The sequence below is a fragment of the Ochotona curzoniae genome, unplaced genomic scaffold, assembly GCF_017591425.1.
Source record: "Ochotona curzoniae isolate NIBS_2020 unplaced genomic scaffold, NIBS_Ocur_1.0 contig_2754, whole genome shotgun sequence".
Classification (NCBI taxonomy): domain Eukaryota; kingdom Metazoa; phylum Chordata; class Mammalia; order Lagomorpha; family Ochotonidae; genus Ochotona; species Ochotona curzoniae.
In genome coordinates this window covers 4,031,047-4,098,340 of record NW_024465582.1, presented here as the reverse complement: position 1 = coordinate 4,098,340, position 67,294 = coordinate 4,031,047, and the positions used below count along the sequence as shown (strand labels likewise).

The 67,294-nt window shown below is 51.1% G+C and overlaps 5 protein-coding genes across 11 annotated transcripts in view; 3 read left to right on the top strand and 2 right to left on the bottom strand.

Annotated features, from left to right (window-relative positions):
* Nucleotides 1–12,914, top strand: part of LOC121154431 (carboxymethylenebutenolidase homolog) — a 14,896-nt gene extending 1,982 nt beyond the window's left edge. Inside the window, exons 2-6 of the mRNA XM_040977397.1 lie at nt 5,632–5,865; nt 7,426–7,539; nt 10,155–10,297; nt 11,503–11,594; nt 12,530–12,914. Coding sequence (XP_040833331.1) covers nt 5,651–5,865; nt 7,426–7,539; nt 10,155–10,297; nt 11,503–11,594; nt 12,530–12,709 — 744 coding nt within the window. The 5' untranslated portion in view covers nt 5,632–5,650 and the 3' untranslated portion in view covers nt 12,710–12,914. The remainder of the gene's footprint in view (nt 1–5,631; nt 5,866–7,425; nt 7,540–10,154; nt 10,298–11,502; nt 11,595–12,529) is intronic.
* Nucleotides 1–32,117, top strand: part of LOC121154432 (carboxymethylenebutenolidase homolog) — a 34,085-nt gene extending 1,968 nt beyond the window's left edge. The window contains exons 1-6 of one of the 3 annotated variants that reach the window (XM_040977399.1): nt 7,456–7,539; nt 24,508–24,741; nt 26,302–26,415; nt 29,017–29,159; nt 30,935–31,026; nt 31,745–32,117. In XM_040977399.1, the coding sequence (XP_040833333.1) occupies nt 24,527–24,741; nt 26,302–26,415; nt 29,017–29,159; nt 30,935–31,026; nt 31,745–31,924 (744 nt within the window). In that variant the 5' untranslated portion in view covers nt 7,456–7,539; nt 24,508–24,526 and the 3' untranslated portion in view covers nt 31,925–32,117. Of the gene's footprint in view, nt 1–7,455; nt 7,540–19,368; nt 19,465–24,507; nt 24,742–26,301; nt 26,416–29,016; nt 29,160–30,934; nt 31,027–31,744 lie in introns of those variants that run through there. The other 2 variants (XM_040977398.1, XM_040977400.1) reach the window with 2 other exon arrangements.
* Nucleotides 17,170–19,599, bottom strand: LOC121154433 (T-complex protein 1 subunit epsilon-like). 3 transcript variants are annotated; one of them, XM_040977402.1, is made up of 4 exons: nt 19,528–19,595; nt 18,945–19,083; nt 18,226–18,406; nt 17,170–17,331 (listed from the first exon to the last, which is right to left on the bottom strand). In XM_040977402.1, exons 2-4 carry the CDS (start codon nt 19,053–19,055, stop codon nt 17,204–17,206), a joined length of 420 nt encoding a protein of 139 aa, XP_040833336.1. In that variant the 5' UTR covers nt 19,056–19,083; nt 19,528–19,595; the 3' UTR covers nt 17,170–17,203. The 3 variants fall into 3 exon arrangements, with proteins under 3 accessions (XP_040833336.1, XP_040833337.1, XP_040833335.1); XM_040977403.1 differs by lacking the exon at nt 18,945–19,083 and having other exon boundaries at nt 19,528–19,599; XM_040977401.1 differs by lacking the exon at nt 19,528–19,595 and having other exon boundaries at nt 18,945–19,339.
* A 3,536-nt stretch (nt 32,118–35,653) lies between the features above and the next one.
* Nucleotides 35,654–46,133, bottom strand: CCT5 (chaperonin containing TCP1 subunit 5). Of its 3 annotated transcripts, XM_040977395.1 has the most exons (12): nt 45,986–46,133; nt 43,575–43,635; nt 43,134–43,168; nt 43,004–43,031; nt 41,896–42,094; nt 40,578–40,770; nt 40,211–40,360; nt 38,739–38,858; nt 38,201–38,386; nt 37,412–37,549; nt 36,869–37,049; nt 35,654–35,974 (listed from the first exon to the last, which is right to left on the bottom strand). In XM_040977395.1, exons 1-12 carry the CDS (start codon nt 46,088–46,090, stop codon nt 35,847–35,849), a joined length of 1,524 nt encoding a protein of 507 aa, XP_040833329.1. In that variant the 5' UTR covers nt 46,091–46,133; the 3' UTR covers nt 35,654–35,846. The 3 variants fall into 3 exon arrangements, with proteins under 3 accessions (XP_040833329.1, XP_040833328.1, XP_040833330.1); XM_040977394.1 differs by having other exon boundaries at nt 43,004–43,168; XM_040977396.1 differs by lacking the exons at nt 43,004–43,031; nt 43,134–43,168.
* A 466-nt stretch (nt 46,134–46,599) lies between these two features.
* Nucleotides 46,600–57,175, top strand: ATPSCKMT (ATP synthase c subunit lysine N-methyltransferase). Its single transcript, XM_040977321.1, has 5 exons — nt 46,600–46,666; nt 48,000–48,289; nt 49,314–49,451; nt 51,038–51,088; nt 56,633–57,175. The coding sequence occupies exons 1-5, from the start codon at nt 46,600–46,602 to the stop codon at nt 56,801–56,803; spliced, it is 717 nt and encodes a 238-aa protein (XP_040833255.1). The 3' UTR covers nt 56,804–57,175.
* Nucleotides 57,176–67,294: the final 10,119 nt, after the last annotated feature.

Here is a 67,294-nt window from a genome sequence, read left to right as displayed (position 1 = left end):
TGGGATGCTAGCGCCACAGGGCTGAGGATTAGCTCTCTGCGCCACTACATTGGCCTCTCGCCTTGCTTTATTCCAGTGGGGAATAGGAACTAGTGTTTGATTACCTTGCTAAAAGAGCCTTGTCAGTAGAAGGTAAACTTGTGACATGTGTTCAGATTTGTAATTGAGCACATGATGAAGATGATGTCATATTCATTAAAGAGGGAACAGGCTGATGTTACAGCTGATTCAAAACAGAAGTCAAGAAGGGCAAGTCCACAGCGAGGGAGGGAGTGCTTCTGGAAGGCCCCAACAGAGGGCAGGAGGAGACCAGGAGCTCCACGTGGAGGAGACACTCCCCCACTCCATAGTGCTCTTTGGCCGGAGGAGACCCAGCAGTCACTCTGGAGAGGAGTGGGCCTGTGGCCGTCCACATGTGTGCGACATCCTGTGGGAATGCCACTCTGCTGAAGTCAGGTGCTTCTGCACGGACTGATATGGGGTATGAGTGAGATCACGCCAGGCATGTCTAAGGTTTATTAAGGAGTCTTTATTAACCACGCTCAGTAATAACAGCTCACTAGAAATAACAAATCACAAGTCCATATGGCAGTGCAACCAATCATAACCTTAATAGGAACAAATGTCATTACCCAGAAGTGCATCCATTAACCAGAAGACCTATGTCCCAGCTTCCCCAACAATATAGCTTATCCTAAGAGACATGCAACAGGTAACCTGGACACACTAACAAAGCTGCAGACATTCACATTTCCTTGGCTTCTCTGCCCAGGTTCCACTACTGGAACTCTGGATAGCACACACGATAGAAATAAAAAGCATCTTAGCGTTGCTATCTCCATTGTCCAGCTGAAGCAGTGAACAGAGGATGAGGAATACAAACACAGGGGCCATGCTCAGGGGATACCTGTCCTGGGGAGGCCAAGAGTCGGAGTGCCAGAGCAACAGAAGCACAGGACCAAGAGAGAGCGAGCCCTTCTCTATGACGAGCCTTTATGGGGGGAGTGGTTACATAACCATGTGGTACCGCCCCCTCACATGATAAGGTGAAAGTCACAGGTGTGCAGGAGGGAACACCGAGGTGGTGGCAGGGAGTGGCTTCCAAGCTGGTGACCCTGAACTCGCTGACTACCTCATACACGGTGTGTCCTGGCCATCCGGGCATCTCTAGGAGCACCTGGACTTACAGAGCTGTTGCCATGGAGACCAGAAGCCAGAACTCAAGTGGCCGGGGATAGCCCCAAACACGCCTGCTGAGCCACAAAAATGCTTTTCTTGACACGTGTATAGTGAGAACCCACAGGAAATGTGTGCCAGACACAGTCCTGGAAGTGGACTCTACCACATGCAGAGGGACCACACATGAGTGAAAAATGTCCCCATGTGTGGGTCACCCGCCAAACAGACGGCCTGCCTCTGGCTTTGTTCATTCTATTTGAGTCACTTTGCGACTCAGAGGTCATTGACAGCTCAATAAATTTGAAAATTCTGCCCAGTCTGCCAGAAAACTAATTGACATTCCTGTCTCCTTTGAAAAACACTTCATCTGCATTTGCAACTCATCTTTTTTTTAAGATTTATTTTTATTAAAAAAAAAGATATATGAGAGGGGCGGGGGGAATCCCCAGTGCCTATAAAACTGTATCACATAATACAATGTTAATAACAATTAAAAAAAAAGATTTATTTTTATTGCAAAGTCAGATACACAGAGAGGAGGAGAGACAGAGAGGAAGATCTTCTGTCTGATGATTCACTCCCAAGTGACTGCAATGGCCGGTGCTGTGCCGATCTGAAGCCAGGAACCAGGAACTTCTTTCCGGGTATCCCACATGAATGCAGGGTCCCAAGGCTTTGGACTGTCCTCAACTGCTTTCCCAGGCCACAAGCAGGGAGCTGGATGGGAAGCGGGGCTGCCAGGATTAGAACTGGCGCCCATAGGAGATCCTGGCACATTCAAAGCTAGGACTTTAGCCACTAGGCCACGCCGCCAGGCCCATTTGCAACTCATCTTAGCATTTCTCCACCATGTGTACACCTGGGCTCTTTTACGTTTCCTATGAGCCAGTTAGAACCTCTTTCCAATCTCATGAGTGAAATAAAATCCTTATTACATCTTTTTTAAAAGGATTTATTTATTTTTATTTGAAAGGCAGAGTTTCAGAGAGAGAAGAGACAGAGAATCTTCTGTCCTCCAGTTCACTCTGCAGAAGGGCGCAGTGGCCAGAGCTCGGCTGATCCCAAGCCAGGAGCCAGGAGCTTTTTCTGGATGTGCCATGTGGGTGCAGCAGCCTGGCTCTGGCCCTCCTCCACTGTCTTCCCAGGCCACAAACACAGGCTGGTTCAGAAGTGGAGCTTCCAACAGGATGCTGGTACCACAGGCGGAGGCTTAGCATGCTGTAACACAGCTCCAGCTCCAGTACATGCTTTTCATATCTGCAGGAAGGTGCTTTTACTTTTTCTTTGTAAATGATCTTTCTTTTATTCTTTCTTTTGTTATCTTTCAGTTTCTCTTTCCCTTCCTTCCTCCCTTGGGTTCCATCTCATCTTTCTTCCTTCCTTTCTTCCTTTGTTTGTTTGTTTGTTTCTTTCTTTCTTTCTTTCTTTCTTTCTTTCTCTTCTCTCTTTCTCTTTCACTTTCTTACTTTCCCTCCCAACATTGTTTCCTTCCTACATTGCTCTCTCTCTATCTCTCTCTTTTTTTTGGAGAGGCAAAAAGCTGGAGAGAGAGCTTACATCCATGGCTCAATCAGCAAATGCTGCCATGGTTGCAAGAGTTTGTAGTTCTAATGACTGGAATTCGTGTCTCATTAAGCATGGACAAGGGAGTGTGTATGGTACAAATCAGTTACTGCTAACACAGCAGAGGAAGTAACAGCAAGCCGAGCTCCTGCCTGCATTGAGAGGCACCCTGGAGGAGGTCCTGGGCTTTCTAGGCTGTGAAAGAGCAGTTCTGATGGTTGGTCCAGGAGAGGCTTGAGGAGTGACAGTGTGGGTTGGTTCATTGGGTAGAAGTTAACTCTGCAGTCGAGACTCAATAAAGACAACAGAAAGCATTTTCTGTGAAACTTTGCCCAGAATGCACAGCATTCTCGTGAGCTAGGTCTGTTAGAGCAGCACAGAGAAACCTTGGTCAGAAAGAACAGCAGGTGCCTCCAGTGTCTTCCACAGATGACCGCTGCTTGGCTCTGCTCACTAGACAGACACCCCTGGTCCTGGACTCCCTAGCAGGAAGTCACTGCTACCTGGGCCTGGCTGCTGTTGGGTCAGCCCCAAAGTCAGGAGCCAGGATCTCAATACAGTTCTCCTTGGTGGGTGACAAGGATCCCGTGCTCTGGGCCATCACCGCCTCACCCCAAAGTCTGCTTTAGGCTGAAGTTGAAGTCAAAAGTCAGAGCTGGAAATTGAACCCAGGTATGTTGCTCTTGGCTGCAGGTGCCTTAGGTGTCAGGCTATTGCCCACTGCCTGAAAATTACCTTTTATTGAAAGTGTTGTTTGTCAGGGGCAGCAGACATCCAAGACAGTGTGTGCAGAAGATGTGGTCTCAGTGCAGCAGGAGGGGTTCCAGGGAGTGTTCCCGCAGGAGTTCTGCTGGCCATGCTTCTGGGGAACTTGGCCTTGAACACTCAGGCAGGGCCTAGCTGCTGTGCCCGGCGCAGCTCTGGGAAGGTGGGCATTCTTTGGGAGGCGGCAATTACTGCACCTGCTTGGCCACATTTTCAAGGGAAGATAGATAACCTTACAGGGTGTGTCCAAAGACACTCCTGTTGAGAAGCCGTTATCATCAGAAGACAGAACAGGAGGCTGAGGCAATGACCAGGAATTTCTGAAGTCCCTGAGTCCTCAAAGGGTGGCTCCAGAATCATGTCCACGTGAAACTGCAGCAGGAGTGCCTGGCAGTCAGTCTGATCTTCCTTTTGGGTGTACATGTCCTCTAGTCCATGCTGCCCTCTCTCCTGGGGCACCATCTCTGGGTCCTAACCAGCCCTGTCCTCCTGGGTCCTAACCAGCCCTGTCCTCCTGGCCAGCCATGGACCGGGAGGCCTGTGCTAATCCAGTGTGGCCTCCCTGACCTTCTGTGAGGACTTTGTTTCCAAGTAAAGTCACAGTCAGGAACCAGGGGAAGGGTGTGAACTTATGAGAGACACAGTCTAACCACCAACGATGAATATGACAGCATTTGGCCTGTTCTGTTTATGTGGTTGTGTTTCTGGTCCATCAGTGCACAAAGTATATCCTTCGGCTTCACAGTGTGCAAGAACACACACACACACACACACACACACACACACACACCCCTGTCAGTTTCTTCACAGAATGCATCCATTTCTGGATTGTAGAATGTCTTCACCTAATTTATTCTTCTTCTTCTTTTTTTTTTTTAAAGAGGAAAGGAGGGAGTGAGGGGAAGGAAGGAGAGAGAGATGTGTTGTATTGGCCAGTTCATTCCCAGTGCTTGCAACAGTGTGCAGAGCTGGTCCAAAGCCAGGAATCAGGAACCCCATTGCATCTTGCACATGGCTGGGGGATACCCAAGCCCTTAAAATATGGCCTGTTCTCCAGAGTCCCTGTGGACAAGGAACTGGATTGAGGACTGAGCCTGGGCAAACCCAGGCACTGTGAGAGGCCATGTCCTACCTTTCAACCTTGTTGAATCTCGGCTGATCAATTTCCAGGACTCCTGTCATGTTTGGAACTGGATTATATGGTATGCAGGTGTTCCAAGCATGTCTACCAGAATTCCAGACAACCAACAAAGGATTGGTTTCTGTGGATCTCACCATGGAATTCAGTGAGATGTGTTCCTGCACTATATTCCAGGCCATGGGCAGTGCGGTGTTGATTGTTTGGCTTTGCGGCCCTTGCATGCAGGAGCCTTTGGGAGCGCAGTTCTGCAATGGCCTCCCATCTCAGCATTCCCAAGTCCTCACTGCACAGCAAAGCCTACCCACCTGGCTGTAGAGTTTCTGGGCTGGCTGTGCCTCCAGCAATGGCTCTTCAGCACCACCCATCTGATGTCAGTTTCTGCTCCAACACTGGCCCCCGCAGCAGGGGCTTCTTTTCACCCATAAATCGACTGTTTTTATTTTATGCCACTGTCTTAATTGCTGCTTGTTAGCTGCATTTTAGGTGGTGTTTCTAGTGTTTGTCATGGGAGTGGGTCTTCATTAGGCTTGATCTCATGGCGTCTGATTTCTTACACAGTGAATGCCCCAGGTGTGGTTAAAATGAAATACTTGCTATAGTTTGCTTACATGGTCCAGTGTTGTGGCATAGCCATCTGCCACACCCATCTGTTTGGGTGCTGGCTTGAATCTCGGCTGCCCCACTTCCCCTCCAGCTCCCTGCTGATGTGCCTAGGAGAGCAGAAGCAATAGAGGCCAAGTGCTTAGGCTCCAGCTACCACATGAGAGCCCCACGTGGAGTTCTATGCTCTGGCTTTGGCCTGGTCCAGCCCTGGCCACTGTGGCCATTTGAGAAGGGAAGCCGTGATGGAAGATTTGTCTCTCCGTGTCTCTCCCTCTCCCTCTAGAGCTCTGCCTTTCAAATGAATCAGTAACAACAGCTTAAAAGTGTATAATAAGATTCACATGACTCAGAATCTGACGTGTGTGTCTCTCTCGTTGCAGTCCAACTTGAGCAGCAGCAATGGCGAACGAAGCTCAGCCTTGTCCGTGTGACATTGGTGACAGGATAGAGTATGGCGGATTGGGGCAGGAGGTCCAAGTGGAGCACATCAAGGCTTACCTCAGCAAGCCTCCCGTGGACACAGGCAAAGCCGTGATAGTCATTCATGACATCTTCGGCTGGGAGTTACCCAATACCAGATACATAACCGATATGATCACAGGGAATGGATACACGTAAGTATAAAATCCTCTTCCTTTGCCTCAAGTCAGATACATGCCCAAAGTCTGATTTTCCCCCTTTGATAAGCCTGCACAATCAGACACAACACAGTTCTGTTCTCATTTATGCTACCTGTATCCTTAGTTTGACATGGGCAGGGGAAGTGGGAAATGGGATCTGAAATGAAGTTCAGGGACTCAGGCCTTCCTCAGAGCACCTGGGCCTGTAGGCTTATCAGACCCTGTGACTCCACTGTCCCAACCACCCCCTGCCCCTGTGCTGCGTGGGGCTGTGTCCAGGCACAGACTCAGGATACTAGGACAGACCACCAAGGCACAGAATGGACCCAGGAATGTCTGCCTGGGGCCAGGTTTCCCCAGCCTTGTGGAGATGGTGTGTCTGTGTGTGCATGCGTGCTTACTCCTACAGGTCTTGCAGGTTCAAATGGGCCCTGTTATGGTCCCATGTGTTGGATCAGGATGCAGAGACAGCACAGGGAGGTCTTGCTGTCACTCATTTGATGCCTTGAGCAGCCGAGCGGCCACAGCCCTGTGAAGAGAGGCTCTCAGTCTTGGCTCTCAGTGCCATGTCGCAGTCAGAGCCTTACTAAGGCACAGAGGAAAGAGGTGACCAGCCTTCCTCGGTGCTTGAGAAGCTGAGAGCCCAGTCAGCTCCTACTTCTCCCAGCAGGGCCTTGAGAGAGGAGCTATCCCAGCTATCCTAGGTGAGGCTGGGTGAGCAGGAATTAAAGACTGAAATTTCCATGTCACAGGCAGTGAGGAGTGGGTGGGTTGTCCCCTGCAGGCACGTGGTGGGGCCTGGAGCTGGAGTGAGGAGCACAGCCAAGAGCAGAGGCACCTATGGTCCCAAGGGACACAGATCACCTGTTGCTGCCCTCCTGGGACAGCCTAGGGGTTGTGAGCCCAGGCTGCCATGTGAGATCTGGGAAGCCTGGTGGGTAGTGTGGGTCCTGGGAAGGTCGTGTGACCACATTTCAGTGTTCTTCTGCCCGCTAGTGCCAAAGGGCTGGGTTTGTCCTGGCGTGGCAGGGAGCAGGTCCCGGCTGGAGCAGAGCCAGCTCTGGCTCTCCTGGGCAGATTGTTAGGAAGAACAACACACACTGGTTAACTGGCGTGCATTCTCTGTCTAACCTCACTCTGGTAAGACCTGCTGTAGACCTTACCTTCTGGCAGCAGGCTGTGCCACGTTGCAGTGTGGGAGGAGTCTGGGAAAGTTGCTTGGTCATGATCAGGTGCAACCGCTGGCCTGAGACTAATAGGAAAGGCCAGGGGCCCTGGGCCATCAGGAAGTAGACCAAGACGGGTCCCGGTGCCCAGGGCCCATAATGTTCTGTGCTGGGCTGTATCATGGGAAGTACTCTCCCAGTGGCCTTGTCATCTCTCAGGCCTGTACACCTGCAGTTGTGAAAGCCGAGGTGTTGTGGCCCAGGGCCTTTGGCCTCTGCTGCACTCGGTTGTGTGCTTGGGGACATGCAGTCTTCGGTGTAGCAGTTCTGGATAATGCATGGAGGTACAGCTCTGAAGCCAAGCCTCCTTCATACCTGTGTCCCACAGAGCCATCCTCCCGGATTTCTTTGTGGGCCAAGGAGCATGGAACCCCGCTGATGACTTTTCTACACCTTTCTTCGCCGAGTGGGTGAAAAGCAGAAATGCCAGAAAGATCGATAAGTAAGTTATCAGCCACTGTGGTGCCACCCGGGGAGGGGTGGGCCCGGGTCGCCACATGGAAGCTGCCATCCTATCTCCATGTGGGATGTTGCATGGCTGTGGCCAACTGTGCCCCAGAGCCACAGACGCATGCCTGCCTTCTCATGGGGGAGCCTGGCTGCCTTCCTCTTGAGACATTGCCCGTGGAATACTGCAGAGGAGCCCAGCTCAGGTCCTGAGTGCCATCATGCACCCTGAATGTTTGCAGTGTACACAGTCACGAATGTGTTGGTTAGAGAGCAAAACAGATGTTGGTGTCAGGTGGATATGGCCTTAGCTTGGAAGGCATCCTGGTGACAACTGGCTGCCATCTCCTGTGTGTTGGCTCCACTCCCAGGCAGCTCTTGCCCTGGGTGGGCCGGGTAGCTGTGGCAGCTCTCGCCTTCCCAGCTCCTCAAGCAGCAGTTCTGGTTGGTCTGTTGGGTTATGAGTAGGTCAGAAGTCTGTTGGAAGCAATCATCATGGCAGCAGGATGCTCTGCCCTGCTCAGGCCTGTCCCGCATCCAGGACTGGTGGGCCTCAGGGTGCAGTGCCCAAAGATTCAGCGAAGAGGGGCAGTTCACCCAGAGCTGGAGCCTGGTGTTTCTAGAAGAGCAGAGTGCAGACTCAAGCAGCCAGAGTGTGCCAGTGTTGGTCCAAGTCAATTGAAGAAGTTTGACAGGAAGGCGTGCTCATTTTTCCTTCTCTCCAGTGAGGAGTTATTTTGTGGATCAAAACATTCCTGAAAATCTAACAGTGAAACAGTAGTATGTTTTGCTGGCTGCATTTGGTTTTGCAGAATTTCCTAATTCTTGCTCATGACACAGCATGAAAAAACTACATGGACACTGAGTAGCGCTATCTCTTTTTTCTGAAACATCATCAAGCACATGGTTTTTTTTTTGTTAAAACTGTGTTTTTTTAAAAAAAATATATATATATATATTTGTTTTTTTACTGTAAAGTCAGATTTACAGAGGAAGGACAGAGTGAAAGCCCTTCTGTCTGCAGGCTTAACTGCCCAAGTGGCTGCAATGGTAGGTTCTGAGCCAGTCCAAATCTCTGAGCCAGGAGAACCCTCCGGGTTTCCCTCGTGAGTGCATGGTCCGAGGCTTTGGACCGTACAAGAATGCGCTCCGAGCACACAAGAAGAGAACTGGAAGGCAAATTTCAGAGCTGGATCAAAAACCTGTGTAAATGTGGCTTCCACCGCATGCAGTGGGAGGATTCAGCCATTAGGCTATTGTGCAGGGCCAAAATTTAACTAATTGAAATGTAGTTACAGAAAGCAATAATGAGAGAGAAAGAGAGGGAGAGACAGAGAGAGAGAGAGAGAGAAAGAGAGAGAGAGAAGAGATAGAGAGGCAGAAGAAAGAGAGTTTCTACCTGTTGATTCACTTGCAAATGTCTGCAACGGCACAGAAGGCTCTGTTAAAGTATGGAGCTTCATCCGGGTCTCTCTTATCGATGCTGGAGCCCAGGCACTTCCTGGGGCCATCTTCTGCAGCTTTCCCAGCCCGTTAACAGGGAGCTGGATCAGAAATGGAGTAGCCAGGATTTGAACTGGCGCCCATATGGGCTATCAGCACCACAGATGGTGGCTCTAGGTACTACAGCATAGTGCTGGCTCCACAATCATTTGGAATCATGTCTGATTGCACTTCAAGAGAAAAAGAGCCCTAAAACTGCTTTGTACTTTTGAAAAAATTGTAGCCATGAAGCATTTGCCTGCATCAGTTCAAGCAAAGCTCTCTGGCTGACCTGCATGTCTGCATGCAGCCTCTAATGGGAAATGTGTCCCAGTCCCACGCTGCAAGAGCCCCCTGCCAAGGGCACTTCTTGGTCCCACTGTGGCTTACACAGCCTGGGCACTGTCCAAACAGGGGCACGGGAGTGGACAGGCAGTACTGCCTAGGGCTTGCAGGAGGAGATCGAGCCCCGGGGAGTATCTGGGAGCCTGATGGTGGTGGTTGTGGCCATTGTCTAAGAGCAGAGTGGGGGTGGGGCTCCCAGGTCAGGCCAGAACTGGCTCAGCAAAGAGCTCAGCATGCTGTGGCTGGCCTGGCAGCTGTGTGACTCAGTACTTTGTATCTTTTGGGTGGGAAGTGGGGAAAACAGAGCTCTAAACCTAGAATCCCTATGGACAGTTGCAGACAACAGCTGCTGGGCGAGCCCTGTGGTCAAGGGCATGGGTCAGAGGACCACAGGGTAACTGCTGACTCTCTGATGCTTCTTTCCCCTTTCCTTCCCTTTTCTTCTTTTGTCTTGTTTTCTTCCTTTAAGATGTAGTTAGTTAATTGAGAGGCAGAGTTACAGAGCGAGAAACTGTCTATTTGCTGACTCCTCTGCAAATGGCCACAATGGCCAGGACTGGACCATGCTGAAGCCAGGGGCCAGGAGGTTCTTGTGGGTCCCCCATGTGGGTGCAGGGTCCCAAGGGCTTGGCCATATCCTCTGCTGCTTTCCCAGGTGCCTTAGCAACAAGCTGCACGGGAAGTGGAGCAGCTGTGAGTAGACCCGAGGATGCTGGTGCTGCCAGCTGGGACCTGACTGCCGTGCACAGTGCCAGGCACGCCTTCTCATTTTCCCTGTTGTAGAGAGTTTGATGCGGTGCTGAGGTACCTGAGGCAGCAGTGCGGTGCCCAGAGGATTGGCGTCGTGGGGTTCTGCTGGGGTGGCATTGGCGTGCACCACGTGATGTCAACATACTCAGACGTCAGGGCTGGAGTGTGTGTCTATGGTAAGTTGTCCTGTGCGTCATCAACACCAGAAGTGGGAGGTGTCTGTGGTGGGGGTGGGTGGCGATGGCGGGATTGAGCGACAAAAAGCACGCCCCTCTGCCTCCTGGAGCAACAGGGATCCCCGACGTGCAGACAGCCTGTCTTTAGGAGTCAGGGCAGGCCGACCACGCAGGTACCAGGGCCTGGGCCCTGCCAAGGCCTGTGTCTCCTTTGCCTTCTTAGTTATGACTGTTATTAGTTGTCAAGATTCACTTCTGTAACTGAAGGAGTTACACATCGAGAGAAAGGCCTTCCATCTACTGATTCTCTCCCCAAGTGGCTGCAGTGGCCAGGGCTGAGCCAGGAGGTAGCAAGGAGCCAGGGGCTGTATCCAGGTCTCCCTCGTGGGTGTAGGGGCCCAGGCACATGAGCCTCCTTCCACTGCATGCCCCGGGTGCACTAGAGGGAGCTGGGTAGGACGTGGAGCAGCCCACATTGCAGCAGTGGCTTCACTCACTGTGCACCAGCACCGAGGCTCCCTTTGTTTACCTGGGAGGTGGGCGGTGTGGGGAGGGTCACAATGTTTTGTCCTGTCCTGATGATCAATTACTTGATTAATTGTTTATATTTTTAGTAAGCAATGCTGATGAAATTCTTTCCCCAATAAGAGTTATTCTCGAACAGAGACATGCTCACACACACAGAGAACGGCGAGAAGTGAAACAGTCAACCTGCTTCCAAATGCAAATGCCAGTTTATTGCTCTGGAAGCAAGCAGACCAAAGCTATGAGAGCAGGGACGTGAGCACGGCTCGTATGCAGAGCCTGCGTGCTAAATCCATGACAAAGAGATGAGACGCCCAGAAAGTGTTCACGGCAAGATACCCAGGAGATCCTCTAGTTACACTAACGATGCTCACCTGCCTCAATTGTTCCTCACTGTGCTATTTTCACTCTTAGCATCTAAGCGGGGGAAAAAGGCCTTTAACATTTGCTGGCACTAAGGGAATGAACTCAGGTGCTGTTGGGCCCAAGTGGCTTGAACCTGCCTTTGTATGAATCAGCAGCAGGTGCTCCTGCGTGGACGCCTCGCTCTCGCCACCTGCTGGCCCGGGTTGTGCAGGACGTAGCTATAGCCGTGCAGTGTGATTGAACTGCAGCCTGGGTTCGCAGCCCAGTTTGTGAAGGATCGAAGCACACTCTCATGCCCCTGAACCCACTTTCAGGCATTGTCAGGAACTTTGGAGATATTTACAATCTCAAGAACCCCACGCTGTTCATCTTTGCGGAAAACGACGTTGCCATCCCACTCGAGCATGTAAGTGGCGCTTCTCTGCTTCTGTTTGTGGTGGATCAAGAAGTTTGTGGATAGTGGAATACAAGTGAGGTTTAGTTTGGGCAAGGAATTTTGACATCAGTGTGGTTTTTGATAATCTACATCCCATCATTTGAAAGTTATCTCAAAGGCAGGGAGACAGATCTTGTGTCATTTAAGGAATGACCAAGTGTGGGCCCGGCTCAAGGCAGGAGCCAGGAATTTCTTCTGGGTCTTCTACATGGTCCAATGGCCCCAAGCACTGTGTGATTTGCTGCTGCTTTACCAGGTCATTAGCAGGAACTGAATCAAAAGTGGAGCAGTTGGAACTAAAACCAGTGCCCATCTGAAATACGGATGTCAAAGACAGTCGCTTAATGCACTGAGCCACAATGCAGATCTCCCTCCACCACCAACTTTTTTTTAAAGATGTATTTCATTTATTATTGGAAAGTCAGATACATAGAGAGAATGAAATCCAAGGAGAAAAATCATTCGTCCGTTGATTCACTCCCCAAGTGGTTGCCATGGCTGGAGCTGTACCTATCTAAGCCAGGTCTCCCACATGGATGTATGGTCCGTCCTCAGCTGCTTTCTCAGGCCACAAGCAGGGTGCTGGATGGGAAGCGGGACCACTAGGTTTTGAACTGGTGCTCATATGAGATCCCGATCCATGCAAAAGAGAACTTAATTGCTAGGCTTTTGCTCCAAACCCCCACCAGTTCTTTAAAGATCTTTTGCATGGCTGGATTCAATTGTTTGCACCCAAATAAGCTGTTCTTTCTTTTTTCAGAACTCCGTTAGTTACACAGCTGAAGGCGGAGCAGTCGCTGCTCTCTAGGCCCTGCTTGTAACCTAGAGCACTGCTACTGGAGAGTCTCGCATGGGGAACGGGAACAGTCCTGGGGGTCACATGTCCTGCCATCTTCCCATCCCAGGTCGCACAGCTGACCCAGAAGCTGAAGGAACACTGCAAAGTCGAGTATCAGATTAAAACATTTTCTGGACAAACTCACGGGTTTGTGCACCGGAAGAGAGAAGACTGCGCCCCTGAAGACAAGCCGTATATCGAAGAGGCCAGGAGGAACCTCATCGAGTGGCTGAACAAGTACGTGTAGTGTGTAGTGACCGAGTCCAGTCGTCTTCAGCCAGAAATTTGCTTTGCAAGAAATCATTGAATTCTCACTTTCTGTAACATACAGGTAGGGATCCTGAAATCCATTCTTATGTCAGACGCACAAAGTTGGGAATGCTCACGCATGAAAGCAATTTAACTGTAACATGTACATGAAATAAAGCTGTAAGATCATAGTTCAGTGCCTAAACAAGCTGGACGATAAATGCCTTGACGTCACATAGACCTGGGGCTGTTCAGGGACCGGGCGGCATCTCAGGGGGGCCTGGCCTGCAACTGGCCGCATCCTTTCCATGCCTGAAGTGCAAAACCAGGGCGACTATGGACCATACCCGGGCAGAGGAGGAGCCCAACTTCAGAGATATTTGTCTTAAGAGAGCTGGATTTGTCACAACCACACATCATATATGGTTTCTAGTGACTCAAGCCTGTGAAGCAAAGTAAGCACAATTCTTTGGACTTTTAGCTTTTAAATTAAAAACTTTGTTTTAAAATTTTTTACTTGAGAGAATTATAGAAATTTTCCATCTGCTGGTTTACTACCCAAATAGCCAGTAACTTCTTCCAGGTGCCCATGTGGGTTCATGGTCCCAATGTTTTGGGGAATCCTCCACTGCTTTCCTGGGCCATTAGCAGGAAGCTGGTACAGAAGTGGAACAGCCAGGAATTCAACTGACACCTCTATGGAATATTGGCACCATTGGCACATTAACGTGCTACAGCATGCTTGCTACAATTTAAGAAAACAAGCCGGGCCTGGTGATGTGGTCTAGTGGCTAAAGTCCTCACCTTGAATGCCCCGGGATCCCATATGGACGCCGGTGCTTATCCCAGCAGCTCCATTTCCCATCCAGCTCCCTGCCTGTGGCCTGGGAAAGCAGTCAAGGACGGCCCAAAGCTTTGGGACCCTGCACCCGTGTGGGATAACTGGAAGAGGTTCCTGGATCCTGGCTTCGGATCGGCATAACATCGGCCGTTGCGCACCAAACTAATTTTTTTATACCCTCTTTTTTTTTGTTTTGTACATTTATTTTTTTTTTTATTGGAAAGGCAAACACGTTTATAGAGAGAAAGATCTTCCATATGCTTTTTATTACCTAAATGGCTGAAGTGGCTGAAGTGAGCCAATCAAAAGCCAAGGGCTTCTGCTGGGTCTCCCACATGACTGCAGGGCCCAGAGTTTTAGGACATTCTCTGATGCTTTCATACACCACAGATAGGGTGCTGGATAGAAAGTGGGACAGCCAGGACATGAACTGGCAGACATATGGGATCCTGGCGTGTACATGGCAAGGATTTTAATCATTGAGCCAGGTCCCACAAAAAAAAACTTTTTTAAGATTTATTTATTTTTATTTGAATGTAAGATATGCAGAGATTAGTAGATACAAGGAGAAAGATCTTCCGTCCACTGGTTGACCTCCCAATGGCTGCAGTATCCAGAGCTGAGCTGATCTGACGCCAGTAGCCCAGAGCTTCTTCTGGGTCTCCCACGTGGGTGCATGGTTCAAAGGCTTTGTGCCGTCCTCAACTACTTTCCCAGGCCACACGCAGGGAGCTGGATGGGAAGTAGGGCAGCCAGGACACAAACAGCAGGCCAAATGAAATCACAGTGCACGCAAACTGAGGACAGTATCACTAGGCTGCTCCATTGGGCCCCTACGTTCCAAAGAAAAAACTGTTTTAAAAATTTATTTATTTTTATTGGAAAGTAAAATAATATAGGGAAAAGGGATACCAAGAAAAGATTTTCTGTCCACTGGTTCACTCCACAACTAACTGCAATGTCCACAGCTGAGCCAATCCGAACCCAGGAGCCAGGTGCTTCTTTTGGGTCTCACACGCAGGTGCAGGGTCCCAAGGCTTTGGACTGTCCTCAATTGCTATCCTAGGCAGATGCAAAGTAAAAATTTAGTCACTAGGTCATGACGCTGTCCATTCTCCCCTACCCCCCAAATGTTTTGGTGAACATGAAACACTTGGGTTTTGGGGGATACCGTAAAACATTACAGCACACAAAGCAAATTATAAATAGTTTTTTTTTAAAGATTGACTTATTTTTATTGGAAAGGCAGATATACAGAGAGGAGGAGAGACAGAGAGGAAGATCTTCCATCCGATGATTCACTCCCCAGGCATCCAAACAGCTGGAGTTGATTAATCAAAGCCAGGAGCATCTTCCGGATCTCCCACGCGGGTGCAGGGTCCCAAGGCTTTGGGCCATCCTCAGCTGCCTTCTCGGGCCACAGACAGGGAGCTGGATGGGAAGTGGAGCTGCCGGGATTAGAATCAGCGCCCATATGGGATCCTGGTGCCTGCAAGGCAAGGACTTTAGTGGATTGTAGGAGGACCCTCACACCTGGAAACTGTCAGAGGTGACAAAGCCCTGGGTGTCCAGGCAACCTGAGGCTGACAGCCACTGCAGCCAGGGCAAGGATGGCTTTGTGTGTCATCCAGGGAAAGGAGCAGCCTCACCCCGTGAACGCTTAGCCTGAAGCCAGGGCCACACCTGCGACGCACACTGCGGCTGCCTCCCAGTGCCAGTGCTGTATGGCTGGCCTTGCTGGTCCGGTCCAGTGGGCACAGACAGGAGTGGAACTAAGGACAAAGGGTTGGGGTGTCTTTCAGGATCCTGTGGTGAGCCAGGTGGCTCTCTCTCTCAGCTCTGACCTCCCTTCTGGGGTCTTATACCAGCACTGCCAGTGGCACGGTGTGTGCGTTTCCCAAGATTCCCTATTTGACACCCAGTACACAGCACGTAAGTGGTCTTCCTTTTTTCCAAGTAGTTTATATGTTCACAAATACAGTTAAAAACAAGTCAGCTTCATTTTCATAAAATTGACCATGGCAATGCCACCTCCAACCCAGGCCGTGGGAAAGGTGCAAAGATCCAGTTGAGGAAGACACCGTTGACCTCCTGGCTCCCTGAAAAGACCCAGGACCCGAAGGGGTTTTATGGACATGTATCTAGACTTCCCCCACCTTTGCTCATTAGCCGTTTGTCTTCAGTGTCCTCCTTTCTGAGTCTTCAAGGGTCCACCTTCTGTAGGCTGTGTGCATGTAGCGCCTTCTTGGCCAGAGCCTGAGTGACCAACCCGTCTCACCCGACACTTACTCTCCTGTCTGCAAGCTCCCACCCTGTAGGGAAGCTGCTCCTTCAAGGGCAGAGGGCAGCTGGCATTGTGGCTTGGTGTATTAGGCTGCTGACCCCCAAGATGCCTGCTCTCACATGTGCACTGGCTCATTCCAGCATGTTCCACTCCCACCAGCCCATGCTAACGCACATGGGAAAGCAGTGAATGTGTGCTTGAGTGCCTGCCACCCAAGATGAAGTGCAGGTTTCTGCCCAAGCTATCAAGACCATTTAATATGAACCAAGGACAGAGATCTGTCTGGCTTGCTGAATGGGTAAGTACCAGAGAAGGGAGCATTTGAGAGACCCAGTCACTGAAACCAGTCTCCTGACGTTTGTCCAGCTACCTGCACGCTGCACTTGGACGTCCAGCAATGCTGGTCCCTCACACACACACGGTAATGTGACCTGAAGTCATGTACGGTGCTTTCTCGTGCTGCATGGGGGAGTGGGGGAGATGAGCAAGGTCGTCTGTGGTGACCTTTACTGCAGTCTGTTTTGTAATGGGATGGGTCGGAGGTGGCAGCTCAGCACGTGCTGGGTTTTCAACACTCAAACTGCATAGTTCTTGTACCCTCAAGTGCATGGCAGTTACAGCGCACTCCACACACCCGTGTGGCCAGAAAACACAGCACAATGTGGGCTGCTAAGTGCTCAGGCTCATTTCCATGAACCTTCACTTAGGCCCAGCCGTGTCCCCACGGCCCCCACTGCCTAATTCTCGGGGATGCGACCATGGCCCGCTGGAAGGGGCTCTCCTCCTGAGGCAGTCAAGTGAACTTTAGAACCACACCCAGCACAGGGACCAGGATGCCAGGGCTGATGGGACATCCCAGCGGTACACTGGGAGATAAGGCTGAGGCAGGCCAGTAACTGTCTTGAGCACCAGCCCACGACAGGGTCTGCCACCATCTGCAGGGCCACAGACCCCAAGCCTGTGTGCACTCTAGTCTCTGTGGCTTACTCCAATATGTCCCGCTGGAACAAGCCCAACTCCTACTGGCCTCCTAACCATGAGCTGGAGGCCGGCTCCAGCTGGTTCTGACCTTGCACACCAAGTACACACAGGAGTCGAAGATGGGGCCGGGGCCAGCCAGAGCAGAGATGCAAAAAGCCGCATTGTGCCAGTATTAACATAGCACGCTGTGTTTCAGTATAACCCATGGACACAACAGAGACACCCCCTCATTTTGTGATGGAAATATGCATCAGTGGGGTGCTGCCGTGGTTCAACTGGCTAACCCTCTGCCTGTAAGTGCCTGAATCCCACATGGGTGTTGGTTCAATAAATAAGCAGATGTGTCAATCACTCGGGGGTCTTCCTGACACATCAGACTCTCAGCTTTATTCTTCAGATTCTCCAGGCTTACGGATGTCATCAATCTTCAAAATCATTCTCACCATCTGGGTTGCCAGGGAGATCTGTTGCTTTTTGCCAATCAAAGTTTCTATGACATGTTGTTGCTTCATATCTGAAAAATACAAGTGAAGTGATTATCCCAACCTAGCCAGTAGCAGGTCATCTGTCGACTATCAGTCAGCAGCTCTGGCTTATGGAAGCACAAACAGAACACTCTCAGGCTACCGAGGACACACACCTGTCACCCTCTGCGGCCAGGACTCAGCGTGGTCCAAGCAGTGTGAATGAATGAGAGCCCTGTTCCCACAGGCTCAGGCTGCCATGCCTTTGCTCTGCTTCGTGCTGGAACCCCAGTGGGCACAGCACTTACCAAGCCCCCTGTTGCCCATGGAACACGAGGGGTCTTAGGAAAACTGCACTGAACTTTACAATCCCATTTTCTGTCGGCTTTCTGAAGACTCTTTGCACACCACGTAACACATTATAACCAAAAGTTCACTGTAGAGAGGTTTTATGTGGTTGTCAGAACGCACGGAAACCTTTCTACAGAAAGTGAGACGGCCATCATTTCCAAAACATGTCCATCTTTGGGAAGCAGAGCAGCATCATGCATCGGCTACCACCGCGGGAATGGGTTTTATGCTGTCCCGCAGGGTTAGCAGACTTAGTAAGACCACTTAAGGCAATCAAATGAAACCTAGAGTTCAGGACCTGAAGATGGAAACGATGCAAATCTGAAAAAGCCGACAGTGCCCCAGCGTGCATTGCACACTGCTCAGAACACAGTGTGACAGGTTCAGTGTGAGCCAAGCAGCCCCTGCTGCGGTGTGAACCTGGCTGTCCCTCAGCAACGCAGGCTGACATATGCTGGCCACTGCCGTGGTGTTGGGAGGTGACCAGGTTCTTTGGAGGGACTTTAGGGAGTGGGTCCTTCCCTTGAGTGTCCCTCTGCACGGCCCCTCCCCAAGGGGGCCCCCGACCCTGGACCTGGCGGCTCTCTCCTCACCATTGGTGCCCCTGTGCAGGCAGTCGATCCCAAGAGCGGGGTTCATCTCCTTCACTTGTCGGGCTCGCACCTCGGACATGGTCTGGATGGGGTTCATGCCGCTGTTCTCGGCAAGCGCCATGGGGATGACCTCCAGGGCGTCGGCGAAGGCCCGCATGGCATACTGCTCCAGGGTCGGACACTGCAGGGGCACATGGTCATTAGGCACACTTGGCAGACAGAGCAGGCTGGCAGTGGTCTGCCACCAGGACACACACTCTGAAAAGCCATCGAAGAGTTTTGGGGCAGGCTATCTTGTCTACTTTCAGTTGATCATAGATTGACCATGTCGCTGCAGAATTAAGGAGGCTCGTCCCGGCAAAGTGAATCTTCACACTCTGAGCTATGGCAGTAAAACAGTGAATTTGAAACATTAAAGACTGTGGAGCCTAATCATTCCTGTCAAGGGCACAGTCACTGGAAACGCCTGAGCTGAGAAGTGGGTGTGGGTGAGGAATGGGAATGCTGGGACAGGGTGCCTACCCCATGGCCTCCCACCCTACGCCCTCAGAGCATCCAGCCAACATTGCCTCTTCCGGCTTACCGCCAGAGCGCATGAGATCTCGGCAGCTCCTCCCCCGTACACCACATCGCTGTCCCAGATGAGAACTGAGAACATACAAAGAAGAAGTCATTTATGTTGACACAGCAGAGGAAGTAACAGCAAGCCGAGCTCCTGCCTGCATTGAGAGGCGCCCTGGAGGAGGTCCTGGGCTTTCTAGGCTGTGAAAGAGCAGTTCTGATGGTTGGTCCAGGAGAGGCTTGAGGAGTGACAGTGTGGGTTGGTTCATTGGGTAGAAGTTAACTCTGCAGTCGAGACTCAATAAAGACAACAGAAAGCATTTTCTGTGAAACTTTGCCCAGAATGCACAGCATTCTCGTGAGCTAGGTCTGTTAGAGCAGCACAGAGAAACCTTGGTCAGAAAGAACGGCAGGTGCCTCCAGTGTCTTCCACAGATGACCGCTGCTTGGCTCTGCTCACTAGACAGACACCCCTGGTCCTGGACTCCCTAGCAGGAAGTCACTGCTACCTGGGCCTGGCTGCTGTTGGGTCAGCCCCAAAGTCAGGAGCCAGGATCTCAATACAGTTCTCCTTGGTGGGTGACAAGGATCCCATGCTCTGGGCCATCACCGCCTCACCCCAAAGTCTGCTTTAGGCTGAAGCTGAAGTCAAAAGTCAGAGCTGGAAATTGAACCCAGGTATGTTGCTCTTGGCTGCAGGCGCCTTAGGTGTCAGGCTATTGCCCACTGCCTGAAAATTACCTTTTATTGAAAGTGTTGTTTGTCAGGGGCAGCAGACATCCAAGACAGTGTGTGCAGAAGATGTGGTCTCAGTGCAGCAGGAGGGGTTCCGGGGAGTGTTCCCGCAGGAGTTCTGCTGGCCATGCTTCTGGGGAACTTGGCCTTGAACACTCAGGCAGGGCCTAGCTGCTGTGCCTAGAGCAGGTCTGGGAACGCGGCCAGCTTCCCTGGCCACGGCCCATCCTTGTGGGAGGGTAGATAACCTTACAGGGTGTGTCCAAAGGGCTGTCCTCCGGGCCACAAAAACAGAAACAGCTTTCAACAAGAAATGGTGAGAAATGGAGGGTATAGGCTGCTTGGAAATGACCAGGAATTTCTGAAGTCCCTGAGTCCTCACTGGGTGACCCCCAGAATCATTCCCACCGAAAGTCCACAGGGCCTAACCTTTACCACTGTCGGTGCAGAAATGTGTTGGAATCTCTTCCTGCTGCTGGTCTATGATGTGGCTTAAACCTAAAGAACCATGAAAACTGGAATCAGATCTTTTTGCTAAATTGCTAGTCATGACCTTCTTTCTCCTTAAAATCGAATTACTTTATTTCTGATTGCAAAGCAATAAGAACCTTCAATAATGCACAGGAAATAAGCGACAGCCATCCATTTTCATATCACCCACACTCAGAAAGATCTTACTGGCTTTTGTTCTGAACTTGCAAGCAAAGCTTAACAAGGCCATAAAATGTAATCGTTACAGTTAAAGCCAGCAGGCTCCATCCATTGCTGTCTCCCTCCCAGTAAATACTGCTTCCCGTCCCTGTGCTTGATACTTTTCCTGTGCAGTACTCTGATGCGAAATCCTGGCAGACATTCCAGGAGAGACAGAAAGCCGAGGAACTCCTGTGTATGTGCAAGAGCTCTGCATGGGCCTGGAGCCATGGAAGACCTGATCCCAGTGTCTGATGTTTTGTTATTCCTGGGATTGTTGCCCGATCCTTTCTTCCCACGGGAGAGCTACTTCTCTATCCTGTTCTTGGAACGGCTGCAGGCTTCTCTGACCTTGTGGAGACTCGGCTAATCTGCACTCCGCACACCTGCTTTCCCACCACTTACACTATGCTTTTGTAAAAGTATAGAAACCCTCTATTTCTTTATGTCAGTGTGTTATCCTGTGAAATGATGGCCGCCCTGCTGCCATAATGAAGAATTCAGTTCAGTCCTTGCCTTGTTGACCTCTGACAGTATTTATCAACGGAGTACATACTGCTTTGGTTCTTACTGCTCAGCATCAGAAAGTGGTTGTGTGGGTAGGCGTTAGTGCAGCAGGAAGACTCTGGCAGGGATGGCCACGTGCCTCTCTGGTGCTTGAGCACCAACTCTGCTTCCCATTCCAGTTTCCTGTTCATGCGTGCCCCAGGAGGCCAGAAGATGCCGCAAACAGGTGGGCCCTGACACTGAGGTGAGTGGTAGAGGCTGGGTGCAGGCTCCTGACAGCGGCTGTTGAAGACATGTGGGAGAGAATCACTGGATGGAAGATCTCTCTGTGTCTCTCTATCTTTCTCTGATTCCCTGCCTTTCAAATAAGATGAAAATACTTTTAAAGAAATTGAAAATAGCAGTTTTCTTGGTGCACAGCATAGTTTTGAGACTTACCAAGGTGAAAAGCATAAGTACAGGTTATCCATGAACTGCTGTGTGATATTATTTTTAAAAATACGTATCTGAAAAATAAAGACAGACATCTCATCTATTGGGTCAGTCCCAAGTGACCTCAGCAACTGGGGCGAAGCCAGGCTGCAGCTGGGAGTCAGGGACTCAGAGCAGGATCTGGACAGTGGCTGTTAGGGATGCAACAGTTGAGCCTCACTTGCTGCCTTGGGGTGGAACAAGGACTCCAACCAAGGTGCTAATAGTGAATGTGCGTCACAAGCCAGGTCTTCCTGATGACTAGGCACCCACCCGTGACATGTCTTGGACAAATGTGGCCGTTTCCTATTGTTGATGGCTCGGACTATAATCACTGGATGACTTAAAACAGCAGATATTTCTGCTCTCATGGTTTTGGAAACCAGAAATCTAAAATCACCCAGTAAACAGGACAGTGTTCTTTTGGAAGTCTGGATGTGTAATTCCTCCTTTCCCTAAAGGATGCTGGAAGATCCTGGCAGTCAGTCTCATCTTCCTTTTGGGTGTACATGTCCTCTAGTCCATGCCGCCCTCTCTCCTGGGGCACCATCTCTGGGTCTTAACCAGCCCTGTCCTCCTGGGTCCTAACCAGCCCTGTCCTTCTGGGTCCAGCCACGGACCGGGAGGCCTGTGCTAATCCAGTGTGGCCTCCCTGACCTTCTGTGAGGACTTTGTTTCCAAGTAAAATCACAGTCAGGAACCAGGGGAAGGGTGTGAACTTGTGAGAGACACAGTCTAACCACCAACGATGAATATGACAGCATTTGGCCTGTTCTGTTTATGTGGTTGTGTTTCTGGTCCATCAGTGCACAAAGTATATCCTTCGGCTTCACAGTGTGCAAGAACACACACACACACACACACACACACACACACACACACACACACCCCTGTCAGTTTCTTCACAGAATGCATCCATTTCTGGATTGTAGAATGTCTTCACCTTATTTATTCTTCTTCTTTTTTTTTTTTTTTAAAGAGGAAAGGAGGGAGTGAGGGGAAGGAAGGAGAGAGAGATGTGTTGTATTGGCCAGTTCATTCCCAGTGCTTGCAACAGTGTGCAGAGCTGGTCCAAAGCCAGGAATCAGGAACCCCATTGCATCTTGCACATGGCTGGGGGATACCCAAGCCCTTGAAATATGGCCTGTTCTCCAGAGTCCCTGTGGACAAGGAACTGGATTGAGGACTGAGCCTGGGCAAACCCAGGCACTGTGAGAGGCCATGTCCTACCTTTCAACCTTGTTGAATCTCGGCTGATCACTTTCTATGAATCCTATCATGTTGCAGTCCATTCCTTTTCACTTCCAGGCACCATTCTTGCAGTGTGCAAGAGAGAAAGTGGTATTTCCTGTTGTTCCCGGTGTCCCTGAGTAACAGCAAGGTCATTTGCCTGCCCTGGGCCTGGGCCATTCAGCGCACTGCTCAGCAGACTGCCCTTGCCCAGGCCACGTCTGATGGCGCTCATGCCACACCACAGGCCATAGCATTCCTATCCTCACGCTGGCCCTGCCTCGTGAGACGCCCCATGCTCCAGTGCCTGTCACCTCTGACTGCTCTTGTGTGGTGCTCTGCACACCCAGTCTGTGAGTGTCTGTCCAGCTGCTGGCCTTGTGTGGATGTATCCAGATTCTTCCCCATTCTAGGCCCTTTCACCCGGGCATGCGCTGCACATGCTGTTGCTCACACTGTGGCAGGAGCCCCTCTTCTTCCCTTGCTTTTGGATCTTTCTCTTTTATGAGAAGTCTCAGATCCAGCATGGTAGCCAGGTGGTTCAAGTCCTCATCTTACATGTGTCAGGACCCCATATGGGCACCATTCATGTCCCAACTACCCTACTTCAATCCAGCTCCCGCTTTGTGGCCTGGAAAAGCAGTAGAGGACGACCCAAACCCTTGGGACCCTGCACCCACATGGCAGACCCCGAAGAAGCTCCTGGCTTCAGTTTGGCTCTGCTCTGGCCATTGAGGCTACTTAAGGAGTGAACCAGTGATCATAAGATCTTTCTCTGTGCCTCTCCTCCTCTCTGTGAATCTGGATGCCCAATAAAAACAAATAAAATTTAAAAATAAATAGAGATCTCTTCTCTTAAAGTGACAGCATCAATGACACTTTAATATCACCTCAGAGACAGCCATTCTTGCCAGGCTCAGCTCCAGCAGCTTCTATCTATCGAGGACACAGGTTTATTGTGTGTGTTTATCGCTTCGATCGATCCTTTTTACAGTGGGTTGTGCCTATTGCACAACCCTAAAAGGAATCAGATTTTAATCCTCTTGTAGTTTCTCAACTGTGTAGGTTAAAGTCCTTCCTAGCCCTGCAGGTGGCAATAAAAGGAGGTGGTGTCTTAAAACTGACGAGTTAGTGAGAGGTGAAAGCCTTTATAAGGTTCCTACTGGTGAGGGGAGACGAGGAAGGCACCATCTCTGACCCGCAGGTTCTGACAGCCTTCATTTGGACAACTGCAGGTAATGTTGTGTTGCTAATGAGGCCACAGCATGTGGCATTTTATCAGAGCAGCAGCCTAGGTGGACTGGACAGGACATGTTATATTCTTACCACCTCACCTACACATGCTTAACTTGTTTCCATCTGTCCTCTTGCCTATTATTAATATCCTCACTGCACAGCAAAGCCTACCCACCTGGCTGTAGAGTTTCTGGGCTGGCTGTGCCTCCAGCAAAGGCTCTTCAGCACCACCCATCTGATGTCAGTTTCTGCTCCAACACTGGCCCCGCAGCAGGGGCTTCTTTTCGCCTATAAATCGACTGTTTTTATTTTATGCCACTGTCTTAATTGCTGCTTGTTAGCTGCATTTTAGGTGGTGTTTCTAGTGTTTGTCATGGGAGTGGGTCTTCATTAGGCTTGATCTCATGGCGTCTGATTTCTTACACAGTGAATGCCCCAGGTGTGGTTAAAATGAAATACTTGCTATAGTTTGCTTACATGGTCCAGTGTTGTGGCATAGCCACCTGCCACACCCATCTGTTTGGGTGCTGGCTTGAATCTCGGCTGCCCCACTTCCCCTCCAGCTCCCTGCTGATGTGCCTAGGAGAGCAGAAGCAATAGAGGCCAAGTGCTTAGGCTCCAGCTACCACATGAGAGCCCCATGTGGTGTTCTATGCTCTGGCTTTGGCCTGGTCCAGCCCTGGCCACTGTGGCCATTTGAGAAGGGAAGCCGTGATGGAAGATTTGTCTCTCCGTGTCTCTCCCTCTCCCTCTAGAGCTCTGCCTTTCAAATGAATCAGTAACAACAGCTTAAAAGTGTATAATAAGATTCACATGACTCAGAATCTGACATGTGTGTCTCTCTCGTTGCAGTCCCACTTGAGCAGCAGCAATGGCGAACGAAGCTCAGCCTTGTCCGTGCGACATCGGCGACAGGATAGAGTATGGCGGATTGGGGCAGGAGGTCCAAGTGGAGCACATCAAGGCTTACCTCAGCAAGCCTCCCGTGGACACAGGCAAAGCCGTGATAGTCATTCATGACATCTTCGGCTGGGAGTTACCCAATACCAGATACATAACCGATATGATCACAGGGAATGGATACACGTAAGTATAAAATCCTCTTCCTTTGCCTCAAGTCAGATACATGCCCAAAGTCTGATTTTCCCCCTTTGATAAGCCTGCACAATCAGACACAACACAGTTCTGTTCTCATTTATGTTACCTGTATCCTTAGTTTGACATGGGCAGGGGAAGTGGGAAATGGGATCTGAAATGAAGTCCAGGGACTCAGGCCTTCCTCAGAGCACCTGGGCCTGTAGGCTTGTCAGTCCCTGTGACTCCACTGTCCCAACCACCCCCTGCCCCTGTGCTGCGTGGGGCTGTGTCCAGGCACAGACTCAGGATACTAGGACAGACCACCAAGGCACAGAATGGACCCAGGAATGTCTGCCTGGGGCCAGGTTTCCCCAGCCTTGTGGAGATGGTGTGTCTGTGTGTGCATGCGTGCTTACTCCTACAGGTCTTGCAGGTTCAAATGGGCCCTGTTATGGTCCCATGTGTTGGATCAGGATGCAGAGACAGCACAGGGAGGTCTTGCTGTCACTCATTTGATGCCTTGAGCAGCCGAGCGGCCACAGCCCTGTGAAGAGAGGCTCTCAGTCTTGGCCCTCAGTGCCATGTCGCCGTCAGAGCCTTACTAAGGCACAGAGGAGAGAGGTGACCAGCCTTCCTCGGTGCTTGAGAAGCTGAGAGCCCAGTCAGCTCCTACTTCTCCCAGCAGGGCCTTGAGAGAGGAGCTATCCCAGCTATCCTAGGTGAGGCTGGGTGAGCAGGAATTAAAGACTGAAATTTCCATGTCACAGGCAGTGAGGAGTGGGTGGGTTGTCCCCTGCAGGCACGTGGTGGGGCCTGGAGCTGGAGTGAGGAGCACAGCCAAGAGCAGAGGCACCTATGGTCCCAAGGGACACGGATCACCTGTTGCTGCCCTCCTGGGACAGCCTGGGGGTTGTGAGCCCAGGCTGCCATGTGAGATCTGGGAAGCCTGGTGGGTAGTGTGGGTCCTGGGAAGGTCGTGTGACCACATTTCAGTGTTCTTCTGCCCGCTAGTGCCAAAGGGCTGGGTTTGTCCTGGCGTGGCAGGGAGCAGGTCCCGGCTGGAGCAGAGCCAGCTCTGGCTCTCCTGGGCAGATTGTTAGGAAGAACAACACAGACTGGCTAACTGGCGTGCATTCTCTGTCTAACCTCGCTCTGGTAAGATCTGCTGTAGACCTTACCTTCTGGCAGCAGGCTGTGCCACGTTGCAGTGTGGGAGGAGTCTGGGAAAGTTGCTTGGTCATGATCAGGTGCAACCTCTGGCCTGAGACTAATGGGAAAGGCCAGGGGCCCTGGGCCATCAGGAAGTAGACCAAGACGGGTCCCGGTGCCCAGGGCCCATAATGTCCTGTGCTGGGCTGTATCATGGGAAGTACTCTCCCAGTGGCCTTGTCATCTCTCAGACCTGTACATCTGCAGTTGTGAAAGCCGAGGTGTTGTGGCCCAGGGCCTTTGGCCTCTGCTGCACTCGGTTGTGTGCTTGGGGACATGCAGTCTTCGGTGTAGCAGTTCTGGATAATGCATGGAGGTACAGCTCTGAAGCCAAGCCTCCTTCATACCTGTGTCCCACAGAGCCATCCTCCCGGATTTCTTTGCGGGCCAAGGAGCATGGAACCCCGCTGATGACTTTTTTACACCTTTCTTCGCCGAGTGGGTGAAAAGCAGAAATGCCAGAAAGATCGATAAGTAAGTTATCAGCCACTGTGGTGCCACCCGGGGAGGGGTGGGCCCGGGTCGCCACGTGGAAGCTGCCATCCTATCTCCATGTGGGATGTTGCATGGCTGTGGCCAACTGTGCCCCAGAGCCACAGACGCGTGCCTGCCTTCTCATGGGAGAGCCTGGCTGCCTTCCTCTTGAGACATTGCCCGTGGAATACTGCAGAGGAGCCCAGCTCAGGTCCTGAGTGCCATCATGCACCCTGAATGTTTGCAGTGTACACAGTCACGAATGTGTTGGTTAGAGAGCAAAACAGATGTTGGTGTCAGGTGGATATGGCCTTAGCTTGGAAGGCATCCTGGTGACAACTGGCTGCCATCTCCTGTGTGTTGGCTCCACTCCCAGGCAGCTCTTGCCCTGGGTGGGCCGGGTGGCTGTGGCAGCTCTCGCCTTCCCAGCTCCTCAAGCAGCAGTTCTGGTTGGTCTGTTGGGTTATGAGTAGGTCAGAAGTCTGTTGGAAGCAATCATCATGGCAGCAGGATGCTCTGCCCTGCTCAGGCCTGTCCCGCATCCAGGACTGGTGGGCCTCAGGGTGCAGTGCCCAAAGATTCAGCGAAGAGGGGCAGTTCACCCAGAGCTGGAGCCTGGTGTTTCTAGAAGAGCAGAGTGCAGACTCAAGCAGCCAGAGTGTGCCAGTGTTGGTCCAAGTCAATTGAAGAAGTTTGACAGGAAGGCGTGCTCATTTTTCCTTCTCTCCAGTGAGGAGTTATTTTGTGGATCAAAACATTCCTGAAAATCTAACAGTGAAACAGTAGTATGTTTTGCTGGCTGCATTTGGTTTTGCAGAATTTCCTAATTCTTGCTCATGACACAGCATGAAAAAACTACATGGACACTGAGTAGCGCTATCTCTTTTTTCTGAAACATCATCAAGCACATGGTTTTTTTGTTAAAACTGTGTTTTTTAAAAAATATATGTTGTTTTTTTTTTTACTGTAAAGTCAGATTTACAGAGGAAGGACAGAGTGAAAGCCCTTCTGTCTGCAGGCTTACTGCCCAAGTGGCTGCAATGGTAGGTTCTGAGCCAGTCCAAATCTCTGAGCCAGGAGAACCCTCCGGGTTTCCCTCGTGAGTGCAGGGTCCGAGGCTTTGGACCGTACAAGAATGTGCTCCGAGCACACAAGAAGAGAACTGGAAGGCAAATTTCAGAGCTGGATCAAAAACCTGTGTAAATGTGGCTTCCACCGCATGCAGTGGGAGGATTCAGCCATTAGGCTATTGTGCAGCGCCAAAATTTAACTAATTGAAATGTAGTTACAGAAAGCAATAATGAGAGAGAAAGAGAGAGAGACAGAGAGAGAGAGAGAGAGAAAGAGAGAGAGAGAAGAGATAGAGAGGCAGAAGAAAGAGAGTTTCTACCTGTTGATTCACTTGCAAATGTCTGCAACGGCACAGAAGGCTCTGTTAAAGTATGGAGCTTCATCCGGGTCTCTCTTATCGATGCTGGAGCCCAGGCACTTCCTGGGGCCATCTTCTGCAGCTTTCCAGTCCATTAACAGGGAGCTGGATCAGAAATGGAGTAGCCAGGATTTGAACTGGCGCCCATATGGGCTATCAGCACCACAGATGGTGGCTCTAGGTACTACAGCATAGTGCTGGCTCCACAATCATTTGGAATCATGTCTGATTGCACTTCAAGAGAAAAAGAGCCCTAAAACTGCTTTGTACTTTTGAAAAAATTGTAGCCATGAAGCATTTGCCTGCATCAGTTCAAGCAGAGCTCTCTGGCTGACCTGCATGTCTGCATGCAGCCTCTAATGGGAAATGCGTCCCAGTCCCAGGCTGCAAGAGCCCCCTGCCAAGGGCACTTCTTGGTCCCACTGTGGCTTACACAGCCTGGGCACTGTCCAAACAGGGGCACGGGAGTGGACAGGCAGTACTGCCTAGGGCTTGCAGGAGGAGATCGAGCCCCGGGGAGTATCTGGGAGCCTGATGGTGGTGGTTGTGGCCATTGTCTAAGAGCAGAGTGGGGGTGGGGCTCCCAGGTCAGGCCAGAACTGGCTCAGCAAAGAGCTCAGCATGCTGTGGCTGGCCTGGCAGCTGTGTGACTCAGTACTTTGTATCTTTTGGGTGGGAAGTGGGGGAAAACAGAGCTCTAAACCTAGAATCCCTATGGACAGTTGCAGACAACAGCTGCTGGGCGAGCCCTGTGGTCAAGGGCATGGGTCAGAGGGCCACAGGGTAACTGCTGACTCTCTGATGCTTCTTTCCCCTTTCCTTCCCTTTTCTTCTTTTGTCTTGTTTTCTTCCTTTAAGATGTAGTTAGTTAATTGAGAGGCAGAGTTACAGAGCGAGAAACTGTCTATTTGCTGACTCCTCTGCAAATGGCCACAATGGCCAGGACTGGACCATGCTGAAGCCAGGGGCCAGGAGGTTCTTGTGGGTCCCCCATGTGGGTGCAGGGTCCCAAGGGCTTGGCCATATCCTCTGCTGCTTTCCCAGGTGCCTTAGCAACAAGCTGCACGGGAAGTGGAGCAGCTGTGAGTAGACCCGAGGATGCTGGTGCTGCCAGCTGGGACCTGACTGCCGTGCACAGTGCCAGGCACGCCTTCTCATTTTCCCTGTTGTAGAGAGTTTGATGCGGTGCTGAGGTACCTGAGGCAGCAGTGCGGTGCCCAGAGGATTGGCGTCGTGGGGTTCTGCTGGGGTGGCATTGGCGTGCACCACGTGATGTCAACATACTCAGACGTCAGGGCTGGAGTGTGTGTCTATGGTAAGTTGTCCTGTGCGTCATCAACACCAGAAGTGGGAGGTGTCTGTGGTGGGGGTGGGTGGCGATGGCGGGATTGAGCGACAAAAAGCACGCCCCTCTGCCTCCTGGAGCAACAGGGATCCCCGACGTGCAGACAGCCTGTCTTTAGGAGTCAGGGCAGGCCGACCACGCAGGTACCAGGGCCTGGGCCCTGCCAAGGCCTGTGTCTCCTTTGCCTTCTTAGTTATGACTGTTATTAGTTGTCAAGATTCACTTCTGTAACTGAAGGAGTTACACATCGAGAGAAAGGTCTTCCATCTACTGATTCTCTCCCCAAGTGGCTGCAGTGGCCAGGGCTGAGCCAGGCGGTAGCAAGGAGCCAGGGGCTGTATCCAGGTCTCCCTCGTGGGTGTAGGGGCCCAGGCACATGAGCCTCCTTCCACTGCATGCCCCGGGTGCACTAGAGGGAGCTGGGTAGGACGTGGAGCAGCCCACATTGCAGCAGTGGCTTCACTCACTGTGCGCCAGCACCGAGGCTCCATTTGTTTACCTGGGAGGTGGGCGGTGTGGGGAGGGTCACAATGTTTTGTCCTGTCCTGATGATCAATTACTTGATTAATTGCTTATATTTTTAGTAAGCAATGCTGATGAAATTCTTTCCCCAATAAGAGTTATTCTCGAACAGAGACATGCTCACACACACAGAGAACGGCGAGAAGTGAAACAGTCAACCTGCTTCCAAATGCAAATGCCAGTTTATTGCTCTGGAAGCAAGCAGACCAAAGCTATGAGAGCAGGGACGTGAGCACGGCTCGTATGCAGAGCCTGCGTGCTAAATCCATGACAAAGAGATGAGACGCCCAGAAAGTGTTCACGGCAAGATACCCAGGAGATCCTCTAGTTACACTAACGATGCTCACCTGCCTCAATTGTTCCTCACTGTGCTATTTTCACTCTTAGCATCTAAGCGGGGGAAAAAGGCCTTTAACATTTGCTGGCACTAAGGGAATGAACTCAGGTGCTGTTGGGCCCAAGTGGCTTGAACCTGCCTTTGTATGAATCAGCAGCAGGTGCTCCTGCGTGGACGCCTCGCTCTCGCCACCTGCTGGCCCGGGTTGTGCAGGACTGGATCCCAGTGGTGGTAACCACTCTGAACAGGGTAGGGCGGCCCAGGGAGCGTGGCCATCTTCCCTGTTTTGCTGTAACTCCCTGGAACGGAGTTGGCATGAGCGTACCCCTGTTCCCCTTTGGCTGGGTGTGCGATGTTTAGGTAATTTCTGACAGTTCTGGCAAACCTGCAGGCTGTTGACATAAATCCCTGTACTCGGCAGAGCTGATGCTGATTCTGGGATAAGTATGCCATCCTAGTCTTACAGAAGCATTGGCAAGGCCCTGGATCACGGGCTGCAGCTTCAGCCTGGGGTGTTACCTGAGCACCTTTCCATGCCAGGGAGTCCTGTGCCTTTCCTTTGGAACAGGGGACGTGTAGAGCAACTTGGAGGACATGGATATCATCCTCACCCTCGTAAAGGCAGATATACCCGCTGCCCAGGCTGCCCCCGTCCAGCCAGCATGCTTCAGGAGCTGAGAGTTCCCCACGACCGAGGTGGTACGTGGGTGGCTGGTCAGGCTCCTGGTGACACTTATTCCACTGCTCAGGCCTTTTCTATGGAATCCCAAGAAATAATACACAACCATAAAAAGAAAAAGAAAGCCTTTAAATGCATTCTTGGACAAACCAAACCCAGGCTGAGCAGCGCACCATGCACTCTCTCATGCCCTGAACCCACTTTCAGGTGTCGTCAAGGACTTCGGAGATATTTACAATCTCAAGAACCCCACGCTGTTCATCTTTGCGGAAAACGACATTGCCATCCCACTGGAGCATGTAAGTGGCACGTGTCTCTATGTATGTGCTGCATCAAGAAGCTAGTGGAAAAATGAATATGGAAGCAATGAGGTTTATTGTGGTGCAAGGGATCCTGAAATCCATGTGGTTTTTACAACATGTGCATTTTACACATAATCTGCACCTTTCTTGTTGTTGAGATTTATTTCAGAAGCAGAGTTACTGAGAGATAGAGAGCAGAGATCAACGCAGACACAGAGTGAGGGAGAGAGGTCTCGCATCTGTTGGTTCACTCCCCAAACAGCTGCAACGGACAGGGGTGTGCTGAGGTGCAGTCACGAAGCAGGAACTTTGTCTGTCTCCATATTGCTACAGCAAGTACAAAAACTTGTGCCATTTTCTGCTGCTTTTCCCAGGCAATTAGCAGGAACTGAAGTAAAAGTGGAGCAGCTGAACTCAACCCGGTTTCTGTCTGGAATACTGTCCCAATGGCAGCTTAATGCACTGAGCCACAATGCAGATCTCCCTCTACCCCCACCAGTTTTTTAAAGATCTTTTGCATGGCTGGATTCAATTGTTTGCACCCAAATAAGCTGTTCTTTCTTTTTTCAGAACTCTGTTAGTTACACAGCTGAAGGCGGAGCAGTCGCTGCTCTCTAGGCCCTGCTTGTAACCTAGAGCACTGCTACTGGAGAGTCTCGCATGGGGAACGGGAACAGTCCTGGGGGTCACATGTCCTGACATCTTCCCATCCCAGGTCGCGCAGCTGACCCAGAAGCTGAAGGAACACTGCAAAGTTGAGTACCACATTAAGACGTTTCCTGGACAAACTCACGGGTTTGTGCACCGGAAGAGAGAAGACTGCGCCCCTGAAGACAAGCCGTATATCGAAGAGGCCAGGAGGGACCTCATCGAGTGGCTGAACAAGTACGTGTAGTGTGTAGTGACCGAGTCCAGTCGTCTTCAGCCAGAAATTTGCTTTGCAAGAAATCATTGAATTCTCACTTTCTGTAACATACAGGTAGGGATCCTGAAATCCATTCTTATGTCAGACACACAAAGTTGGGAATGCTCACGCATGAAAGCAATTTAACTGTAACACGTACATGAAATAAAGCTGTAAGATCATAGTTCAGTGCCTAAACAAGCTGGACGATAAATGCCTTGACGTCACATAGACCTGGGGCTGTTCAGGGACCGGGCGGCATCTCAGGGGGGCCTGGCCTGCAACTGGACGCATCCTTTCCATGCCTGAAGTGCAAAACCAGGGCAACTATGGACCATACCCAGGCAGAGGAGGAGCCCAACTTCAGAGATATTTGTCTTAAGAGAGCTGGATTTGTCACAACCACACATCATATATGGTTTCTAGTGACTCAAGCCTGTGAAGCAAAGTAAGCACAATTCTTTGGACTTTTAGCTTTTAAGTAAAAAAAAAATTGTTTTAAAATTTTTTACTTGAGAGAATTAGATTAGGCCTGGCGTTGTAACCTAGTGGCTAAAGCCCTAGCCTTGTATGTGGTGGGATCCCATGAGTGTCAGTTCCTGTCCCAGCTGTACTTCCCATCCAGCTCCCTGCTTGTGGCCTGGAAAAGCAGTTGAGGACGGCCCTTAAGACTGCACCTGCATGGGTTGCACGCAGGAAGCTCCTGGCTTCAGATCACTCAGCTCCAGCTGTTGTGGCCACATGGCGTGAACCAGTGGAAAGGAGACCATTCTCTGTCTCTCTGTAAATCTTTTTTCCAATAAAAAACTAAATAAACATTCAAAAGTTAGATCTTGCACTTGCTGCAAGGCCATTAGCAGAGAGGGGAATGAGAAGTGACGCAGCAGGAACTGAACCGACACCCATACAACGTGCTGCTGTCCTGAGCGAGCGTACCTTCCACACGATGTGGCTCCAAACTAAAAAAAAAAACCTTTCTAAGGGAAACATTTACATTTTTTAAAATTGAAAAGCAGATCAGATTTCTAGAGGAGAAAATTCCTGCATTCACTAGTTCACTCCACAAACATGTGCTATGCTCAGAGATGAGCCAATCCAGGAGGAAGCCAGGGTCTCCCAGCAGGTGCAGGGTCCTGAGGCTTTGGGCCATCCTCGACTGCTTTCCTAGGCCACAAGCAGGGAGCTGGATGGGAAGTGGAGCTGCCCGGATTAGAACCAGCACCCATATGGGATCCTGGTGCATGGGAGGTAAGAACTTTAGCCTTTAGGATTTGCGCCGGGCCAACAATGTGTGCAATTTAGCTATGGAGCCAATTCCAAAAATATTCTTCTTGCACAACATATAACATTAGTGTTTTTGTGTGGTATTGTGCAAAAGTTCAGCAAACAGATTTGTTTCTCTTCATCAACTATAAAATACCAGATGAGGTGACCCCACTGTCTGCCAGGCAGTGGTTAGGCTGCCACTGTCATCTTGGGGTCCCAGGGTCAAGACTGAGTGAGGTGACGGGTCACATGGAAGATATGTGTTGTGCCTCCCTGGGTCCTGTGTATACTCTGTCCATGTCTTGTGACTTTGCTCCAATTGGAAGTCTGTCTCCCGCGAGTGGCCAGTAGCTAACGAGACTGGGCATATAGCTTGCCAGGGAATTTGGCTGTGGGTCTTTTCAGCATGGGACACCTGTCTGCACTGGCAAATGCCCCTGTGGCTCTTGCCTGACCCGTGCCCAGCTTCTTCCTGCCGAGCCAGCCACTCTCTGCAGGAGAATCCTGGCTGGGCAAGGAGCCAGGGTGAGGCCAGACACAGGCCGTGCTGCAGAGGCAGACCTGGGGGAGTATGGCCAGGGCAGGAGGGAGCTTAGGGACCAGCATCATCGCCCTATGTGTGGGCAGCAAGCGAGGAGTTGTTCCAGGAGCCACCACACCACGCAGGCAAGGTCCATGCGGGGTCCATCAGCAGGCTGCACGTAGCTACACCTGGAGTGGATTGTAGGAGGACCCTCACACCTGGGAACTGTCAGAGGTGACAAAGCCCTGGGTGTCCAGGCAACCTGAGGCTGACAGCCACTGCAGCCAGGGCAAGGATGCCTTTGTGTGTCATCCAGGGAAAGGAGCAGCCTCACCCCGTGAACGCTTAGCCTGAAGCCAGGGCCACACCTGCGACGCACACTGCGGCTGCCTCCCAGTGCCAGTGCTGTGTGGCTGGCCTTGCTGGTCCGGTCCAGTGGGCACAGACAGGAGTGGAACTAAGGACAAAGGGTTGGGGTGTCTTTCAGGATCCTGTGGTGAGCCAGGTGGCTCTCTCTCTCAGCTCTGACCTCCCTTCTGGGGTCTTATACCAGCACTGCCAGTGGCACGGTGTGTGCGTTTCCCAAGATTCCCTATTTGACACCCAGTACACAGCACGTAAGTGGTCTCCCTTTTTCCCAAGTAGTTATATGTTCACAAATACAGTTAAAAACAAGTCAGCTTCATTTTCATAAAATTGACCATGGCAATGCCACCTCCAACCCAGGCCGTGGGAAAGGTGCAAAGATCCAGTTGAGGAAGACACCGTTGACCTCCTGGCTCCCTGAAAAGACCCAGGACCCGAAGGGGTTTTATGGACATGTATCTAGACTTCCCCCACCTTTGCTCATTAGCCGTTTGTCTTCAGTGTCCTCCTTTCTGAGTCTTCAAGGGTCCACCTTCTGTAGGCTGCGTGCATGTAGCGCCTTCTTGGCCAGAGCCTGAGTGACCAACCCGTCTCACCCGACACTTACTCTCCTGTCTGCAAGCTCCCACCCTGTAGGGAAGCTGCTCCTTCAAGGGCAGAGAGGGCAGCTGGCATTGTGGCTTGGTGTATTAGGCTGCTGACCCCCAAGATGCCTGCTCTCACATGTGCACTGGCTCATTCCAGCATGTTCCACTCCCACCAGCCCATGCTAACGCACATGGGAAAGCAGTGAATGTGTGCTTGAGTGCCTGCCACCCAAGATGAACTGGCTTGCTCTGCTAGTTCTGATCTTGCACACAGAGGGACAGGAATGCAGGATGGAACCAGGCCAGCTAGAGCAGAGATGGAGAGCCATCTGTTAACAGAGCATGCTGTGTTTCAGAGTAAGCCATGTGCACACCTGAGACCCCCTCCCCCCCATTTGTGGTGACAACATACATCAGTGGCCTTTGCCATGGCTCAACTGGCTAACCCTCTGCCTGTAAGTGGCTGGATCCCACATGGGTGTTGGTGCATGTCCCAGCTGCTCCAGTTCCCATCCAGTTCCCTGTTAATGTGCTTGGGTAACAGTGAGGGTTGGCTAAGATCCTGAGATCCTGCACCCATGTCAGAGACGTGGAAGAAGCTCTAGCTTTGGAGCAGTTCAGCTCTGGTCACTGTGGTCCCTTTGTCCGTCTCTCCTTCTCTCTATAAATCTACCTTTCCAATAAAAATAAACATACCTTGAAAAGAGCATCTATGAGCGGGGGCTATAAGACTCCTGTCCCCTGTGTGGAAAGGAGTACGACCATGTCCAAATACTCTCAGTGTTAAAATAAACCTTGAGGACACCCCCAACTTGTGACTTCTGGCTGGCAGAGGGAACGCTCTCCATCCTTAGCACTTCATCCAAAAACATAAGCCCATCCCCCAAGAATAAGACATAAACACCCACCTGTCCTTTAAGAGCCCCGAAATGTACCAGAATCCCTTTCATGAAGGTAGCAATGAGCATCTCTTACAGGCTATTTAGGGTCTGCATTTAATAGGAACACAAGAGCTTGTGCAAGTACTCCTAGAATTACAGTCGTGACCAAGGGGGACCATGTTGACCAACCAGCTGCTTTATCACGGCCCTGGAGCCTGAAAAGACTTAACAATAAATAAGCAGATGTGTCAATCACTCGGGGGTCTTCCTGACACATCAGACTCTCAGCTTTATTCTTCAGATTCTCCAGGCTTACGGATGTCATCAATCTTCAAAATCATTCTCACCATCTGGGTTGCCAGGGAGATCTGTTGCTTTTTGCCAATCAAAGTTTCTATGACATGTTGTTGCTTCATATCTGAAAAATACAAGTGAAGTGATTATCCCAACCTAGCCAGTACCAGGTCATCTGTCGACTATCAGTCAGCAGCTCTGGCTTATGGAAGCACAAACAGAACACTCTCAGGCTACCGAGGACACACACCTGTCACCCTCTGCGGCCAGGACTCAGCGTGGTCCAAGCAGTGTGAATGAACGAGAGCCCTGTTCCCACAGGCTCAGGCTGCCATGCCTTTGCTCTGCTTCGTGCTGGAACCCCAGTGGGCACAGCACTTACCAAGCCCCCTGTTGCCCATGGAACACGAGGGGTCTTAGGAAAACTGCACTGAACTTTACAATCCCATTTTCTGTCGGCTTTCTGAAGACTCTTTGCACACCACGTAACACATTATAACCAAAAGTTCACTGTGGAGAGGTTTTATGTGGTTGTCAGAACGCACGGAAACCTTTCTACAGAAAGTGAGACGGCCATCATTTCCAAAACATGTCCATCTTTGGGAAGCAGAGCAGCACCATGCATCGGCTACCACCGCGGGAATGGGTTTTATGCTGTCCCGCAGGGTTAGCAGACTTAGTAAGACCACTTAAGGCAATCAAATGAAACCTAGAGTTCAGGACCTGAAGATGGAAACGATGCAAATCTGAAAAAGCCGACAGTGCCCCAGCGTGCATTGCACACTGCTCAGAACACAGTGTGACAGGTTCAGTGTGAGCCAAGCAGCCCCTGCTGCGGTGTGAACCTGGCTGTCCCTCAGCAACGCAGGCTGACATATGCTGGCCACTGCCGTGGTGTTGGGAGGTGACCAGGTTCTTTGGAGGGACTTTAGGGAGTGGGTCCTTCCCTTGAGTGTCCCTCTGCACGGCCCCTCCCCAAGGGGGCCCCCGACCCTGGACCTGGCGGCTCTCTCCTCACCATTGGTGCCCCTGTGCAGGCAGTCGATCCCAAGAGCGGGGTTCATCTCCTTCACTTGTCGGGCTCGCACCTCGGACATGGTCTGGATGGGGTTCATGCCGCTGTTCTCGGCAAGCGCCATGGGGATGACCTCCAGGGCGTCGGCGAAGGCCCGCATGGCATACTGCTCCAGGGTCGGACACTGCAGGGGCACATGGTCATTAGGCACACTTGGCAGACAGAGCAGGCTGGCAGTGGTCTGCCACCAGGACACACACTCTGAAAAGCCATCGAAGAGTTTGGGGGCAGGCTATCTTGTCTACTTTCAGTTGATCATAGATTGACCATGTCGCTGCAGAATTAAGGAGGCTCGTCCCGGCAAAGTGAATCTTCACACTCTGAGCTATGGCAGCAAAACAGTGAAGACTGTGGAGCCTAATCATTCCTGTCAAGGGCACAGTCACTGGAAACGCCTGAGCTGAGAAGTGGGTGTGGGAGAGGAACGGGAATGCTGGGACAGGGTGCCTGCCCCATGGCCTCCTGCATTGCTGCCCCATGCCTCACCTTGTCTGCCTCCCGGCTCACCGCCAGAGCGCATGAGATCTCGGCAGCTCCTCCCCCGTACACCACACGGTTGTCTCGGATGAGGTTCCGGATGACACACAGGGCGTCATGAAGGGATCGCTTCGCTTCCTCGATGATCTAAAGCAAAGTTCTCTCTCAATCCATGTCATCAAGAGATACTGATGTCAAAACCCAAATCCATGGTTCCCCCCTTATACGCTGGTGTATTAAGGAGGCCGCCTGCTCAGAGTCTGTCCCAAGCCATGCACAGGGAGACCTGGCTGCAGCCTCCAGCCCTGGCCAACATGGACATCTGTGGAATGAGGCAAGCAGTGGTTGGAAGATCGAAGTCTCTCCGGCTGCCTCTCCCAGTTAGTCCTCACAGAACCGCGGAGCACCGCGTGGCACTGATTCCTTTATTCACCAGCTGCCTCACCACACAGCTAAGTTCCACAGAGGCAGTGGCACCAACTCATTTCATGATTGTCATTAAGCAAGGGGGTGAAAATCCAACCAATAAAACATCTTGAAAATTTGCATTCGTCACAATGTGCCATAAAATTCCTTCTTGAGTGAAGAGATCTGAACGGATCATGGACAAGGACCCGGTTCTACTGAAGGGACAGGAACAAGCCCTTGCAAACTGACACTTTAAAACAGTCTCACTCAGCTAAGGTGTAATACACATTCTGAGAAGAGTAACTTTTCTTTTAAGGTAGTCAGCTGTTTTAATACCTCATGGGCAAATGGAGTAGCAAGATCAGATAAAGCATACATGAGAATCCTCACCATTTTATTCCCTCCTCGAATGAAAATGGTCACTGCCCTGGAGTTCTTGCACTGCTCAATCACCAGCATTTTATCTTTGGTCGTCCCAAAGGAGATCTCGCGGACAAGCCCAGCAAAGCCCAACTTCTCTGGCGTGAGTTCCGAGAAGCGTGGGACGATGCGCCCCCCGGTGGCGATGGCGATCAGCTGCAGTGAGGGTCAGGGACAGGAGACCAGCTGAGCCTGGGGCTGGTGCTGTCCAGCTCTCCCACCCCACAGGACTCCCTCTGCTGAGCCCAGCAGCACCTGGGCGGCAAGGGGTGTCAGGGAGATCTTCCTGCCTCGGCAAGGCACTAAGGACATGTGGGAACCACCTCAAAAAGCCGTGAGGCACCCGAGATGCATGAACGAGTCCAACAAGCGTCTCTCACGGCCCCTGCTCGTGCCATGCTCTTTCCACCCAAGCCCAAACACTGTGTGTCACCCAGTGAGCGCCCACACACACCAAGGGCTCTACACTCAACCTTCCCGGAAAGGCCCTCCCCAGGCAGCTTCCCACCTCAATCTCCGGCCCGCCGACCCAACGAACTGCAGGCAAGCTGTTCTGAAGAAGCAAGTGGTTGGCTTCATCGTCAAAGCCCCACTGGCAGATGGCTAGGTTAGCACCAGTGTCCTTAATCTGTGAGAAGAAATACACATCACGTAGTCAGGTGTCACTTCGGTAACACTTGTATGACAGGGGAGACAGGTGGGTACAGGAGGGTGTGTAAGCAGGCCCGGCACATCACAAGCACAGCAGAAGGAAACCCCTGTCCCATTCATTCCAGATCCCAAACAACACACTTCTATCAGCTGGAATCATTTTAGTATCTATGCTTTAAAACCACCACCAGCAGTCTCTGTTGAAATCCATCTCCAAGTGAAGCAGAAGATGGTCGTGGAAGTGACCGAGGCCCAGAGCCACCCGGCCAGCAGGCAGCTGTGCAGGCGTCCCGAGGGGCTGTGTGCTCGCCAGCACCCCTGCAATCCTCCCTCTCTGGAGCAAGGGCCGCTCTCTCCCGAGGGGACAGCCTGGTCCTCCCTGCCCACGCCTTCTGGATCTCGTCCTCAACCCCTTCCCTCTCCCAGCTGTCACACAGTCCATTCACAGGCAGCCTTACCGTCCCCTCCAGCTGTGAGCTAAGCCCAGCCTGCCCTGCAGGAAACCGCTGCCGCTTCCTCCTGAACATGGCAGCCATTTTGCTCCCGGCCTCAAGATGGAAAGGGCCCTTCCTCTACTCCACAGCTCCTACAATGTTCCCGTTTGTGTCCCTCCTGCTCATTCCTCCCCCTTCCCCAGGCCACACCTCTTCGGGACCCCAGTGAGGAGGCTCCGCCCACTGAGGTTGGCTGCAGAGCCCCACCCTCTCGGCCGGCTCTCTGACCTCACCCCAGGGTCAGCCTTCTCTCAATGCTGCCCCGGCTGTCCTTCAGATCCTTTACAACTCACCCGCCTGGTCTGCAGCAGCCACTGAACTTGACAGTGTGCCCACAGCAGGCGTGACGACGCTGCTGGCATGCCCTCCGTGCTAAGCACCATCCTATCCTACAGCTGGGGCCGGGGTTCTCGGGCACTGGGCCTTCTGCTCTGCCAACTCCTCACAGGACAGCCACCTCAGGCGACAGTGCCCATGTGTGGCAGGCCCAGCCCAGCGGTGCCCACTCTTCCAGGCACCCTAACCACCATTTCAACACAGAACTGGATGTCTCCATCCTTTTATGCAGTTCTGTGCCGTGTCTTGCTGTGTCTGCTTACTTTCAAGTACTCAAACGGCTCCAAAAGGAGCTGACCTCCACCGGCACCAGTACGGGCTGCTGGGATGGCAGAAGTGGTATGCACTTGGTGCAGCACCAGCCAGGTAAGGTGTGGACAGTCATTACGCGGACGTCCCCCACAGCCACAGGATGAAGTGTCCAACACAGAAGCTGGCAGCAGGCACTAACCATGGCGTTGGTGGGAGCCCCACCTGCCCTGCCCTGCAGCAGACTCACCTGCTGAATCATCTCCTCAAACTTGTCCTTTTCGTACTTCTGGAGAGCCCTGTAGTCTTCCACAGAGGTCACGTCCAGCTTGTGCTTGGTCTTCGGCTTAGGTGGTTCGAAGGGACATGTGAGAATTGCAATCTTGGCGTCCTCCACTTTCTGCAAGGCAAGCACGAGCTCTGTCAGCAGTGGGCCTGCGCCGGGAGCAGCAGAGCCGGGAGCGGGGAGCAGGGGCCAGGGGAGCTGGGGGCAGGGAGCCGGGGCCAGGGGAGCTGGGAGCAGGGGAGCCGGGAGCAGGGGAGCTGGGGAGCCGGGAGCAGGGGAGCAGGGGAGCTGGGGAGCAGGGGCCAGGGGAGCTGGGGCGGCAGCCACTTACCTTCGGCATCTGCGGGTGACTGAAATCCTTGTCCACAATCACGCCCTTGATGAGCTGAGTGTCCTCCAGCCGCCCGCCCACTTTTCCTTCCACTTTGATGAGCTCAAAATCCACATCCCTGCGCTCCATGTCCGCCACCGTGAGCACAGCATTCACGGCGATCTCGGCCATCTGCCGGTGACAGCTGTTGACCCTGGGCACGCGACACAGCACGCACCTGTCAGTCCATGCGACAGTCATGACCGCGGAGGCAGAGCATGGTGACCCGTAACTTAGTGACAAGCGCGCAGGAGGGAACAGCATCCTAAGCCGCCTTTCCCAGGCACTCCAGAGCGGATCACGGCCTCGACGGGCAAGCAGCCCTGGTATCCTCACCAAGGCCCCGCCTCCCTGTGGCACGGGTGGCACAGCAGAGGCCAAGGCGGCACTACTTTCAAAGTATCCTGACTGGGAATGGCAGGAATTGGTGACCCCCCCCAGTGAGGTCTGGCTGTGACTCTGAGCATGGGGTCCAGGGCAGCCCATCTTTGATGCCCCCACCCACCAGCACAAGGTGGGAACTTTCAACCTCTGAACAGACTGCTCGGTCAGCATGAGTCTGGGAGGCCCCAAGGGGCATCTATGTGAAATACACTGCCTGGTGTCTTGTCACCTGGAGAAATGCAACTAAAAATGCCATCAGTGTCCTAAGCAGGCGCCCCACAGTAAGTGGGATGTATAGGGCCACAATCCCACCGGGCATACCTCTGGCAGCACAAACATCCACAGACTTCTAAGGACCCATGAGCAGAGCGGGTCCATTCACAGTGCACCACTAAGAGACGCCAGTGCACTCTTCTCAACAGGGCTGTCACTGACCAAGGCTTCCACTCGGGCACAGAAAAAGAACTTTTACGTCAAAAATGACTTCACACAAAGACGTATAACAAAGCAGCCTGTCCCTCGGCCGAGCTGCTGAAGTTCCCAGGAAGCGGCAGATGTCAGCAGCTATCAGGCAAGCAGGCGGCCAAAAACGAGTTAGACTCACGTAAGCTAGGCCCCCCCAAGCACGGCCTTTCCTGGCAGGTACAGAGCACCCAGCCTGATCAATGAAAGCGCCATGCGATTCACAAACGTCAAGAAGACTGAACAAGTGAACCTGGAAATTCAGCTTCCAACTGCAACATAAACACCTGTGTCTTACACCATTGCTAAGTAAGACAAACCCCAAACTAGCAGGAACGCATCAAATCCGCATCCAAGCAGCTTTCCCAAATGCGCAAATGCACACACACACACATCCACCCGCACTCAGCTGGAACCTTCCACCAGAACGTACACTTTGGAGCCCAGGGTGGTCTTGGCAGTCTGAATGAGGGGCTCGGTGTCCTTCATGTCCACGAGGACGCTGTCGCTGATCTTGTCCAGGTGCTCGATGGCGATGCGGGCAGCCTGCTCGTAGCCGTCGGCTATCCGGATCGGGTGGATGCCTCGGTCCAGCAGCTGCTCGGCTTCCTCCAACAAGGCACCAGCCAGCACTGCAAACAGAGTAGCCACTGTCCAGGAAAAGGCTCAAACCAAACGCTCCCTGGGACCAATAACAAGCAGGAGCTGCCTTGTAAGTTAGAAAGTTCCAGAATTAATCTAGAAGTCATCTTTGAGGCTGAGGCCCCTGTTTTGGAAGGAGAACTTGTGCTAGCTCCAGCGAAGTTCTAAGAGGTCCCATGGCCCATCCTCGGGGATGCCGCCACCCGCTGCTCTCCCAGCACTCTTGGAACAGCAGTGGGCACCGCAGAAATGCCTGGCGACCAAGTATTTGCAGAAAAGGTGCCCTGGGTTTCCATTCTGTTTTCTTACTTAATATGGCACCATGCTTTGTTAACATATGCCTATTGTTGTCCAGTTCAAGTATTAATTCAAGATAAAAAAAAATTCATTAGTTATTTGGGAGGAAGCGAGACACAGAGAAAGATCTCCTAGCCTCTGCAACTCCCCAAAGCAGGGACACCATCAGGCTGAAGTCAGGAGACAGGGGACTCAACCCAGGTCTCCCTGGTAGATGGCTGGGCCACCATGTAAGCTACACTTGTCACCCGCCAGGGAGGGCATCAGCAGGAAGCCGGAACTGCGAGTGAAGCTGGACTCAACCCAGGATCTGGACAGGACGTATGCTGTGTCTTAAGGGCCAGTAACCCCTGCGCTGAACGCCCAGGCCTAAATATGTCAGAGGCAGTTGAGAACAAGGTATTCTTCCACATCACTGCAGCTCTTTTATTGAAGAAACTTGACACTGAAACTGTTACTTAGTACCTGATCCAAACCCAACCCCCCTCCGAAACACACCCAGCAAACAAACCCCTACAGATGAGCAAGCTCACGCTGGCCGGCCGCCCACAGCGGCTCTCCCCGCCAGGCCTGCACTCCTCCAGCACGGCGCGTGTCCTTACCGACCACCCCTGTGGTGCCGTCCCCGATCTCGTCATCCTGGGACTTGGAGAGCTCGACCATGAGCTTGGCGATCTGGTGGTCCACGTCCATCATGCTCAGAATGGTGGCCCCGTCGTTGGTCACGGTGACATCACCGTCCTTATCCACCATCATCTTGTCGAGGCCTGAAAGGACAGCACTGGTCAGAAGGATCAAAGCCAGCCGGACTGCCAGCGTCGGCTCACCCCAAGTCTCAACCACGTCCTTGTGCTTCTCACGAGCACGTGTCTAGATTGGCCCAAGTCAGAGACGTGGGACTAATTATGGGCTCCACTAAATACAGTTCTAATCTCAAAAGATGACAAGCATGGTTTCTGGAAAATCACAATGAGACGACAACTAGAAAAGAAGGTCTGCTCTTACATTACAAGCATATTTTAGTCGTAACCACATTTTAAAAGTCTAAAATTCACCGAAAAGCCCTGTCTCTGCTAGGGGAACAGGACATGTTGTCGTCCCACCACTCCGTTTCTGTGCAACTATAGGATTTAAAACTTCTGACTCAAAAACACAGAAATGTTAAATTCTTACCATTTGGTCCAAGCGATGTTCTCATTGTGTTGGCTACAGCCTTTGCTGCCATGATGTGAGACTGAAGGAAACACAGAAAGGAAGGTCACAGCCCATCCCCACGGCTCGGGGCAGTCCCCGTCTCCACAGCCTGGCAGCGATGGGTATCAGGCCTAACCTTGGTGTGGCAACATGCAGTCTGACCTGACGGGCACACCACCTGGCAATCACTTGCTGGTTTACTGCACTGCTGTTTCAGGTGGCTGAGCCAACACATACCCGCACACAGAATCACCTGTGCCTGTCCAAGTTTATAAAAGCAATCGATTCTGAAAGAAGCAAAGTTCTACTAAGTGGTTAACAATGTCACAGGAAACTGCCCGTGCACAAATAACCTGTTGTCGCTCTTTAAAAAAAACCCTGCTTTGAGGCTGGCCAATGGCTCAATTGGCCAATCCTCCACCTTCAGGTGCATGTGCCCCATATGGCTGCCTCACTTCCAATCCAGCTCCCTGCTTGTGGCTTGGGAAAGCAGTGGAGGATGGCCTAAAGCTTGGGAAGTGGGGCCTAGTGTGATAGCGTAGAGGTTAAGGACCTCGCCTTGAACATGCCGGGATCCCATATGGGTGCTGGTTCTAATCCCAACTGCTCCACTTCCCATCCAGCTCCCTGCTTGTGGCCTGAGAAAGCAGTCAAGGATGGCCCAAAGCCTTGGGATCCTGCCACCTGCATTGGAGACCTGGAGGAAGTTCCTGACTCCTGGCTTCGGATCGGCGCAGTACCGGCCGTCGTGGTCACTTGGGGAGTGAACCACCGGATGGAAGATCTTTCTGTCTCTCCTCCTCTCTGTAGATCTGACTTTCCAATAAAAATAAATAAATCTTAAAAAAAAAGAGAGAGTTCAGGAAGCTAACCAGTGGGTGGAAGATCTTTCTGTTTCTTCTGTCAAACTGTCTTTTGAATAAAAACAATTCTAAGAACAAACAAACAAAACTTTGCTCAGGAAAGTGCAAGAAAGCGTTCTCTTCCCCCTTCCGGCTATTCCGGCGCTGGCTGCTTCTCCACCTACAGCATGGGCCTGACTCCTCTCAGGGCGCCTGCAAACTGAGCCTGCTGACTTCAGCAGCCCAGTACTGCTGCACTGCTAACACGGAACACACTGCAAGGAGCTACACGACTAAAAACGTCTCAACAACACATCACGCCTCAGGCTCTAATGGGAAAAAGCGCCCATCCTCTTCACCCAAGAAAATGCTGAACTCTTAGCTCACGCCACTCTTCCTGCTGCCCCGAGCTTCTCACATACTCTGGCTCTGCATCTCTACACATCCCCAGGCGTGGAGCCCCAGTACTCAAACATGCCACCCCAGAGCAGAGCTGGGCAGACAGCCCCAACTCGGATGTCTACGTTCCAAGGAAGAAAAACGGGCATGTTCCTGATTTGCAGGCGAGTCACTGGAACTTGGGGAATATTGGTTGGAGCATCCTGGCTAAACACGCTGAGTCCCTCCCCACGCTGAAGGATCCTGCTCCGGTTCCACCCTCAGCTGGTCAGCACAGAACCCCAACCCAGCACAGCCAGCCAGCCTCCCAAGGGCTTCGACAATCCCCAGCCTTCAGCTTTTCTTCAAAGCCCTTCCCCGCCGGCGGCCTAACCCAGCTCCCGGTCCAGCTGCCTCGCTCTAGATGCGCTGCCACAGGCGTGCTCAGTGAGGCCGCCTGGTCCTCCACCTGGCAGGCCAGAGAGCAGCCACTTGCGGCAACACAACGAATTCTCGCAACACTAAGCCTATTAGGACGTCCACCTCGGGAATCTGGCGGGCCAAGGGCCCGCTCCCCATCAGCAGGGGACAGGTCAGACACTGTGCACCGTCCGCTCCTGCCCACTCATGGTCCACCGTGCAGGGCCAGTGACCTGGGCTCAACCGCTGCAGTAGTGTGCAGGGAGCCCCCCGCATGGCTGACGGTTAGACAAGCTGTGGCTGTCCACCCGGAGCCCTGGACGCTCTCTCCGCAGAGCCCTTGAACGGGAAAGCGGAGTTCCAGATACTGCCAAGTAGCCTGACCCTTTCTCTTGGGAAGGGGAAGTAGGGTAGGAAGCGCGTGCGGCCCCTAGGTGAGCTATCTGTCCTGTCCAGTCCTCAGGAACACCTGCCGATGGCCCCCACCTAGGCCGGCCAGTCTGCGCGAGACCCGGGCCGCTACAGGCCTAAGGAAACCGCCCACCCTGGTCTGCGGCCTCGGCTCTCCAGCACGCTGCTCGCAAGCCTCCTCCCTCCTGGCTCTCCGCGGCTCCGGCCACCGAGATCGGGCCGCCTTTGTCGGGGCTCAGCCTGCGCATCCCGCCGACCAGCGGGCAACACATGGCCGAGCCGCGCCCCAAGCCTGCGCAGAGCCAGGCCCGGCCGCCCCGCGGAGCTCCAGCCCCGCACCTTGAGGGCCTCGAGGCCCATGAGACGGGACTTGCGGTCCTGATCCTTGATGATGAGGAAAGGCCGCCCATATTCATCGAAGGCGAGGGTCCCCACGGACGCCATGCTTCTGCACCAGGAGTTAGACCACACCGGAACCCAGAGCGCGCACCTTCCTCTCGCGGGAGGGCTCAACAGCCCGCGCATGCGCAACGCGGGCCGCACGAGACTTATGTTTCAACCGTGACTAGTTTGACGCTACACAGTACCTTCTGGAACCAGGGCCCTTTGGAAACTTCTAACATCCGGAAAGCGTGGGGGGATCGGAAGTCAGGGGACAGATACTTTCAGAACTCAGAGGTCAAAAAAAGACAAAAAATCATTCCTGAGAGTTTACAATTGAGTTTCTGCCTAATGTGTTACAGCGGACAATTCATGCACTTAAAGTCTTATTTTCGTCTTTCTCACCCCGGCGCCGGAAACATGGTAGCGTCCACTTCCTGGTTTCCGTTCCCGCCCCGACTGCGGAAATCTCGCGATGGAGGCTGGAGGTGAGGCCCGAGCTGCGTCCCTGCCGCCGGGACGCTTCTGGGCGCCGAGCCGGGGAGTTGGGGTCCGTGGCCCCTGCAGCGGCGATGTCCGCCAGCCTTGCGCTCCGCCTGTGCGTCCCCGTGGGTGCGGACACGGCTGTGGCGACACGCCGTGAGGGCCGGGGGAGCGCGGGGCCTGGCCCCGAGCCCGGCTCGCTTCGGGGACATCCGCTCGTTCACTCTAAATGGCTGCAATGGCTGCAGCTGACCTGATCCAAAGCTGGGACCTGCTTCAGGTCTTCCACGTGGGTGCAGGGTCCCAAGCTGTCCTCTGCTGCTTTCCCAGGCCACAGGCAGGGAGCTAGAGCAGACAGGAGTGTGGCGAGCTCACCGACTCCATCCCCAAAATGAGCTGGAGGCAGACCCTTAGAAGCGCAGGAGTCCGTATTCGCTGGCGTGTGCACTGCCCCGTACTATCAGAAGTGGAAGAGGGAGCAGCTCTGGCAGGCCGCAGTTAGGGACTTTTAAGTTCACACTGGCCTGAACAACTGCCCAGTCAGCTGCGTTAGCATTGGTGCAGTTTGATGAAGGGAACTCTTAGGGGTTCTTAAGTTCTCAGGGTCGAGCACTCTCTTTCCAGGGCTGTGTAAGACCTGTGCTTTGGCCTCGGCTATCGGGGAAGCTCCATAGCACAGTGCCAATCCAAGGAGGAGGATAAGGTCGGCCACCCGCACCCAGCATCCTTAGGAACAGTGACATTACTGGTTCCGTTCTGCTGTCCAACGGGCAGGTGTTTCACACACTGCTTGGCAGTGAGGAGTGAAGCAAGCAAGCAAGCCTGGTCCCGAAAGCTAGTTTTGCAGCTAACCAAGGGTTAACGTAGCCATTGGACATCTTTCTAATGACAGAACGCTTTTCTGCTCACCCTGAGACTCCTGTATACTTAAAGGACTCGACAAACTGACATCATTTTGAATTTTCAGGCTGCCAGAGGATATGAGCCAGTGCTCATGTGGGATGTTGGCACTTGGGTGTGGAGGATTTGCCAGTTGAGCTATCGTGTTGCCCCTCCACCCCTCACCCCTCAGTCTTCTCTTAGTATCAAATTATTTCAGAACTCTGTGGGATTATAAGCTTACAACTTAGAGATTGGAAAGGCAGATCAGATTTAAAGAGAGAAGGAGAGACAAATATCTTACATCCACTGATTCTCTCCCCAAATGACAGCAACAGCCGGTGCTGAGCCGAACTGAAGCTAGAAGCTTCTTCTGGATTGCAAAGCTTTGGGCCACCCTCCACTGCTTTCCCAGGCTATAGGCGGGAGCTGGGCAGGAAGTGGAGCAGCCAGAATACTAACTGGCATCCCGTCCGTATGGGGGGTTGCAAGGGGAGGATTAGCCAGTTGAGCCATGGCGTGGGACCTGTCAGTAGGTATTTTGTCAGACGTGTTTTCCTGGTGTTAGCTTTGTGTCTCACATGTGCTTTAATATCTGTTCTCAATTCAGGGGCAGCACCAGGCACGCTTCAGGAGGAAAGTCAGGCGTGTCCTGCTGTACCGCCACGTGTGGAAGCCAGCAGTTTGAAGAGAAGCAGTTGGGGCGTCCTGTTGACGGGGGTTGTCGGAGGGACGCTCGTGACTCTGTATGCGGTAGTGACACCGTTTGTGACACCAGCCCTTCGGAAGATCTGTTTGCCCTTTGTCCCTGCCACTCCAAAACAGGTTGAAAATGTTTTGAAAATGTTGCAGTGCCGAAGTGGATCCGTGGTGGACATTGGCAGTGGCGACGGGCGCATTGTGAGTTGTGCTAGAACCCGCTAGGAGTTGTGGACCTGAATTGTTTAAGTTACTACTTTCTGTTCCTTATGAGGTTTATGGAGAAACTTATCAGAAACCCTTCCCAGCCCAAGCATGTGTTTGGAATTTATCAGATTTTCTGTGAAGATACTGGAGCTGTTGGAGGCCCTGTAATCGGAAGAGATTGGTGAATGCATGGCCCGCTACTGTTGTCTGTTTTTGCTCCATAGAGATTTGCCTGTTCGTTCGTTTTATTTTTGTGAGGCACAGCCCGGTTACCATGCAGACAAGCCCATGGTGCGTCCTGTCCACGCTCACTTGACAGGCTCGGCTGGGAACCTGCGCATAGAGATACAGGCCACCACCGGGCAGGGGCATGTCTCAGCACGTTCCTGTGTGAGCAAGGGGCCATCCCTAGGCCACTTCTCGCAGAGCGTTCAGGGAACCACAGCGTGGAGACCAGCAGGGCGCCACCTCCACTCGACAGCCCCTGTGACGGTGTGATTGTGGGCTGGAGTGCTGAGGGCGACATGAAGTGACTTGTGGTTTTTTTTTTGTTGATTCTCTCTGGGTCCTTCTTACTTGTACCTGCTTTCAGCTTTGAGTGAAAGTGGTTACCTGCTCAGGGAATACTTGCGTGCACCTGACCGCAGGCTGCTCCCAGCAGGTTCTCGTTCTCGCCGCCTTGCAGGCGTGTTCATTGCCCTGCTGCCGTGCTGGCCGGTGAGCAGCTGAGAGGCAGCCCATTTCAGCAGCCTCGTGTCAACAAGCACGTAGCGGTTTGCTAGCCCAGCGTTAATGATGCCTGTGTCTCAAGCAGGCCTGAGTGTCTGTTGTACTGATACTTGAGGCAAAATCTTTGACAAAAAGGAGAAACCTGGGCTTGATGAGTTGGCTGTTGACCAAGTCCACAAAGTGGGGTAGTTTCAGTGACACGTTTGCAGTGGGGTCTTGCACAGAGCTGGTGCTTTGGTGGACATTCTAGGATTATAAAGTTCTCATCCGACCCTGCCTCTCTCCGCAGGTGGTAGCAGCTGCAAAGGCAGGGTTTAGGGCCTTCGGTTATGAACTAAACCCGTGGCTTGTATGGTATGCCCGCTACCAGGCATGGCGAGCCGGCGTGCATGGCTCCACCAAGTTCTATATTTCGGATTTGTGGAAGGTAAGTAAGGCAGAGATGGGTCCTAGAAAAATCTAATGGAAGCAATTTTAAAAAGACATTTTATTTATTTGAAGGGCAAAGTTTTGGTTAGGGGGTAGTGAGTGAGTTAGTCTTTTGTCTGCTGGATAACTCTCCAAATGGCCACAGTGGCTGGAGCTGGGCCAGGCTGAAGCCAGGAGCTTCCTCTGGGTCTCCCACGCAGGTGCAGGGGCCCTAGCAGTTGGGCCACCCTCTGCTGCTTCCCCAGGCACATTGGCAGGGATGGGAAGGGGACCCCGCCGTGTCCTCGGGGTCTCTGATGTCAGAGGCTCCTCCTATTGCAGCACAGTGCTGACTCTAGGAAAAACGTTGTTATTTATGATTATTGTGACTGAAAGCCAAAAATGTATGAAAATGAATTAAAGTCAAAGTGAATATTTTGGCATGTTGAAACATAAGCATTTTAAAGATTTAGTTATTTTTGTTGGAGAATCAGATATACAGAGAGGAGGAGAGACAGAGAGGAAGATCTTCTGTCAGCTGATTCACTCCCCAAGTGGCCACAATAGCTGGAACTCAGCCAGTCCGAAACCAGGAGCTTTTTCCGAGTCTCCCATGTGGGTGCAGGGTCCCAAGATTTTGGGCCGCCATCCTCTATTGCTTTCCCAGGCCACAAGCAGGGAGCTGGATGGACAGGGGGGCCGCTGGGATTAGAACCAGCATTCATATGGGATCCTGGCACATGCAAGGTGAATAGCCACTAGGCTACTATACTGGGCCCAACATAAGCGTTTTAAACTGATCTTTATTTTTTTATTAGTAGGTTTTATTAGTACTTTCTACCTTTGGGTTTATGCTAGATCTTTGACTTCTAAGAATTTGTTTACTAACTCAGTTGTTACTAACTAACTTGTTTTCATTTCTGTTTATCATGAACCTAAGAGAGCTCCCATCTCGTTGGGAGAGCGTGTAAGTGATTTCTGGCCAAGAGGGTCTTGCCCATGTGTGTGTGTGGGTGTGGGCGCTCGCATCGGAGCGGGAGAGAGTGGTCCACGTGTGTCCCGGCTTTGGGAATGCCCTGTGAAAGGCTTCTGTTCGAACGGGACTCTCCCACTGTAATGTCATCGGTGTCATCAGCAGCTCGTGAGGACTCAGCTTGGTTGGGCTTGTGTTTTTCCCACCATGTATTCATACATAACCTCTCTCATTGGCTGCTCACAATTCTGACTTGCGAAGCTCATTTTCCCTGTTATCCAGCTAAAGACCGTTTTGTATTTTTCATAGAGAAAGGGGATGTTAAGGATGGTTGTATGTGAAAAGCCCAGTGGTTCTGAGGTTGTTTGGGATCTTGCTACCCTGGTGTGGCCTCTTGTGGAGTGGAGCTTGGATTCCCCCCGGGAGAGGTGCTCCCACAGTGGGGAGACATTTGGGGAGCTTAGGGTTGGAGCTAATGTGAGTGAAAGTGTTGTTTTCTCTGAAATCTTAAAAGGAGGGGCATTTAGAAGTTGTTGGTGACTTGCCACTGGAACGGCAGCCAGTTGCTCAGTTCTTAGGTGTAATGGCTGCCTCTTTCAGCTCCTCACTCACTGTGCCCTTGTCTCGCCCAGGTCACTTTCTCGCAGTACACCAATGTCGTGGTCTTCGGCGTGCCTCAAATGGTGAGTGTGCACCTGGCCGTTCTCAGTGCACCGAGGGGGGAGGGGCTGTGGAGGCCTGCACCCCAAATCTCTGTGTGCTGAGGAGCTTGACCTCAGCTCAGTTTAATTGTAATTAGAATCTTTTAATTGTATAAGATGCAGTTATGTTTTAGAACTTTTGCCCCCTGTTAGCTTGACAGTCTACGTAAGCCCTAGCACTCACGGTATGAAGTTTGCTCCACAGGCCCCAGGACCGACAGAGGTTGGAGACCCCTAGCTGGTATCCGCCTGTGGGCAGTTCACTGGCCATTCCTCCCAGTCAGCGGGAATGTCCCCTCCATGCAAGGACGCTGACTGGTTTCAGTTGGCCTCGGGTTGGCCTGATTGGCTTGGATTATAGGCACAGTGTGGTGTAGGAGTGAACGTGGTGCTTGTCGCCTGTGGAGGGGCACCGGGCGGCTGCCCTGACCGAGGCTGTTGCTCGAAGGCGCAGACAGAGCTCCGTGCTTCCGTTGGAAGTCTGCAGTTGTAGCCCTAGGAATCTGGGTGGAATTGGATGTTTGCTGAGATGCCAACATATAACTGATAACATTTTAAGTTTTTTATGAAAGGAAATTTAATTCTTTGTCATCCTTTTTCTTACTTATACCTTAGTTTTTATCTAAGATGTTTTAGTGCTTGAGAAATTTACTTACCTTCAATGTGATATATTTATTTTCTAAAGATGGTTTAAAAATGCTTCTGTTAAATGTTCCTTTAAGTATCCGTATTCTAGCTTTGCAGATTTCATTAGGCCTAAAATCCAGACCAAGCTTGAATGTCTGTACTTGTTATGCATGTGAAAACAGTAGAAAGGCATAATTTTGGGCAACTAAAAAACCTGCCTTGGAGACTAGTGTGGTGGTGATTGAGTTAAGCTGCCGTGTGCAAAGCCAGCACCCGTGGAGGAGTACCCACCTGAGTCCTGCCCACCGCCTCATCCTGTGCCTGGGAAAGCAGCAGCGTATGGCCAAGCTCCATGGGCTGCTGCCTTCCACGTGGGAGACCTGGCTGCAGTGCCAGGATCCTGGCCGTGTCCTGGCCGTTGCTGCCATGTGGGGAATGAACCAGCACAGGAAAGTTCTTTCTCTTTCTCGCTTTCTCTCTCTCCCCTCTCTGTCACTCTCTTACTCTGCCTTTCAAATTGATAAATATTTATTTATTTTAAAAAATATTTATTTACTTGAAAGAGTTACAGAGATAGTCTTCCACATGAGTGGCATAGGCACAAGTGCTTGGGCCATCTTCCTCTGCTTTTTCCAGGCCAGGAGCAGAAGCTGGATTGGGAGTAGAGCAGGTGGGTGGGACCTGAACTGGCATTCATAGAGGATGCCAGGGCTGCAGCCTGTGGCTTGCTTTGCTGCACTACAATTGTAGGCCCCTAAATAAAATAATTAAGTAAGCTACTTGGGGTCACAGAATGGTCCTAGAGTTATTTGTTTATGTGCTAGGTAAAGAGAACAGGAGAGAATGCATGTTCACGCACTGGTGAGGCTGCCACACGGCCATAGGCCGCACACTGGGGACACAGTCATTGCCTCCTTTGTGGCTGAGAGGAGCCCACCTGCTCAGGTCAGAAGTCAGAGCTGGCTACCTAAGGCAGGCCGTTGGAGTGGCCTGCAGGTCCTTGCCTGGCCCCTAACTGCAGGCCACATGGCTGCCCGGAGACGGGACTGTGATGGTGGTTTACACTTACTGTCACGTTGGACCTCCCTTCCAAAGGGAAGGTCCGACAAATCTTTTAAAAATAGAGAAGTGACTGTAATTTGAAATCCATGCTTTATGGAAAGAGAAAGTTGACGCTGCCTGGGAGCTGCACGCGTCTGCAGAGGTCAGTGAGAAGCCAAGGCCGTGGCTGGCTGGACCCAGGGGGGCAGCAGTGGTCTTTGGTACCGTCACCACCTAACCTGGGCGCGGCTCCCGCTTCTTACAGGTTTGAGGTTACTGAGCAGAAATTGGAGTAGTCTTATTTTGAAGACTATTTCTGCAGTTATTATTTCTTCTGTATGGTGAGAAATCTTCACTTGGGAACCTGCAGTGTCTGAGGGTTCCCCACAGGCAGGGGGCAGCCCCAGTCCCTGGTTGAGGCCTACAGATCTCTCTGCTGGTGGAGCGAGCTGGTTGATGGCTGCTCTTGGCCTAGAAGGCTCAGTGTGGTGAGCAGAGTCCCCACTTTCAGCCTGTTGCAGGGATGTGAGGATAGATTGCTCTGGCTGGTAAGTCAGACGCCAGGTGTCCCTCTGTGTAGTGTGACCCTTGGAGAACCATTTAACCTGTGCCATTCGCAGGTACACTGGTCCAGGCTCCTCAGAGCTAGCATGCTGTGTTGGCTGTGGCCACTGGTGCACGGGGGGGGGGGGGGGGTCAGCTTTAAGCCAGAAAGAGCCAGAAGCAGTCCACTTGCAGGAATGCTGCTGCTGGAAACCCACCGTCCCAGGCCCAGCAAGGTAGCTTGGTGGCTAAAGTCCTCACCTTGCATGTGCCAGGATCCCATATGGGTGCTGGTTCTAATCCCGGCAGCCCCACTTCCCTTCCAGCTCTCTGCTTGTGGCCTGGGAAAGCAGTGGGGGATGGCTCAAAACCTTGGGACTTTGCAGCCATGTGGGAGGCCCAGGGGGAGTTCCTGGCTCCTGGCTTCGGATCAGCTCATCTCCAGCCATTGCAGCCACTTGGGGAGTGAATCAGCGGATGGAAAATCTTTCTGTCTCTCCTCCTCTCTGTAAATCTGCCCTTCCAATAAAAATAAATAAGTCCTTTAAAAAGAAAAATAAACAACCCACCCTCCTTCGCTGAGACCGAACTCATAGGCAGATGGAGTTCGGGGCCAACAGTTCCAGAGAAATTGTGCATCTGCATAATAGGTTGAGGAATTGCGATCTGGTGACAGCAACGCAAGGACTGCATGGACTTGCACTTAACTTGCACTTGCATGCCAGCGTCTTTCCTTGGCAGAGTAAATCCAGTAGGTTCTTGTGTAAACTGATTGCCACATTGAGGATATGACCCAAACCCTCTGCGTGTCCCACAGGGGTGTGCTGCAGCCTCTGTTCACCTCCAGTCTGACGCTGCTGTACCTCCCTCCACACTGCCCCCAGCCCTCTGTCCTCCTGACTGCAGAGCTTGGTCCTGGAGCCGGTGCCGTGTCCTCCCTGGCTTTGGGGGCTCGTCAGGGAACGCTGACCGCCTCCCGGCCAGCTGCCTCTTCTGCGAAGCCGATCTGGACTGCCCAGGTTCCTCTCCTGTAACACCTGGTTCCCCCAGCTGTAGAGGAGTTGCTGTAAATTTCTTGGCTGGCGGCTTTGGTGGTCTTTACGCTGTGAGCTCAAGGGTGGAGTCTGGGTCCTGCTCAGTGGGATCACCAATACCTGGCCCAGAGTCATCGCTCAGTAAATACTTGCTGAATGAATGAATGTAATGTAAACGTAACCATTACTTGTTTTCCCTTTATCACTTCAAAGAAGTCTAATTTAGGTGTAAATTCTCTTAGAAAGTAAATGAGTAAAAATAGGTTCTGATACAGAAAAATGGCTCACGGCCAAGGCCTTGATCCTTCCTTCCTTCATCCTGCAAGCGTGGTTCTGCCTGGGCCTGTCCTCGCTTGGAGTGATTGTATATAGTGAACTGGACACCCTCTCTCCGGAGACCCTTCTGGGTGCGTGGGCACGGGAAGTGCACTGTGCCCTACAAGAGGATAGGGCCGGGGAGACATCAGGCAGGGTCAGGGCGTTCCCTGGATGGTGACAAGGGTGGTGCAGGCTTAGGAGCAGTAACTGGAAGGTGCTAGGGTTTGTGTCCGTTGAAGCTGAAGAACTGCAAGCCTGCCAGCAGAGAGAGATGCCAGGAGGAAATAAGGCCCAGGCATGGGGGCACCGGCCCTCCTGAGGGCAGGAGCAGTTGGGCAGAGGAGGGTTGGGAAGGACCATGGGCGTAGGGGGAAGATGGGTGGGTGATTGTTAGCATTTGCTGGGTCCAGGCTTGGACAGGGATGGAACAGCTGGTGGGAAGTTGCCAAATTCTGGATGTATTGTGAGGGTGGAATCAGCAGAATTAGCGCACAGACCCAGTGTTGGGGGGAGACAGGCGTCTAGGGCAAGCCTGAGGCTTGGCGTTTTGGGGACCTCAGTGAAGAAAGGTGTGAGCAGAGCTGATGGGCATGTGGGGTCTGAGCTGTGAAGTCCAGCTGCTGGTGGGCATCCCAATTTGTCCTGTGCCTTTGAGTGCATTCCAACTTGCGTTTAAAGCATTGAAGATATAATTAGAATATGATGAGTTTGTGTCACTTTGAAACCTATAATTGTATGAATAATTCTGAATTCCATTAGACATGACACATGACTGCTCCTCTTTGTGTTCGATATCAGGAAGCAGATTCATTGCATATTTATGTCTAATTTAGTCAGTTAACTTCTTGTGATTGAAATAGCTGCTTTCATTTTTCGGTTTATCTTGACTTAGCATATGACAGTCATTTGGAAATAAAAGAAACTACAAAGGAGAAAGGAATAATAGTAATATGAAGAAGTTTACAGTTACCCTTTTTATGAACAAAATCACTAGAAGAAACCTTTGATATTTTGGAAAAATATAGTTTGTCTCATTCTTTGTGTGTCTAATTTTTTCCCTCAAGGAATAATTTTTTTTTTTTTTTGTAATTTTTTACCGGCTGTTTAAAGAATAGAAATCCTGCGTCTGTAATGGAATTTATTCTGTTATCCTGGTGTTGATTTTAATGAAGAATTAGAATTTTGGCTCACTCTGAGCATAGCTCATGTGGAGGAGTTTTTCCCAGTTACAGGCTGCGAATAAAACTTAGGGAAGTGCTTGATTTATTCCTCTCAGCTTTTAACTTGGTACTTTTATATGTTTGTTTTTAAACATGTGTTTATTTACTTGAAAGAAAATTGCAGAGAGAGAGGGAGAGACAGGGCATGACAAAGGTCTTCATCTGTTGGGTTATTGATAGTAAAATGATTCAGCATGATAGAAGATGGGCTATGAGGAAATTCGTTATTGGTGCATTTAGAACTATGAGCTGTGTCAGCTTGGTAGAATGTGTATTTTTTCATGGCCCAGTTTTATTTCATTGATTCCATACGTTGTTGATTTAAGATGCAACTTACATTTTGCCATTGAGAAAAAAAAATTGTAATTATCGTGAGATACTGTCAAGTGACTGGTGATCTATCCTGGTTTCAGAGATATTAAATGTGAGACCATATATTGAAATATTTGATTAGATAAAATTTTAAAACTGGTTTTAATTACTACTGTTTTATAAGTTTAGGAATTGCAAATTTGTGATCCATAGTTGCTAAAAAATATAGTGAATTTCATCATTGGCAGTGGGATGTGTTCTTAAAACTGCCTTAATATGTCTGTTGCCTGTTGATGGATTATGGTTCCACGTGTTTGTGCCCTGAGGTGAGCTTTTCCACACCTGCTGTCAGGAACTGAAATACAGAATGGCACTTTCGAATTGCTTACTCTGCTCATCGCTCACTGAAATCGTGCTGTGACTTTCCGCAGATGCTGCAGTTGGAGAAGAAGCTTGAACTGGAACTTAAGGATGATGCAAGAGTCATTGCGTGCAGGTTCCCTTTCCCACACTGGACCCCAGAGTGTGTCACTGGGGAGGGCATAGACACTGTGTGGGCCTATGACGCAAGAGATTTCAGAGGAAGAGAGAGGCAGCCCTGAGCGCCAGTGCGCCTGTGTGGTCCTTGTGTGCACCTCCGTGACTTCCTGGAGAGGCGGCCCTGAGCGCCAGTGCACCTGTGTGTTCCTGCGTGTGCACCTCCGTGACTTCCTGGAGAGGCGGCCCTGAGCGCCAGTGCACCTGTGTGTTCCTGCGTGTGCACCTCCGTGACTTCCTGGAGAGGCGGCCCTGAGTGCCAGTGCACCTGTCCCTGTGTGTGCAGCTCCGTGACTTCCTGGAGAGGCGGCCCTGAGCGTCAGTGCACCTGTGTGGTCCTTGTGTGCACCTCCGTGACTTCCTGGAGAGGCGGCCCTGAGCGCCAGTGCGCCTGTGTGGTCCTTGTGTGCAGCTCCGTGACTTCCTGGAGAGGCGACCCTGAGTGCTAGTGCACCTGTGTGGTCCTTGTGTGCACCTCCATAACTTCCTGGAGAGGCGGCCCTGAGCGCCAGTGCGCCTGTCCCTGCGTGTGCACCTCGGTGACTTCCTGGAGATTTTCAACTATGACATCAGTAACACAGTGGAATGAGAAACTACTATTACTTTTCTTAATTTTGCAGGAAATAGACACATTTAAAATCTGCTTTTAATGGTATATATATATGTTTTTAAAAGATTAACTTGTTTTTATTTGAAAGGCAGCATTACAGAGAGAAAAGGAGAGACAGGCCTTCCACCCACTGGCTCACTCCCTAAGTGACCACAATGATTGGAGCTGGAGTAATTTGAAGCCATGAGCCAGGAGCTTCCTTGGGTCTCCCATGTGGGTGTAGGGCTTCAGTCATTTGGGCTGTCCTCCACTGCTTTCCCTGGCCACCAAAAAGGAGCTGGATCAGAAGTGGAGCAGCTTTGACTCACAGGAGTGCCCCCTTAGGATGCTGGTGCCGCAGATGGAGACCTAACTTCTTATGCCATGTTGCCAGCTTACTTCCTATTTATGCATTGGATGTATGAAAATGTGAATTAGTGAGTGGAAGGATGTCACAATTCTTAACTTACAAGTAGCAGAATTTAATGCCACAGATAAGAATTAGTGAGTGTGTGTTACAATTTGAGTATTGGTTAATCCTCATACAAGACAGAACTTTAAACCCTCCAGTCACAAGTTACCCATGAGGATGGTGTGGTGTTTAGGAGGCAGGTCCTAGTGGGAGGAGCTGAGGTCCCTGGGGCGTGTCCCCAGAAGGCGCTCTCATAAGAGGGTTGCCAGGAAGGTGTGAGTCCGGGCCCATATGGCCACTTACTGGTTTACCGCATGAGCCTTCCTCTGCCTGCTCTGCCATTGCCGTGAGTCCTTTTTCAGAGCCAAACCCTGCATCGTGCCATTTATCGCTTGAAAACTCCAGAACTGTGAGCTCACCACATTTTTATTCTAGGGCCACTGTCCCAGGTGTTTCATTACAGTAATGAGAAAGTGACTAACAGCCTGTGTGTTTGCAGTTTCCTAAACTTTATTCATGTTTAAGATGTCTCCCTGGGGCTGGCAAGGTAGGATAGGGCTTGAGCTGCCAGTTGCAACATCAGCATCCCACAGTGGAGTGCTGCTTGGAGTCCTGGCTGCCCCACTTGGGCTCCAGCTCTCTGCTGATGTGCTTGTGTGGGCAGCAGAGGGGGCCTGAGTGTTTGCGCCTCTGCCATGCATGTGGGCGACCCAGATGGAGCTCCTGACTCCTGGATCCAGCCTAGCCCAGCCTCAGCGCTGGGGCCCTCTGGGGAGTAAGTCAGCAGGTAAAAGACCTCTTTCTTTCTGTCACTCTGCCTTTCAAATAAAATAAATATTGAAAAAAAGATTTTTATCTTTCTTATACTTCATGGCAAAATTAATTTGCTAAAGCATTCAGAGAGGTGCTTGTAGATTTTACAACATTTATTAGGAATAATTTGTTCCTTACTGAATTTAGATGAGTTTGTGTGTAAATACTTATGCACACTTCCAAACTGCTGAAATTGTGCCACGCCTTCTGATGGGAGGTGTTTTATAGCTTTGGAGGTGCTGTAGCTTTGGTGGTGCTGTACATTATGTTGCAGTTGCACTGCTAAAATCATCGTTCAGCAAAGGTATGTGATATACTGGAGTGATTGGTGATGATTTAAAAGTGAAATGAATGGTCATGAACTTTGGCATAAGACCTGGACTGCATCCAGATCCCTTTGTCACCAGCAATGACTTCCTGTCTCTAAGCCTTGGTCCGTGTTCCTGCTACTGGATGATGATACGCTGAGCAGGGGTAGAGAACCAGTTTGTAGGACTCACAGCATCAGTACCTTACTCTGCTGTTGGTGAGAGTGTGGACTATGGCAGTCAGTATGGAGAATGCTCAATTGAAAATTGGTCTACCATATGACCCAGCTGTCCCGCTCATCCGCTGTGAGAAAGTGGCCTGCAAACCTGTACTTACAGCAACATAGTCCACAATTACAGAGACGTGGAGGCCAACTCGGATGCCTGTTGAAAGAGGAATAGATAAAAGATACTGGCACATCTACTCTACAGAATATGACTTAGCCATAAAGAATGACATTCAACCATTTGTGGGCCTGACGCGATGGTGTAGTGGTTAAGGTCCTCGCCTTGCACGCCCGGGATCCCATATGGGTGCTGGTTCTAATCCCGGCAGCCCTGCTTCCCATCCAGCTCCCTGCCTGTGGACCGGGAAAGCAGTCGAGGATGGCCCAAAGCTTTGGGACCCTGCACCCGCTTCGGAGGCCCAGAAGAGGCTCCTGGCTTCGGATTGGCTCAGCTCCAGCTGTTGCGGCCACTTGGGGAGTGAATCATTGGACGGAAGATCTTCCTCTCTGTCTCTCCTCTCTGTATATCCGCCTTTCCAATAAAAATAAATCTTTAAAAAAAAAAAAGAAATTCAACCATTTGTGACAAAATGGTACCAATTGGAAACCTTTATGCTGAGTGAAATAAGCCAGCTGCAAAAGGACATCATATGTTCTCTGATATAAGGCAACTTTCAGGCAAAATCCAGGTAGATATGTAGATGAACATGTATGTACATAGTTTCTTATGGAGGAACTATATAATGGAGGATAGGATACCAGGAAGTGAAGAAATACTGCAGTGTGCATCTCTAAGGACTCGGTGATGAAACAGTTGAAAATAGGATGCCAAATTTCTACCTTTTTCTGCCTACAGTGCGTTGATGGCAATAAAACAGCAAAGTGTTAAACTTGTAACTGTTGGTAATTACTGGATTACTGTAATAATGTGGAGAAAAATGGTGGGACGAGAACATGGGGAGGGAAAAAGGGGAATGGAAAGGAGAAATCCCTGTGCTTACAGAACTGTATCATGGAAAATAATAATTAAAAAGTTTTATGAAGTGCAGCGGCCTATAAATGCTATGTCTTATTTTAGACATGAAGGAAAGGCCTGTTCATTAAAAATGCGGATTTTCTCATATGGTCACTTTATGAGAACAGCCATCTGCTATTTCTCAGTTGTGAGAAGAGACTTGATCTAAGCCAAAGACAAGATTTGGATATGAATGGACACTTAATGTATCTGGAAAGTGCATGTTGAAGGGTAGTCTGAGTGGTCTCTGCTTTTCCCAGGAGGTATGGAGCTAGTCATACACCAGTGACCCACAGAGCCGATTGCATCTTTGACTAAACTTAAATTCTAGTCAGTTGCATAATTTTCAGCATCTGGGTTCACAGTCACTCATTAAAGACTATATCCAGTGTGTAATATGTGGTTCAGCAGTGGGTAGGCAAGCAAGGCCTCTCCACGGAAGTAAACTGATTTCCATGTGTATGAAATTTGTTGAGACAGTCATGTCATGAGGATGTGCTTGAGATGAGGGGCTGGTGGCATGGATGTTGTCAGGCTTTTTCTGTCCCTCCCCCAGCTGTCCCTTTGCTTGAATTTCCTTCTAGGAATGGATTCTCTCCCATGGTTGTAACTGCTGGGAGGACAGTATTGGGTGTCTGCTTCTGGTCTGACCTGGTGTACTTTGGGACACACTAGGGCAGGGGTCTTTCGGGGGTCCTGACTTGAAGCTGTGGGGAGAGGCAGGGCTTTGTGGACCTTGGGCATTTGACTTGGGGGCACAGTGTTTCCTGGGGATGTGAGCATAGTAAGAGAGGGCATGGTGTTCCCGGGGATTTGAGGGAAAGGACATTGCTGTGTGTGTGCCACGGGGTGTCGGTTACTATTCACGCTTCCATCCTCAGAGGGGAGGTAGTGTCTTCAGTTTTGCTTCTTGTAATCTTTGCCGAGTCTGAGTCTGACACACAAACATGGGCAAGTCACACCCTGGAATCAGGGCTGGTGTGATTGGCTTTGTGGAACCAGCTGGGGTCATGGGGTGGGTGCTAGAGGGACGTGAGGTTTAAACTTATTCTGAAGTCCTCATAAAGCTACTGCATTGTGATGCAGTGCCTGTCTTTCCAGGGCAGAGGCCACATAGCCGCTGGGGAGAGACATTTCAGAGAGGTCTGTTCGCAGGCAGGCTCAGTCCCAGTAGACCCTGAGGTGACAGGTGGTGTGCCGGGCTCAGCAGGGCTTTTGGGACATTGGAGCAATGATGCAGCCTCGGGCATGACAACTCCAGTCAGTTCCCTTCTCCCCTCCCACCCCGATGGAAGGTCCATGGCAGTGTCGCTCTCTGGCATTACAAGAGAGAGGAGTCAGTGTGGTGAGAATCGTGAGCTGTGTGGTAGCTGCATCTGTGAGGTGTGACTGCCCAGGGAAGAAGGGGCATGTCTGAAATCCAACACACCCAGTTGTCTTCACTGGAATCAAGTAGGAGATGGCAGTAATGTGCTCCATTCTCCCTTAAGTGACATCATCACTCCATCCATCACCCTGGCAAGGAGCAGTGAGTCAAGGCAGGCTGCAGGGTGGCCTGTGAGGTGGCTGGCAGGATGCTGAGCACCTAAGTTAGCAAGTGGAAAGAAAGGGCATGTAAGTAGTGGTTAAGGTCATGCGGTTGAGGCCAGAGCAGCTCTGTGATGCCTTGAGAGAGAGGCGAGAGAACCATGGGCTTCTCTGAGTCTGGGAACAGGTTGCCATCCCAGGATTTCCCCTCCCACTCGCCAGGAGGAGCAGAACTGGCAGAGCTGCCTTAAGCAGCAGCAGAACTGGCAGGGCTGCCACTGCGCCACACAGTGTCCTCCTTTGTCCCCTTACCTGATAACAGTGAGTGTTGTAGTAATGAAGTAGGTAACTTTATGACGTGTGAGATAGCACTTGTCATAGCAGGTATCACACAGCAGAAATTCTTCTCTCTAGAGACAGCACAGGCTATGTACATCAAAATTGGAAAATGAATGTGTATCTGGATGTGAGGATATCTGTATCTATATACAACAATGAGCTCTGCTCCAGGGTAGAACTCTAGAATCCTCGTGTCAGGGCCCTTGTTCCCGCAGGATGAGATGCTCTTGTATTGTGACCCAATATGTTTATATTGGACTTGGCACACTCAGTGGACTGATGGCAGTTGAATACAAGCAAAAAGATGATATAAAGTTATAGGAGAGAAAAATCAGACATCTTAGTTTTCTGATTTAATGTTACGGTGTGAACATTAACCAGGAAGGACTAGCAAGGCAAGGGCTCAGTGATGGCCAGGTTTGACTCAACGGTAGAAGGGAGGAATCACGTTGGGTTTCTTCTCTATCTTATCAGGTAAAAAAAATTGGGCAGCAAAATAGTGTTTTCAAAGATTTAATCTGGGGGCTGGCATTGTGGCATTGCACGTAAAGCCTGTGGTGCTGGCACCCTGGACGGGTACCAGTTTGAGTCCTGGCTGAGCCACTTCCAGTCCGTCTCCCTGCTAATGTGTCTGAGAAAGGCAGTGGAAGATGTTCCAAGTACCAGGACCCCTTGCACCTGTGTGGGAGACCTGGAAGAAGCTCTGGGCTTCAGTCTGCCCCAGCTCTGGGCATTGTGGCCATCTGGGGAGTGAACCAGCAGATGGAACATCTCTAACTCTGCCTTTCCAATAAAGATGACTCTCTCAAAAATTTAATCCAGACAGAATAACTTCACAAACCCATGAATATCCCAACTTGGATACGTTAAGTGGAGGGGGTCTCATGGGGTTTGCTGTAATTACAACTCTGTGTGTGTGTGTGTGTGCGCGCGCTACATGGCAGTTAAGTGAGAAGCAGTGTGGCTGCCCCTGTGAGGCTGGATTCCAGGCCACACCGCTGGTCACTCTGCGAGGCAGATGAGACTTTCTGTTGCTCTTACATCTCACCTTGGGCACATGCTCTTTGCCATTCTGCCACATGGCTTTTCCTTCACATGCCCGCTAGGTTGTGTTAGAGTATGCATTGCCACTTTGAAGGACATTGGCATCTTTTAAAGATTTATTTTTTATTGAAAGATTGACAGAGAGGAGAGACAGAAAGATTGTCCATCTGCTGGTTCACTCCCAAGTGGCTGCAATGGGCAGAGCTTAGCTGATCAAAGCCAGGAGCTTCTACTGGGTCTCCCACACAGGTGCAGGGTCCCAAGGCTCTGGGCAGTCCTCTACTGCTTTCCCAGGCCACAAGCAGGGAGCTGGTTGGAAAGCAGGGCAGTCAGGACATGAACCAACATTGGGAGGGGGCAGCCTCCCACTGTGTCCCAACTGTGGCACTGGTATTCAGCTCTTTTTCTCTTCAGCTTCTGGCCTTGAAACGGTCTCAAAGCTGACAGTAGTATTCCCACACCGGGGGAAACCCCCAGCACTTCTCTCGTCCCGTTATCTTCTCCAACATCCTCAGGGAGACTTTGTCTCATTTACACGGTCTCTCAGTTTTCTGGACATCATTTTGCCTTCACGTCCTTGGAGACTGGATGCATGACAGCGCTGGCCAGACACAGGTGTGTCTCTGTGGATTAAGTGACTCTTGTCAGAATGCACCTTGCTCTCGGATCTGGAATTTCCTCTGACTTCTACGGCCATCAACTTGCAGCAGCGTCCTTGTGCTCTTGAGTAAATGAGCCAATTTGAAAGTTTTTAATGGAAAAAGCTTCCTCGAAATGACCAATTGGGAGAACATTTCCTTCTCCTTTGCGTTGTTCCGTGTGTCATGTCAGTCACTGTATTTGGGGCGTGGGCTCGAGGATGGCCTGTGACTTTCCTACTATTTCTGCTTCACCGTGTGACCTGTGAGCTCTTTCCCACTTCATTTTTTTCCTACAGTGCTTGACCAGGCTAGCGTCTCCTCCTCCACCCGATATTCACTTCTGTTTCCTTGCTGTCCTGTCTCTCCCATGGGCCCTATAACTCACAGCAAGTGTCATGTGTGCTTTCTGGTTTTGAGACCATAGCCTTTTTGTTTTGTGTAAGATTTATTTATCTGTTTGAAAGTCAGTTGAGGGCCCGGCGCGGTGGCGCAAGTGGTTAAAGGTCCTCGCCTTGCACGCCCTGGGATCCCATATGGGCGCCGGTTCTAATCCCAGCAGCCCCGCTTCCCTTCCAGCTCCCTGCCAGTGGCCTGGGAAAGCAGTGGAGGACAGCCCAAAGCTTTGGGAACCTGCACCCGCGTGGGAGACCCGGAAGAGGCTCCTGGCTTCGGATCGGCATAGTATCGGCCCGTTGCAGTCACTTGGGGAGTGAATCATCGGACGGAAGATCTTCCTCTCTGTCTCTCCTCTCTGTATATCCGCCTTTCCAATGAAAAAATAATAAAAATAAATCTTAAAAAAAAAAAAACAACCTTTAAAAAAAAAAAAAAGTCAGTTGAGAGAGAACTTTCATCCACTGATTCACTCCCCAGATGTCCCAAGTCAGGAACCTGGAATTCTGTCCAGGTCTCATGTGGATGGGTGTCAGCAGGAAGTCGGGTCGGAAGCAGAGGTGGGGCTCGTACCCAGGTACCCAGGTACCACAGCTGCATCCCTTCAGGTTGGTTTTTATGTGAAACAGTTTCAAACTCTTTGATCCTGTGCAGACACTCTATTGAAATGGAAGGTTCAGATTTTTTTCTTAAGATTTATTTTATTTTTATTGGAAAGGCAGATATACAGAGAGGAGAGACAGAGAGGAAGATCTTCCGTCCGATCATTCACTCCTCAAGTGAGCGCAGTGGTTGATGCTATGCCCTTCTGAAGCCAGGAGCTTCCTCTGGGTCTCCCACACGGGTGCAGGTTCCCAAAGCTTTGGGCCATCCTTGACTGCCTTCCCGGGCCACAGGCAGGGAGCTATATGGGAAACGGGGCTGCTGGGATTAGAACCGGCGCCCATATGGGATCCCGGGCGTGCAAGGTGAGGACCTTTTTTTAAGTGTGAAGAATTCCTTTGCTACTGAATACCATGAGTTACACTTAGACTGCTACACACAAACACAGATTTAAAATTTTCCATGATTGTTGGTCAAATCCGACAAATCACTAGCAAACATGAAAGTAATTCAGATCGAGTTTTGATGGGTCTTTTCCCAGAAGCAAATGAACTCTTGCTCGGATTAAAACAAGAAAGAGGATGTTAGTGCTCAGTACCTGTGAAGGAAATGATGGAAGACAGTAGTTTACAATTTACAGACAAGTTTTTATTTTTTTTTTCCTCCACAGCAGGAGAAAATGCAGAGTGGGATTGGTAGCATTTTTCTTTCAACTTTCACTCCTTTGTTCAGAATACCAATTTGTTTTCTCGGGAAATAAAGACATCTTCTTGGTGTTGGCTGATAACCCAAACAAGTACCACACAGACATGTTCTAGCTTGATGTTTTAAGGTGTTACTGGTATAATGTGAAAGCCTTACACTGAAAAAATTGTGACATAATTTAAAGACAAAAAATCCAGCCTTTTTTTGGTTTACAGTGCTGGATTTTGACCATGCCTGTATAAATGGCCATCACTGCCCTCGAGATGCAGAATAATTCCATTATCCATGCAATTCCTTCTGTCCCTGGGAAGCCGGCCCTTCCCAAGTCCTGCTTCCTGGCAGCCCCGGATGTGTTTTCTGACTCTGCAGTTAGTGGATTTGCAGGATGTCATCTCCAGGTGTCAGAGGGTTGCCTTCCCCACTGAGGCTCACCCATGCTGCTCTGCGTGTGTTACTTTTGTCGCTGCACAGGGGTCCATCGTATAGATGTCCCTGTCTTTGTTTACCCGTTTGCCAGTAGGTGAGCATCTGCTGTGGTGTAGGTGTGGTCCCACTCCCCCGCAGGTGTCCTGGTTCCCAGGTGGGTGCAGTTGGGAGGCACTTTGAGGAGCAGGGGCTGGTGGAAGGGGCTTGCATCATCAAGGTCATGTCTCTGCCCCTAGTGACAAGTTCGTCATAAAAATCTGAGTCCATCACAGCTGAGGAACTACATTACTGTAAAATACAGGGGACAGTGAAGAGGGGTGATGGGGAGTGGGGAAAGGGGGGAAGGGGGGAAGCTCTATACCTCCAAAACTGTAAAGTGGAAAATAAGAATTAAAAAAAGTCTGAGTCTGCAGGCTGATATTGTGGTGTGTGGGTTAAACTGCTACCTGCAGAGTTGGCATCCCATAGAGGTGCTGGTTCAAATCCCAGTTGCTCCACTTCTGCTTCAGCTCCCTGCTGATGTGCCTGGGAAGCAGCCATGGGTGTTGTTGCAGTCATGTGGAAGAACCACATGGAGCCTAGGCTTCGACCTGGCCCAGCCCTGCTGTTGTGGTCATTCTGGGAGTGAACTGGTAGATCCTGTAACTCTGCCTTTTACATAAATAAATAAAAATCTGAAGAAAAAAACAGTAGCCTGAGCCTGGCCCCAAGTGGTCCTCTTTGCTTCCTCTGACACTCTGTGCTACGGGTGCTGTCTGTTGCTCTCTGTGCGGTCCTCCGTACAGCTAGCTGCTTCAGGGGCTGCACTGTGGTGGGAACAGCTGGTTTCCAGATGTTGATGATTATGAATAAAATCTCCCTACGCATTCACATGCAGATTTGCCCTTGTGGAGGTGGTGGGATTGCTGGGTTATACCGGCTTTGTGAGCAGCCTGCGCTGCTGGGCGTTCTCCCTGCCGTGCGGGAGGGGACCAGTCGCCCTGTGTCCCTGTCAGCATTGGTTTTCTCCGCGCGGTTCGAATAGGGTCATGGTACTTCCACCTTTAGGCTTTGTTTTGCATTTTCCTTGTCATCATCTCAGGTACCCGTTTGCTACCTGTATCTCCTCTTTGGTGAAGGGGCTGTTCAAATCTTTGCCTGTCTTAACAGTTAGTTTGTTTACTTATTAAATTTTGATAGTTGATTATCCATTTAGGAGACAAAACCTTCATCAAATACTTGTTTAACCAATACTTTCTAATCTGTGGCTTTTCATTCAGTTATCTATGTTTTTTGCAAAGCAGATTTTAAATTTAACAAATCTTTTAGCTGATGTAGTAAGCCTTTTCTTTTTTAAGAGTTATGCTTTGGAATTATGTCTCAGCAATCTTTTCCCGAGGCCATAAATATTATCTTCTATGTTTAATTTTAGATGTCTTATGGTTTTGGATTTTCTGTTTAGGTCTGTGTTCCATTTTGGGTTAGGTTTTCAAGATTTATTTATCTGAAAGGCAGAGGAACAGAGAGGGAGGGAG

What these genes read in the sequence shown, in the direction of transcription:
- LOC121154433 (XM_040977402.1), bottom strand. Translation starts at nt 19,055, where the DNA reads ATGAACCAACCCACACTGTCACTCCTCAAGCCTCTCCTGGACCAACCA. An exon ending in CAGGGCGCCTCTCAATGCAG is followed by an intron (nt 18,407 to 18,944) that starts GCAGGAGCTCGG and finishes GTGCCCCTGCAG; the next exon opens with TGTCCGACCCTGGAGCAGTA. An exon ending in CCTGCACAGGGGCACCAATG is followed by an intron (nt 17,332 to 18,225) that starts GTGAGGAGAGAG and finishes TGTATTTTTCAG; the next exon opens with ATATGAAGCAACAACATGTC.
- CCT5 (XM_040977394.1), bottom strand. Translation starts at nt 46,090, where the DNA reads ATGGCGTCCGTGGGGACCCTCGCCTTCGATGAATATGGGCGGCCTTTC. An exon ending in TGGGCCTCGAGGCCCTCAAG is followed by an intron (nt 43,636 to 45,985) that starts GTGCGGGGCTGG and finishes TGTTTCCTTCAG; the next exon opens with TCTCACATCATGGCAGCAAA. An exon ending in ACCACCCTGGGCTCCAAAGT is followed by an intron (nt 40,771 to 41,895) that starts GTACGTTCTGGT and finishes TCGCGTGCCCAG; the next exon opens with GGTCAACAGCTGTCACCGGC.
- ATPSCKMT (XM_040977321.1), top strand. Translation starts at nt 46,600, where the DNA reads ATGTCCGCCAGCCTTGCGCTCCGCCTGTGCGTCCCCGTGGGTGCGGAC. An exon ending in CACGGCTGTGGCGACACGCC is followed by an intron (nt 46,667 to 47,999) that starts GTGAGGGCCGGG and finishes TTCTCAATTCAG; the next exon opens with GGGCAGCACCAGGCACGCTT. An exon ending in TCTTCGGCGTGCCTCAAATG is followed by an intron (nt 51,089 to 56,632) that starts GTGAGTGTGCAC and finishes GACTTTCCGCAG; the next exon opens with ATGCTGCAGTTGGAGAAGAA.